Raw genomic sequence first — 72,089 nt, 5'->3', positions numbered from 1 at the left:
GATGACTGAGCGTTGGCATATTTCGAGTTGACCCAGCTGACACCAATTCATTTGCATATTGAATATGGGGTGCGTGCAGATGTGTTTATGTTTTTTAAACAATTTATCTGAATTTACAGCATATTTCTTAATTACTGATGATTTAGTTATATGCAATTCATTTCGAAAATACTACAAATATAAATTACCAGTTATTAGGACATTTCGCTACTTCGTATAAATAGTTAAACATGAATAAGGGAAACATTAACTGTGAACTAAAATAATTTCAATAAAGTACAAGTATACGAATTTTTTTCGATTAATTCAATTATGTAAGTCTACTTATTACCAATGCCCTTACATTGGAAATACAGACGTACCAGTATTGAAGTATTGTTGCTGTTCAACTGGTTGGAAGTTTTACCAAATGGTTCTAATGGCTCAGCTAGACCAGTTGAATTATAACTGGCCTGGATCAACTGGATCATTTAGCCCATTTCAATTTCCAGGGTTACCAGTTGGCATTAAAAATGGTTCATCAACTGGACCATTTGCAACTAGCTTTCTCTTCTGGGTTGTTTGCACCCCCCCCCCCCCCCCACCCAACCCCCTCTAATTCCAAACTGCTTCCGGCGCGCCTGGACGTAATTATGGAAGATCCAAGACACGATGTTCAGAAACGGGATGAGAACGTCATTATTTTGGTTCATTTATTGTGTAACATTTGCGTAATTATTGGGTTGAACGCGGGTTACAGTAACATACTTCCTCTTCGACGTAAATTTCACGTGAATGAAGAACATGATTCATCTCAAGTCAGCCTCGTAATATTCACGTGAATTTCACGCAGATATTTTGACTAAAACTATCATTAACGCTTCACGTATTTCTGTGACGCGATAATTTCGTGTATGAAGATGTAATTTCATAACCAAACAAACACGGGAGTATTAGGTTTACAAACCATGGTCTCCAAGGTAGGGATAATCACGTTATTATAATGGTGATATTGCAGTGACAATTGCGTGATATAGTGTACGTGTGTTTTAAGTTACCTAATGCAATACACGTATTAACACATTTACGTAAATGTACGGTGTTTGAAGAACGTAACTCTCCTCAAGTCGATACCTTGATATTGACGTGATTTTCACGTGATTTTGTTTATTGGGTTGTTATGACTCTACAGTATTAATGATGGTGATGATAATGATGATAATAATCATGATGACGTTATTGGTAACCTACATGTACTATTCCTAAATGAACAAGAACTGTTTTCAAAAGCTACTCATGTACATGTACGAGAGTGTGTATGTGTGTGTATGTATGCATGTGCGTAGGAAAACGCCAGCAACCGCGGACCACTCCATAGAAAACTACCTCAAACCGTGGACGTACCTGCAATGGGGGACCGTCCACGGTTGCGATACCGGTTCCGCCGTATCAAATTTACGACGTAGGGGGCGTTTGAATATTAGATGTCACAGCGTGTAGGCAACATCGACTGGATCAGTCCGATGTGTATCGCGAAATGTCACAGCGCCCCCTTTTGACTGCGCGGGAGAGGCGCTCGCTACCTGGATCATCCCATAGGAGGTACGTCCGCGGTTTGATGTAGTTTTCTATGGAGTGGTCCGCGGTTGCTGGTGATTACCTACGCACACACACACAAGTACTAAACTTGGTCAATGGTTGACGCCATTTCCCTGTGGTGTGTGCGTGTGTGTGAGAGAGAGAGAGAACGAGGGAGAGAGAGAGAGAGAATGGTGAGATAGAGTGAGAGATACGTTATTGTGAAATACAGAAGAGAGAGAGGGCGTGTTCGTGTGTGCGTGTATTTGTGTGCGTTTGTGCGTGCGTTTATGTGTGCGTGCATGTGAGTCTGAGTGTATGTGAGATAAAGCGAGAGAGAGTATGATAGTGAGGGAGACATGACATATTGACTTAGACATTACGTCGCAATGGTGCAAGGTCATAAATAAATAAACACAAAAACATCACAGGATTGTTTTTAAGTTGGTTTATTAGCGTTAGTTAGTTCATATCAACAGTCAAACCGAACGGAAGAAAAAAGGAAAATCACAGCATTCTCTGTTTAACCACTGTTGCACGACAAATGTGCTCCGGTGAAATTTCCCTGCAATCAATTTCCTACTCAAATTGAATTCATAACACAAATTATGGAAGACTGTACCCCAACTGTATCTTTATTGTTAACTCATTTAAGACAATGATGTCGGATCACCAATGCAATTTGACAATAAAGGCTGTTCTTGTTTGTTTGTTATACCTGACTACTAAGAGAGCATATGTATGCTTGTAATTAAGCACACAGGGGACCGATAGCTTTAAGTCATCTCCGAAAGCCCTGGTAATGGGGATTAGTGCCTATACCAAAGAGCACTAGCGCATCGACTTGGTTTCGAAACCGGGACTTCAGGTTACGAGACCGATGCTCACCGATACCACGGAGCCATTGCGCCTCTGTATTCTCATTGGCATAAGAAAATAATAATTCGATAAATAATGGAAGGGGAAAGGTATTTCCTTATCTAAAAATATGGAGCACATTGGCAGCAGCATCATGCAATAGATATAAATATGGTTTTCTAATATTCATAACGTTTCGTTCATAATATGTGTTGAATTAATTGGTGAAAGTTTCATTTGAGTTCTTCAATCTATATATATATATATATATATATATATATAATATCATTTATTATGCTTTCGTCTTGTACACGAGACACAGAACTATCTGTTTGAGCTTGATGGTTTTGCACAAGTTCACTTGACTCCATTAAGATGTGCTCGAGCATCATATGTTAATGTCAAAAGCTGCAGGCGTACGTGTAGGTCACTTCATTTCAATTATAACATATGAATAATCACAATGTAATATATCATAAAAAAGGGAAACAATCCTATTACATAAAACTCTCAAGTAATATTTCCACCGTCTATAGTTGGAATAATAATAACCAACGGAAATTCAATCTTCTACATGTAGATCTGTAACAATAGAAAGACGCGATGAAGTCATAGAGCGGTCCGAATAAACTGCTATAAATGCATCAAAAACACATTTGTGTGTATTTCGACAACCCTATCGTTTAATTTTGTTTACTACTTCTAAGGCTTATTATTCTTATATGTTAGTTTTATACTGTTTTTACATTTGCTAGTGAGCTTTGGTGATATTCCTTATTTTTATTTCCGTGTATTACATTTTCATTCTGTTCAGGACCAGGACGTTAAACAGATTTTGTATATACAATATATATCTGATTCTTGTAATCCTGATTAAATATATTTCAATTAAATTAATAAATAAACAAAAAATTCAAAATCTATTAGTTCTACATGGTATCTTCACCAATCTGCACCAGCATTATCATACGAAGCTCTAGGAAGTCTCTCCGGCGGAGCTAGGCGGAAGTCTCTGGGCGGAATCCGCTGGAGTCCGAGTTGGACAAGGGTCGTATTGCTGAGCTGAGCTTGAACGTGGAGCTGGGTTGTCCAGAACCGGAACTGCCCGCAGAGGGCGTCGTGAAAGATTTAGGTAAGCAGCATTTGAACTGGGAACGCCATATTCTGCGCACCTGAGGCTGTCTGATGCAATAGAGCATGAAGATGAAATACCCCTGCAGAGAGTTCAGTACGGTGAAGAGTCCTTGCACAACCGCACTGGCCGATTGTATGATGCTGAGATAACCAAGAGACCACGTGAGACCCATTAGAATCATGATGCAAACTGCGTTCTGGAAACGTCGAATCCGCTGGCGCTTATCTGCCGAGTCAAGGTGTCTTCCTTTCATAGTTTTGTTCAGTCGCATGATGACCCGAACAAAGATGACAAAGTTGAAGATCATGACGACACCAATAGGTATCAGGAGACCACCAACCAGAGGCCAGAAGGCAGGGAAGCAACTGTAACACAATATATAAATCAAATAAAACATCATCTTACTCGGGTTTCTGTTTTTGAATTTAGTTTATAACACGATCACCAAGACTTGAGATAAATGTGCATCTCCTTCTGGAATGTGTGAACATTACAATGATTAAATGATAATAATAATAACAATATTAACAACAATTTCAAGGATGATAATGTTACATTTAGTATAAAGCGTCTTTTTATTAGCCCATAAACGAGAAATGCTATTAATCAAAAAAAGAGAAAGAACATTATCATAGGAAGCTTATATTTAGGTTTTTAATTAGAAAGTGTTCCTTTCACCATTGAGTCCATTGCGCATGTCCATAATCAACATTAACATACATGAATATGTATAAGGTTCGTAAACAATCGCATATGAGATATATAGCATAATGCAGAAGTGATGTCAATTGCACTACCTTCGACGGCGGAGGAATAAAAAAAAAAACCTGATGTGTAAACAAATATATTCTGCATGATAAAACTTACAAATCCGTCTGTGCGTAATACTGTCTCGAAGCACCTGCAGTAATCCCGACTATTAACAAAGGGCAACCTACAAAAAGAACAAACAATTTGAATGTGTGAAAGTTCCTAATAGTCCTTTTCTTCCTCTCCCCATCTATTCCCTCTTCTTTCTTCTTTTCTATTTCTGTTTTTCGTTCTTTCTTTCTTTATTCTTTCCTTTCGTTCTCTTAGTCTTAGCAAGTGGCATACATATATTTATCATTTGCTCATCCATTCCGACTTTGCTATTGATATTTATTATATCTTATGTTTTTATTCTTGTAAATTTCATTGAATTAGCTTATAATGTGTAATAATAATTTGTTGCGATTATGCTACTTGATTGTATTTTATCTTCCTTAAGTGCATTGAGTTGAAATGAAATAAAATGGAACGAAATGAAATTAAATAAAATGAAATAAAATGAAATAAAATGAAATGAAATGAAATGAAAAGAAATGAAATGAAATGAAAAGAAATGAAATGAAATGAACTAAAATAAATTTTAAAAAATAAATTTAAAAAACGGGTTCAGGAATGTCTCTAGAACAGTTCTACTACATAAGTAAAAGGACTTCTTTGGAACTAAATCCCTTGGCAACAATCATGAAAGGTGTGAAATATAGTTTCCCCACATTAAGATTTAGAGGCTAGAAGTGGTGGTGGGTGGAAGTAATAGTACACTAACTCGCTTTATCGGCGCCCCAACGATCAGATACATCTTCGGAAAACCGAGTAAAGCCAAATACAGCGAATAACGCACGATGAATATTGTTATCTCTTTTTGTATTGCGTCGCAACTGCTGTTGATATATCCATTTAAGAAATATTGCTGTGGATACAATTATCCACGGAATGAGGGAATGAGGGAGGGAGAGGGGTAACCCATGCACCACCCCCTTCTAGTGACGCCCTTGTATTAATGCATGGAGCAGATGAAAGCTTACCCCAAGCGATCAACGAAGCTTTCTTCATAAACTGTGGCAAATAGGAATTGAGGACCAGTACGAAGAGACTATGCATGTTGAAGCCCTCTACGGCCATCCAGAAAATGGATGCCAGGGTGAAATAATGGAGGAATGCAGCCAGGATCGAGCAAGGGAGAGGGGTGAGCTCAGTCACATCTCGCTTAGTGTCCACTGATATCATCACTAAAAACACCACATAGAGTCCTAGTAAAGCACAGCAGAGGGATAGGAGGATCTGGTTGGGTTTCCGGTCTCGAAGCTTCCTGGGAGAGGAGAAAATGAGACCAGAAGAATGGTGTATATACTCTGCGAATACTGCATTATCATAATAAAATAACTAAACTCATGAACAAATTTACGATTTCCTTAAATCCTCTAAAATTACCTTTAATCGAACATGTGGAAGTCTCAAGCTAACTTGGGACTTATAGAATAACTATTTTTGTAGAAGAGAAGTTTTTAATTTCTCTCAGTTTAGATTTGGGGTGGGGTTCGGGCTTAGGTTAGGGGAATGACATTCTTTCTCATTACCTAACCGTTGACAGCCTTATTCCGAAACGGTTGGTGGTGATCAATAAGATCGTCTTCGTAATAACATTCAATTCAGTTATTATACGTAAATGTCTATAAATGCAACAAAGAAGAATGCTAATTTAAGCGGGTTCAAATTCTTCTCCATGTGTTGAACCAGAATGGTTTCTAATTATTTGTAATGACAATGTAACATAATAATGTGGCACTTGATAATGGTACTCACTTGTTTGTGCCATATGTCAAGATTGTCAGGACAAGACCCCATATTGATATCAGGCAACCAACATAGCTAATGATTTCAAGGATGAAATCTGCTTCAACTGATAATTTTTCTCCTCCATAGAAATCCTGTAACGGAAAGAAAAATGAAGGTTTGAAATGTTATCTATTCTAAAATCGTCCACTTTAATAAACAAAGGTTAGCCCTTATTTTTGTTATTTGAATGTCAAATCTCGCGTGTACCTTATAGGATTAATAACTATAATGATAATAAAATGATTGGGTCTCATTTACCCAAAATAGCCACAAAGAAACAATATTGCACGCTGATTCTCCATCGGTGAAGTTTCAGTTTAAGTTTTATTTTTCATTTCCAACAGAAAAGTAATTTTGACAAGAAATCAGATATACAATTCAACATTCAATAATATAAATTTTATATGGTTTACAGTTGTGAAATAGAAAGTATACATAAATATCTAGTATAATGTTTTTTTAAAGTTTTGTTTCAGATAAACCTGTGGAAGTGACGAAATATACAGAGGAAAAGCAATATGCTACCGCTATTAAACTAGATTAAAGAAAGAGAATCAAATACATGATTTTATTCCCTGGGAAAAGAAGCTCGTGTGTTTGATAATTATTATTATTGCCCCTGTGTTTCCAGCTATCCATTTAAAAATCCCTGGGTTGAGAAGGACAAATGTGAACATAACACTTTGCACAAAGATGGAGGCACATAAAAGGATCGAATCGTGACTATGACCTCTCGTATGTGAGTTAATAGTACAGAATCTGGCCATTTAATAGCTAATAATCTCAACCACCGTGATCTCCACCTACTTCCTGCAAGCCGAGGATGACGTGATCTCCGAACGTCAAAGCCCTTAGGCTGGGCGTCCCAGTTCATTGATAACGCCATATTCATTTTTTTTATTCGGAAAATAAAACCAAACAAAACCAAACAAAACCAAACCAAAAGAGATATTGAAGAAATAAACCCACTTTGTACACCTTTGATAAAGACACGAAACTTTGGGTCTAGACATTTTCATTTTCAAATGTAGTTGATAAACCGTTAGATACTAACAACTTAAAACCGTTCGTGCCCATTAAATCAAATGAGTTATACGATGGCCTTTTTAAAATCTTGGTTTTCATTATCCGTAAACACCCAACCTGTCTTTTTTGTTTCAGTTATTTTTTCCCATTCCAGTTTTTAAAAGTATGCAAATACAAATAATACATACCTTTTTAAGGTAAGCAAGTGACAAAGGGGGAAATAAGATAATAAACAAGAAGAATGAACAGGAAAAACAAAAGCAAACTTAAGTTGCTTTTCAGGGTTAATCCCCAAAATAATTATATCACATTGTAAACATAGTAAACCAAAATGGGGGGGGGGGCGGTCATTTTAACGACCATTGCTGAGCTACGATGAGAATTGCATATTTAACAATGAGTGTTTTTTTCAAACAAATTCGTTTGAAAGCTTTGGGGTGATACAAAGTCTTTAAAGTCATCTGTTAATCCATTACAGAGGATTTGGCCTATGTACCTCACACTTTGTTGGTCGTTGGGAAGTTTTAACGAATATAGAATATAGTTTATGAAAGCTTTTGGGGTTGTTTTATGGATGCAATCTTTTGATATACAGTCAAACTTGTCTATACCGACCACCCAATGGAAACACAAAAAGGAGCCTTTGTAGACAGGTGGTCTTTGTAGACAGGTTCCTTTAGTACATGATTCAATGATAAACCATTTTCAAGGGAAACAACAAATGTGGCCTCTGTAGACAGGTGGTCTTTGTAGACAAGTTGTCACTAAAGCAGGTTTGACTGTATATCAGTCACTATACTTTTTAGGCAAAGACACGTCAACATATTTTAACATAAAATCTCGACCGGCAGATTTAGCCTGCTCAATTCAGTAACAAGGTTGAGAATGAATCAGTGTACGTGAAGATATTTCAGACGAAGAGTTTAACACGTACCATGAGAATTCCGAAGTTAGTCAGATGATTACACTCGCATTCAATCATGTCACTACTCTCATTACTCGTCTTGACACATCCACGTTGAGACCAGGCATTTTCGTCAAAGTCCCAGGATACACACGAAGCATTGGTCCCATTCTGAAAAAAAAAGATAAAGTAGAAATTCTCGACAATGAAATACGATATAATTCATTGTTAGTGTAAATTGGTCTTGTTTTGTTGATGAATCTATGAAGTTCTCTGCTGCATTTACACCAACAAAAATATTCATCAGAGTCAAAAGTTTACATCATATTTAATAGATTTGTCTTACGTTTCCTCGCACCGCCACCCTCAATTCATTTCTGTCCATTTTTAGCATTTTCTTCATATCAATTCGTCTCATTTTACAAATACGCGAAGCGATTCTGTATTTCCTATAAGATCAATACATTAATTGTCCAATCTACTCACTGGATTCACAGGAGTAAACGATATCCTGACTGGTTCGCTCAAATCCTCCACCTTCTCGTTATTGATAGACGCAGATATGATCCTCGAATTCAAGGTTCGGTTGAATTCTTCCTCATCTTTGTTCAACTGTGCAATCCCCGTGTCCTGGAACAGAGATGGCACGCGATACGTCGTGATGACGAGACGCCCTCTGCGTCCAGAGAACTTGTCCGCTAAACCAGATGGGAGAAAGAGTGTAGCCTGTGCTTGGGTGGCTTCTGGCTCTTCCGTTCGGTCACCTCTTTCAACGTTGAAGCCTTGGTCAGAGATGCTCTCATCGTCATCAGTGACAGCCATGAAGACAGTATAACCCTGGCTTATATCATCCGGGCTCACATCAAGTACCTGAAACGGATAGACCAAATGAGGGAGTGTTTTTTTTAAAGATATTGTGCAATTGCGAACAATCCTCATTTTAGGTATGAATAGAAAATTATTGATAGCTGGTCACATAAAAATTCCCTGCAAGGAGAGCCCCAAATAGGCAAATAAAATTGGTTCGCTACTGCTCAGATGAAGTTATTTATCTCTAATCTATAGAAAATAAAAGAAATTATACGTTTTTAACATGTATAACATTCCAAATATGGAAGTATGAAAGTGAGTACTTATATTGGAGAAAAGTGATATTGCATAACAGAACAGCAACTAGATCTAGAAGCTAGCCTGACTCTACAAGAATCATTTCAAAATCAAAGAAGTTGTGTCGGCGAAATACTTCCAAGAACATCGTATATGGGAGCTAGGTGTATTCTTCAAATCGTGTAATTGGTAGTGAAAAGAATTAACGACATAATGACAAGCGAACATATTACGTATTCCTCCATGATCGTGCTCAATATGACACTTTACTACAGTTGCCATTGGTACTTCGGTCAAGGGGCAATTCCCATGTATGGTTTTCTGTGTGATGTTTAGTTTTGTTTATCAGGTACTGACAGCGATTTTAATCGAGGTTGATAATTTGATGAATTCGTTGAACATTGACAAAACTCCTATCAGACATGGCGTACAAGAAGGTTCGTTGAGTTGTTAACCCTTTTGTACTCGACCCAGGTGAAGAAAATGGATACCAGGTAAGAATTAATGCATTGAAATGCTAGAGCGCCATAACGACCGCCATGATAAAACCGGAGGAATAACTGTTGAACGCCAGGAGTGTAAAGTTTGACAGACATAAGCGCTATACAAGAACCCACTATTATTGTTATTATTACAAATACCTCATCGTTCAATCGCTAATATGAAATCCAACGTAGAATGTAAAATCTGATATGGAACGTTTTTCTGAACTTATATTGCATGTCTCTTCCTCTAAAATCAATTGAAAATACACAAACTGTCTTCCCTACCTCAGCGGCAACGTTGGCTTCTACGAACCGGCTACTGCCATTTGTGCCAACTTCTACGACAGCTAGCTGTGCTTCGAGAGCCAATAGAACACGGCTGGGCGAGCTATTCTCTTCCTCGGCCATACCAAGCTGTTCGTCAGGTAAGGCTGCGATGTTATCTACAATTTCTACAATAGATTCAGTCACCTATGGTTCCAGAAAATGAAATATCAGTTCATTAACACGCAACATTTGCAATAGTATCGTGACAGAAAAATGCTGAAGACCGTTCCCCATTCCCTAAGTGCTTGTAAATGACTTATGCAAGTTTAACCTTAACAACTCAAGATATTACTATAAATCTCGTGAACCGAGACTAACATTGTGGAAGGAAAATTTTAAAAATTTATAATAAATAGAAAAGGGTCCCATAAACTTATTTTTTTCTAGGCACTTTTAGATATGAAATACCGACTAGAGCAGTATAACCGTACTATAGTTCAAGAAAAGTTTATTCACTATTCAGTTAAGGGGCTCCTCACAGCATCCAGCTGTAGCAGCAGTTAAAAAATAAAATGATTATATAAATAAACCCAAACTACTAAAAAACGATACCCACCTGTGTTTCTGTAGAATTTATTCCAGTAATATCCTCTAGAAGTTTTGCAACTACATTGATACCCTCTAGGGTGATGTTCTGGCCCCTGCTTGTGACGTCTTCCAACTCTTCAGCGACTTGTGCTGCGTTATCTGAAGTGATTACTACCTGCGAAACCAAATGTAGGATTATATAAAACAGGATAAAATGTAAGCGAATGGCGAGTAAAGAAACGTTTACCCTAAGATGGTTGTACACTTGTACTTTATAGATATGAATGGAACTGCTTATTATACTCCCCTAAACAAAGGAAAAGGAAAAAAGAAAAAGATGAGAAAGGTGACATTGTCCATGTCATCGCCGCTGCACTGAGAGGTAACTTTAACATGTTCAAAGTGCTATTACATAGAGAGAGGGAGAGAGAGAGAGAGAGAAGGATAAAGCGACAGAGAAACAGAGTAAAATATAGAGAGTCATATAGAGAGATATACAGAGAGAGAAAAAGAACGAAAGACAGAGAGAGACAGACAATGAGAGAGAGAGAGAGACAGCGAGATACGGACACAGAAAGAGAGAGAGGGATGAAAAGATAGAGAGACAGAGAGACAGAGAGAGAGAGAGAGAGAGAGTGGGAGGGGAGAGAAAGCTAGCCAAATATGACTACTTTGAGAATAAAATGGGAATGATTTTTTAAACCATAGACCATGGGTTTTCCTCAAGAACTAAATTAAAAATTTTACACTCCAATTTCATTTCAAAATCATTTCTATTCCAATTCCTTTTCATTCCAATTCCATAACTATTTCAATTTCAGTTCAGACTGAATTGTAGAATTATTTAAGACGATTGACAACAAATATAGAATAGGTCTCAATGGCTTCGCCATGATATTGATTCCCCTCCAGATAATTTAGTTTGAATGCCAAAAACGTTGTTTCAAAATTATGATCCTTGAATTTAAGAATATACTGACGTTTTTCAGGATCACAAGAATCTCTTCAGCAGTCAAGTTCCTTCCGCAGTTCATCTCTGGTATTACCCAGTTACATGCACGGGTATAATCCCCTTCACATACACCTTCTACAGCCTGATTTCCTGTAAAACAAAAGTTTAATATTGATAAAGAAACGTTCCAGTAGTTCATAGAGGTGTCGTAGTCGTCGAGTGGTTTAAGCCCTTGACTGTAAATGCAAAGGTCGTGAGGTTCGACCCCCTACACTGTACTTATGTAATTTGGCAAGGCATTCATCTATATTTGCTACCCCATACCCAAGTGGAGAGAGAAACGGGGACTTGGTAGGATGAAGAAAGCCTTAGTGATAGAAATTGCTTATCCCCTCAAGGTGACCATTCCCACTCCCCAGGGAGTGGAAATGGTGCCATTCTTATGTGTGAATTAACTTAGTGACTGAGGTTATTACATTATTGAATAATTAAGTAAGCAATTAATTATATCATAGGAAGCTTCTAGGCCACTGATTGGTCAAAACTGCAGGCATGATATTCACTACTGACTACTCGGCAGTATAGCGCAAAATATTGACCGGTCATAGTTATTCTACTTGGGCATACTATGCCAGGTCAAAGGCTGCCGACCGATTTTGGACTCGCCGCCCAGTGACCGACTGATCTCCCAGCGGCCACCGGGCGGCCACCGGGCGGCGACTGCTCGACAGCCTTTGACCTAGCGGCTTCGATTTTTGGCCTAAATCGCTCGACGGTGAACACTCGATTAGGTCGGCGCCCGGGCGGCGATCGCCCGGTAACCGAGCGTAGTTTGGGGGCGAGTGAAAGTGAGCAGGCGCCGCCCGAAATTTAACTCCGCGCTAAAATTTCAGCAGCGACCGAGCGATGCCTTAAAAACAAGCGGTGCTTGGGCGACCGCCGCTCGGTGGCCGGGCGAAATTGGCTAAAAACTCGCCGCTCGGCCGCCGAGCAGGCAACTTTGGGGTAATGTGACCATAGCATTAGTCTTTAATTCCCCCAAAACAAGCATCCAGATCCAGATAAAGCTTTGGATTTGACTAACCTCTCTTTGTATAGTATGGACAGGTGGCGTTGGTTGAGTTAGCTCTACCGTTGATGTAGCCGCTCTCAAACATTGCTATCGATCCGTACGCTGTCACGACGGTTGCCGATGGACAGGTCACTGTCAAATAAAACATATGGACAAGGGTGAGTAATTCAAGAGGAGATTTTTAATTCAAATGTTTCATTTCCCCCTTTGAAGTATCGTACTCTGCTCATACTTTTGATTTGAATATTTTTGTTATCGTAATACAATAGTGGCACAATGTGCTGATCAAATGATAATGAATGACCACACTTCGGAAAACGTGGGTGTAATCTATGATGGATGGATGAAACCATCGCATACTTTGAACTTCTTTATTTCAGTAGGGATTTATGAATATTTTGAATGGTGCAAATTCCTGATAGTTCATTAGAGTCTTTCGTTGCTTTATTCAGGAAATACCATGTATATAAACACGATCGATCGCAAAACAAAATCAAGAAGTCAAACTGAGGCATTTAAAATTGTCCATCTTCCTATTTAAATATGTGAACATCAAAATAACGTATTACGTCTTCTGAATATGATTTTGATTGGATATACAACTGGGTATTGGAATCGGCAAAGGGTTGATTTCCTTGAAGTCTGTGCAATCGTATCAATACAAAAATTTAAAATAATCACTATTTCGCATATCTCTCTTTCTCTCTCTAAGTGCCATATCGTTTGACTTTGGCGATCATACTGTTCCACAACCCTCGGCTCCTAGCCTTCTGTATTAGTACCACTCCCAGTTCTTTCACTCCTCTCTCTTCCAACAATTTCTGCAGACTGTCCTTCCAAAGTATCCTGCTTCTTCCCCTACTCCTTCTTCCCATAATTTTCCCTGTCAAAGCAAGATTCTCTAGGCCTTCTTTACGTGTAATGTGACCCATGAACTTCAACTGCCTAATCAACATCTCACGTATCATTTTCCTTTGCACTCCAGCTCGTGTCAGAACTTCCTCATTACTAACTTTGGCAGTCCAGGGGATTTTCATCATTCTTCTTAAAAACCAAATTTCGCAACTTTCCAAAGCCTTTTAGTATCAGATGCTAAAGTCCATGTTTCACTACCATACATACGTTACATACAGTTCGTATTTACCTGTACTAAATGTTCGAATTGAGTCTGGGTCCATATATGTCGGGTCCGCCTCAGCAATATCTACCAAAGTAGCATGGATTATGGATAAGCGTTCCATATCTTGAAGGGTACTTCTGTTGACTACATCTATGACTACAGAGAACTCAGCAATGATGCTACCTGCAAAGAGGCGGTTGACTGTCACCGATACTGTCTCTGTAAAGCGATTCATCAGAGGCACTTGTATCTGAAAGCAACACAAAAAAGAACTCATAGGCTTTTTAACAAGAAGCGCCCCTCAGCAAATAGTACTATTGGAGTCAACGAGGCCCATAGTTTAACCGTACATCGAATAGAAGGCATGGTATATTTGTTTTATATCCTGCATCAAAAAATTATTTTTAAAAAAACAAAAAAACAAAAAAACATTTTTGGGAAAAAAAAATTCAGAACAAAAAAAATGTCAAATTTTATCTTAAAAGATTTAAAATATTTTGTTTTCATTAAATTAAAATTTGAAAAAAAAAATTGATTCAATTCCAAAAAAACTCCCAAATAGTAAACCAAAATAGTACTCTCATATAGTACTTTCTAAAAATAGGTCAAATATTTCTGGTCATGTGACGAGCCCTCAACCAATCAAAAGCCAACAAATTTTTGATGCAGGATATAATAAAAAATAATAATAATAGTAATTATGATGATGATGATGATGATAATAGTAACAATAATAAAAAAAATAACAACAATGATGATCTTTTTTTTTCTTCAGGGTAGCGCCGTCAGTTTCAATACTGTTCTCCCTAAGGGCCCTGCAATCATTTACATTTACCCCGGCTTTAGCCAATCTACCGTGATAAGGCACACGAGCATTCAAGAAATGTCTTTCTACCGGGTATCCAGTTACTACACCTGGGTGGAGAGTGACAAAGGTAGATATGTGTTGCCTATGGACATGAACCATGTGATTCACAGTCCAGCGACGTATCCACTAGAGCATGGCATTTAAAATGGAAAAATGTAGAAAGAGAGAGCAAGATAGAGATGGAAGGCAACACGAAAAGATGATACGGACCTCTTCGACATCTACCCTCTACTCGATGGTTCTTTTCTCTAGAATGTCAATAACTGTTCCATTGCCCCTGTCACTTTTGTTTGACCCCTCCCCCAAACCTCCCCAACCACCCTACACCCTCCTCCAGTGAAACTTATGTACCCACGATGATTGGACCTTACTACACTACCCATACAAATATCATACAGATATCAAAACACTGACAGCAACAATTAGACACTGTGCTGTGGAAAATGTATAGTTTAGATGAAGATGGTAAATATGATATATATATTTACCATCTTGGTAATGAGTATAAATGCATTGCCAAAGGACACGAGTGCATTGGCGAGACCACTGCTCTGCCACTGAGCCGTCGCACCTCCTCAAAATACTTATATGAACTATATATAACTATATATATATATATATATATATATATCGGAATAGTTTTAGAAAGAAATCTTTGACATGGGCATATTCCAAACGAAGAAATAAATGTGACTGTAATTGTGCTTGACAGAACGGTTTATTCTGAAGAGCAAGATATGAAGTAGATGAAATGGATTCAATCATGAACAAGAAAACATACTTACATAATTCACCAATTCTGCTACGATTTGAGTGAAATAGGGAGATGTTCTATCTGTCAGGCTACTGACGAAAGTCTTATTAAGAAATGTTGCGACTACAATGTACGTATCAACAGCTGAAAACAAAATAAGGAGAGAATGAGTTAATTAGTAACTAAATCTAGGCATACACCGTATTAACGTATAAGGTTGCCTTGGCAGGGGCGGCTCAAGGGTTTCGTAAAATGGGGGATTTAGTCCCTCTAAAAGTAATCTGACAAGAAAAAGAAAAAGGATTAAGATGAAAAAGCAACAACAAGTGTGTGTGTGTGTGTGTTTGGGTGGTAGATACACAGAATTTTCGACATGGAAAACAGAACGATTGGGGGTCCGGACTCCCCTGACTTCCCCTCCCCATGCTTTTTCAACCTTCTACTTTTTAAAATGTCAAGTTTTATTTTGAGACACGTAGTGTGCTTGGTCGTACCAATTTATTTTAGAAATTGACATTAAAATTTGACATTGAAATAAAATTCACATCATTTCCTTCTCATTGACGATTTGTGGGAAGCAGTTGTAGTTAGTTAATATAAGTAGAAGTGGGGAGGGGGAGTCCGCACACCCACCCCCCCCCCCCACTCCTCTTTTTTCTGGATGAAATGCATGCTGTTTTTAATAATACGGATCTATGCTCTGCACAATTATTTATCAAGATTGCCATATATTATATTTCCAGAACCCCGAGCTCCCATTACCTACGTTTTGTATATATTTCGATATCCAGATAGATCACTCGCGCCCTCTCAAAACAAAATCAAAACAAAGGCAAAGCTCAACAAATAACGTGAAACAAAAAGAAGAAAACGAAAGTCCTAACAAACACACAAGCAAATAAACAAAAAAAAACAAAGCTGTTTAATGATAGAAGGTACCCTTACCATCGCAATAAGGCAGAGGGTGTGATAGAGCTCCATTACTCTGGCACGTTATAGTCTGATTGCCAATCAACATATACCCCATCGAACATTCTAAGTTACAGGTGGTAGCATAGTCGATGGAACTCCCAGCAATACAGTCTGCGGACGAAGACGATAATAATGACGGGAAAGTCTCCGGGAGTGTGCACACGACATCTGAAGGAAAAGGTTTGAAATATACACATTAAAGGTTGGGTGAAATCCCAATATAAGTTGCTTCTTATTAATTTGCATGGCTGCATACAACTCATATTTTGTTATTCAAACATCTAAATATATTCATAGATTTTTATATATTTAAAAAAAAAAGTTTCTCAGACCTGCTAAGCTCCATCGTAACAAATGCTCCAGATATCATTCATCCTGTGACATCATCTTACAATCATTAGAGACAGTAGTATGTAGCTACATTAGAGCTGACCCCCTGTTTAAAATAGACCATACCTGCTGTAGCATCATCAGGAAATGATAGGTAACATGGAGGTATTGTATGAAAGAATGTAATTCCTTTGTGAGTATGTGCTGAGCTGGGGGAAGTTACATACAACTGTCTCTTGTTAGCTCACTAATGATTGATAGATGACAATAAATTGATAGCTATTAGAATATATAGATATTATATACATTAAACAAAAATATAAATAAATTGATTAATCGTTAATCTAAATTTAAAGAAAAAAAAGAAGCTTTCAAAATAGAAAAAGAATATGGACAAAGTCTGAACAAACTTTAGAGTTGGGCTTGAAAAATTATAATTAAATAAATTTAATAAAATTGGTAACAAATTATAATAATACCATGTTTAAAACAAAATTGAAAGGCCACCAAAATAAGGTCACATCTACCTTTCGTACTGGTAGAAGAAGTTGATATTGATGGTGACGTTGTAGTAGCCAGAGTTGTTGATGGATCCGTTGACGTTGTAGTAGCCAGAGTTGTTGATGGATCCGTTGACGTTGTAGTAGCCAGAGTTGCTGATGGATCCGTTGACGTTGTAGTAGCCAGAGTTGTTGATGGATCCGTTGACGTTGTAGTAGCCAGAGTTGTTGATGGATCCGTTGACGTTGTAGTAGCCAGAGTTGTTGATGGATCCGTTGACGTTGTAGTAGCCAGACTTGTTGATGGATCCGTTGAGGTTGTAGTAACCAGAGTTGTTGATGTTTCTGTTATAGTATATAGAATGGTCGATGGTTCCTCTGTAGTAGCTAGAGTTGTTGATGATGATTGAAAAACAGTACAAACTTCATAAGATATGATTAGCACCAAGAATTATAATAGTCACATAGGCCGATTGACTTTTTGTTTGATACACGTGTCATGAAACCCGAGGAAAACACGACCATCGTTTTGGAAAATTGTGACATTAAACCACTAGCAGTCAGTGGCGTATCAAGACATTTCGGTGCCTGGGGACAACTATGATATTACACACCTCCCCTATCAAACTTTAACGTAACTGTATACAGTCCAACGAACCGGGAGGAATAAGAATACAGTTCCATTGAAGTAAAGATATTATACTCCATTGTCATCATCGAACTATAAATTAGATGAATTCTTCTTGTGTAGGTACTCGTTATACCATATACATTACTAGAATATCTGATGAATTTTCAACACAATTATTGTAATCTGTTTTCGTTCTTCTTTGCTTGTATTTCATGTATCGTCCCTATTTTCACGAAGTGACGGTAGTGAGGAAAATCGTAACTCAAAGTGAATGCAATTTTTTTCACTACCGTCACTTCGTGAAAACAGCGACGGTATATTGATCTTAATCCAAAGAGCGTATCCTAAATATCGATGAATTCATTTGATTTGAATATTTACCTTGACACGAAGGGAGCTGAAGCACCGGCGGAATAGAGTCGATACATTCGACTGTATCATTACCAATCAATGTATACCCCTCATCACATACAAACATACAAATGGTGCCGATGCTCAAAGAACTCTGAGGCAAGCATTCCACTGAGGGCGTTAGCAAGTTGGCAGGAAAACTCGGCACTGTGCAATCTGTATCAGAATAAAGAAAAAAGAACATAAAATATGTATATACGATTTAATAAATTAATATTAATCGAATTCAGGCGTAGGTGCACATTGACTAGTTAAAAAAAGCAAACTATAAAAATACTTTAAAAAAACCTTTTTAAAGGCCAAGTAAAACTTATTCTTTAAAAGTTTCTCGTGTGCAATAAGAAGTTGAGGTTCAATTATTTGATATTTTCCATTTCTTCCTGCTTAAAGTATCTCAGAAACATTTGTGAAGGTTGATACAAAATCTGCTGGATTTTGTTTGAAATGTTACTTATTATATTCCTTTTACTGTAATAACCCTCTAACATCCTGAACAAATTCTCAAACGACAAAGATAATTATTATTTTCTTTGAACGCATCACTGTGCGACACCCTCTAACAGTAAATTCTCCAAACCATTTTAGAATTTTCCCAATCGTTTGTCCATGAAAATAAGACATATGACATGCTTTTAAAAATCTATCAACACTCAAATTTCTGGAATGGTATGGAAAGCCAATTCATTGCTTTGTGACGATTTACAGTCATCTAAAAGCAATTAAATTGTAATAAAATATCGATCAAATCATTTTTTCCCCATTTTTATCGATAATAATGGTCTGTCTTCTCTCGAACATTCAGATTATCTTTAATTGTACATCTAGCATTAAAGTCACTACCTTAGCACCATTTCCTCTATTAAAGATCTGAACAACGTTATCAAGTCCCTTCAACACAGGTCATTATGTGCCAGTCGTGGATTTTATCGAAGATGATGCCCAGTCAGTTTTTGTGCGCTTATGACACTGGTTCAAACAACCAATCTACTGCAGGATAAACAATCCGGAATCGATCATAGCAATTTTCTCTCTAAATACATTTCCTATACCAGAGTTCAAGATTGGCTTTTAATACTGACCTTGTCCGCTAACGCTGTACATTGTGGCAGCGACAAGAAATAATGTCGGAAGAAACATCTTCCCTCCACACAGTCCCGACATGATGTATGCAATTGTCAAAACTATAGAGTCAGATGACCGGCTTCGTTAGATCAACGGTGTGATATATCCTGCAAAAAGCCAAAAAGAAAATATACATGCTTTACAGAAAATATGTATAAAAATGCATACAGACATGTAAAATAAAATGATGTCTACTGTAGGTCCTAGCGTATATCATATATCACTGTTTTGTTGAAAGTGGGTTTTATACACCAAACGAATTTTTTTAGCCAAAATGTGTGTTCCGGAAATGCATGAAAACACTGGTGGGCCCCTAAAACATACGTTTTAGGCACTTTTCGGCACCGATTTTCAAAATTCAGTCCGTGGCTAAGTTTTAAATTTAAGTTTGACCTTGGAATCTACATTTCCTTTTTGGCCTGTGTACCTAACTATTTCTAAGCCGTTCAAACTGCAAACAGACAACATGACACCATTGTGAATCAAGAGCGGTTATGACAGTTCATTGAAAGAAAAACAGACAATTTGCAACTGGTACTTTATGACACGCAGTGGTGGTTTTTCCCTCGGTGCACAGTGCTTGGACACACAATAGGAGGAATATTATTGTATAAATATCAAACGGTTTCACATCCGTGTATTCACACGCCTTCCAAAGAGAGGACAAACCTATTTATATGATGCAAATATTAAATGTTGGGGCGTAGGTATTACACGGGAAAATTAATATTGACAGTGATTCATTATTTCATTTACCTATACCATATATATTGAGTGTTCATAGCTTGTGCATAATAGCATAGTAAGAAATGAACATAAATGAAAAGAGAGACATGATTTTGGTCTCGAATATGAAATTATGAGAAGTGTATCGCTCTTTTAATAGAGTACTATGAATTTCTAATATAGACCTGTATAACACTATTAATATGCCTGACAAAGAAAGCGGACAAAATATACAATTCCTCAGGTAGACAAAGGAACATCCCTTCACTGCTATTATGTAAAAATTTGTAGAACAGGTGTCACATGCATATTCACCTTTTTACATAATAGCAGTGAAGGGATGTTCCCTGGTCTACCTGAGGAACTGTATATTTTGTCCGCTTTCTTTGTCAGTCATGTTCATAGTGTAGACGACTCTCAAACGAAATCTAAATTTAACCGCAATATGCTTTCTTAAGAAGCTTATCTAAAAAAAAGTTACGCTCACAACTCAATCGGTTCTCATATTTTGCTGTGTCTGTTAATCGTATAGGTTTGCTGAGCCCGCTAGTCTTTGAAAAGAACGAGGAAAATTTAATTCCATATTTGCTTCTTATACAACTGGAGTTTGGGGAGAGATTCCGCGCTTCGGACTTTGTTATCATTGTTATGAAATGAAAGAAGCCTAATACCCAAGTCACAGTTATCGTTTATACATACAGAGTTGGCTCATGCAAGGGAAATAAAGTTTACACAATCATATATGTTAAATATAAGCTTGAGTTCTCGTAATGATAGCAAATAAAGTCTTGTTTGTTTTTCTTGTATTGGTTCAAACAATCAATCGTCTGCAAGATAAATAATTCAGGATGAATTATAGCCATGTTCTCTCAACATTCGATTCCCATACCAGAGCTCAAGATCAGCTTTAAAGGTCGACTGTATTTCTGAATTTTGAAACCATTAAAGTGATTGTTTTTGTTCGTTTGTTTGTATGTAGGTACAGTAGGTTTGTCTTTTTTGTTTCAGTTTGTTTGCTATAGGGTTGACAGGTGTGAATAATGATTATGTGGACCTCGAATATCTCAATACTGATGACATGAGGAAGTAGAGAAGAAAAGAAAAGATAGCAAAATGCAATTTAGCATTCCGTTTTCAGTTTTGAAAGTATTGTTTGAAAGCCGATTGTATATCATTCTTCTGCCGCCACAAAAAAAGCAATATACACTAACATGTTTGGAGCACACTTCCTTGTATGATTCTTTAAAGCCCATCTGTACTAGTTTGGCCAGGGGGATTAGACATCCATGCATGGCTACTGACAGGTGGTTATCTCATCAAATCAGCTCTCAATTAACATAAGAAAAAGGGGACAATGGGGGACCAATGGTCACCGATTAGGCATTGTTTTCTATATAGAGGGCGCAAGTATATAAGTAGAGTAGTGGGGCTTTAAGACTCAAATAGAAGTTGATGGCTTCGGATTTTTCTTGTGTTCCCCTGTTTACTGTAAACAATACGGTCCTTCATGACAGTCCTTCTTCCGCAAATAACTGTGTAATGTTTGATGAAATTTAGTATTTATTACAGTTTATCATTTCGTTTTTGAAAGTAACAGTTGTTATATATATTTACTTATTCATGATTCACTGTCAGGAAAATGCTTATTGTATTTTATATTACTATTGTTATCGAAAAACTGTGTATTTTTATGAATGCAGAAGAAAATTAATTCCCATCAAAAATCAAAAATCAAATCAAATACCAGTTTCATCTGTATTTCGCAATCAGTATCCTGTTTCATGAAATTTTTCATCAATTACAAGTTATAAGCTACTGTTATTGTTGCATTTGATTGGTTTATGGCTGTTGATATTGATGACACGTCTCATTAAACAGTGTCCGTGTTTGCTCACTGTGATAATAAAAGTAAAAATAGATACAAAATTATGTAGGCCGTCAAAAAGATTAACGTTAACGTTAACGTAAGCGGACACTTTTTTTTTTTGGGGGGGGGGGAGTCCAAAAAAAAACGCAACGACTCAGCCAGCCAAAAAGTAGCTCATTGGGGGGGGGGGGGGGGGGGGAAGCGGAAACTTTTTTTTTTTTTTTTTGGTCCCAAAAAAATAGGCAACGACTCAGCCAGCTCAAAAGTAGCTCAGTGGGGGGGGGGGGGGGGGGGGGGGGGGAAGCGGAAACTTTTTTTTTTTTTTTTTGGTCCCAAAAAAAATCGCAACGACTCAACCGACCGCTGAATAAGCGGGGGGGGGGGGGGGGTGGTAAGAGGACACTTTTTTTTTTTTGGTCTCGAAAATTTGAAAATTTGACATTTTGCTTCGTTGGGGGGGGGGGGGGTAAGGTCACCTTTCTTAGGTCAGCCATGGGGGTAATTTTTTTGTTGTTTTTTTGTTTAAATAATTAAAAAAAAAAAAAAAAATCAAAAGGGGGGGGGGGGGTTTTAGGTTCTTTTTAAGGGGGTTTACACACATAAAAATACCAAAGGAGGGGGTTTAATCCCCCAAACACCCCCTGCGTACGAGCCTGAGTGTACTGCATGGAATAATACAATCATTGGGCACACTTTATTCACGACGAAAAACATCCTAATATCCCGCAATTTTAGGAGCGGTTCTAAATATTTGTGTCCATTCAACCATGGACCTACTACCCTATCAAACATTTTGAATAGGTAGGTCCTATAAAACAGACGCCTTTGCTTAGTACTGTGACACTCGTAGCCGGATCAGTTCACATTTTGCGATTATTGTTTAAGTATTTTGTTCAACCACAAATATTAGATATGCTGATGACACTGTTTTATTTTCCGAATCAAAGAAAGATTTCCAGAGAATCCTGAATGTAGTTGTAAAAGAAAGTGAGAGAATGGGACTAGAGAACAACTATACCAAGCCAAAGTGCCTTTTGGTCTCCAAGAAGAGCAGTCCAAAATGTAACTTGAAACTGAAAGAACAGATTATTAAACAAGTCTCCTCATTCAACTACCTCGGCACCATGATCACCGAGGATGCCAAATGTGAGACAGAAATCAAGAGAAGGATAGCTCTCGCTAAATCTGCATTTTCAATGTTAGGCAAAATTCTGACAAATCGAACAATGAGTATGAGGACCAGAATAGGGGTATTGAGTTGTTACATCTACCCAGTACTTATGTATTGCAGTGAAACATGGACTTTAGCCTCTGATACTAAAAAGCGTTTGGAAAGTTGCGAAATGTGGTTTTTAACAAGAATGATGAAAATCCCCTGGACTGACAAAGTTAGTAATGAGGAAGTTCTAACACGAGCTGGAGTGCAAAGGAAAATGATACGTGAGATGTTGATTAGGCAGTTGAAGTTCATGGGTCACATTACACGTAAAGAAGGCCTAGAAAATCTTGCTTTGACAGGGAAAATTGTAGGAAGAAGGAGGATACTTGGATGGACAGTCTGCAGAAATTGTTGGAAGAGAGAGGAGTGAAAGAACTGGGAGTGGTACTAATACAGAAGGCTAGGAGCCGAGGATTGTGGAACAGCATGATCGCCAAAGTCAAACGATATGGCACTTAGAGAGAGAGAGATCTTGTTTTTCTTAGACGAGCTCAAAATGCCTTCATAAACCATTTAGAAAACTTCCAACAATCCCAGCTGCTGACTCATTCGTCTACTACTACCACTAGTGAAAATAATAATGATAATGATAATGATAAATATACACGTCACTAACATCATCATCATCATCATCATCATCATAATAATAATAATAATTACATTTATATGGCGCTTTATACAGGCGTTTATAAGCACGCAGGTGGTACGGCTAACTATATAATTATTCATCTTCATCATCATCATCATCATCATCATCATCAACAACAACAACACCATCATCATCATCAACACCATCATCATCATGAATTCAACTCTACTACAAAACAGTTCTGGTATGTTAGGGTATAAATGTCTTAAAGAGCCTTTTTTTTTAGCTTACCCTGTGTAGCCTCTAAAGATATTGAATCCTCTCCCGAAGCTTCGGGTCTGCTAAAGGCTTCAATTCGACGGATCGGAGAAATCAAATGACGATCACTTCACTCAAAGTCTAAAGACTGTTAGTACGGGACGCATGACCTTATAACAAGAAAATTCCATCACCTAGTTTTCTTGTCTTTTTTTCCAAATTAATAATAACGAAGTTTCTCGAAATCCTATACGCGCAAGTGGGCTATTTCATACTTCACGTGTGATGTATATCCTGAAAATTCTATTTCTGTTCGTACGCTCTGATGTCATATACATAAATATGACTACACCCTTTCGTGCAACGTGATCTATTCACCGTCCCACAATTCATCTCTACGCTCTAATGGTTTCAGGACTATACAGTGCGTCCCAGAAAAAACGAAACCGAGAAGTATCGATGTTTTATCATAACTTAATCACAACCATAATTAATGAATGATACATATTTGGATATTTGATAATATACCAGAACAATTTTGATGTAGAGGTTAGTTCATGATGAGTTGAGTTGAGTTGAGTTTATTGGTTTCACATCTCACCTGCAGATATAATACAGATAACAAAATATACATAAAAGATATATTGTTTCATAATTAAAAAAAAATGATTATAGTAATTGACAAGGTAATCAGACTACAAAGTTACATGTCATCACATTTGTTTGACAACTAATATCATTTAAAGGAAACCCAGACAAAAGTATGAACTGTGAAATGTGCAGGAACCTATAGAAAGCAGAGCTTGTAAAGAATAGGTTCCTGGGAGACTCGAAAAAATAACAGGGACAGAAAATGTTTACTGTAGAGAGAAGTACACAATTAAAATTAAGTCAGTAGTAATTTGACAAATAATTGTTTGCGAGTTCAATAAAATACAATACAGAAAAAAGGGGGAAAAGAAATACACTAAAACGAAGAGGAGTAACGAGCCAATAAATAGCAGAGTATGCACCTAATTCCACCAAATGTTTGCACCACCTGAACGTTTACAAAAACCGAACACTAGAAGTCATGAATTATTCATTCCTTTCATGCTAAAATGATGATGATGATATATGGTGGTCCTACACTCAAACCGGCAATCCTTGATCAGGTACACTAAGAATTTTTTTTCCCTTCTCTCTTCCATCCTTCCTTTAATTCTTTTTTCTTTACTTCTTTCTTTCCCGCTCTCTCTCACTCTATTAATGTCCCGTTCCCCTCTCTCTTTCTCTCTCTCTCTCTCTCTCTCTCTACCCCTCTCCTCTCCTCTCCTCTCTCCCTCCCCCTCTCTATCCCTCAGTTTCTCTGTCTCCTTTGTCATTCTTTTAAACTCACTGCATGAATTTTAGGTGAACACAAATATCACATATAAATTAAAATCCCACGCAAAAGTAACATTTCTTTACATAAGTTATTGTTTTGTTGTTAGTTTTACTGTCCTCGTTTCCACGGCGTTCACTCACAAAATGTGTTAGAAAAAAAACCTTTAGAATTCCTACTGATAACACGAAACCATGTCAGAAAGCAATCAATCATCTGTTTTCGAACCCCCCTTAACAATAGCCTGTCTTACATTTGTATCAACTGTATCCACGCTTGACAAAATAAAAACAACAAGAATATATGCTTCACATAAAAGCCAATCCATATTTTGCGTGTAACTTCAGATTTGACACATTGGGTTTCTCACAAAAACCCGATTAAAGTGGTCAATATTGTAAATAGATGTGCAATAAAATTGGTTAATTTCACGGATTTGCTACAAAGTAGGCGATCAAATGCTCACTTTATATTTTAAATTTTAAATTGATTTGTTAAAAGCTATACTCTATTCTTTCTCTGATTATTGCCAAAAAAAAAACACGGGACAAAATAACAAACTTTGTCCTTACTTCAAAGTTAGTGACGTTTCAAATACTATAAAGGCCTATTTCCCTTACGTTTTGTGAACAATAATATTGTATTTCAATGAAAAAAATGTTTTACTTTCGTTCATTTAATTAATTCTTGATATCAACTGTGTAAACATGTAGAAGATATGCGGATACTCACTATATTATTTGATTATGCCCCTTTGCAACGCAGCGCCCCCTTCCCGCCAGCGCTCTCTCTCTCTCTCTCTCTCTCTCTCCCTCTCTCCTTATTGAATACATCACTATCTCCCCATCCACATCCCCGTTCTCTTCCAATAATATTCCTTCCCCATTATTAGTATATATGCCTACCCTCCATCCAAATTCTGTTCTTTCCTCTTTATTTTCTGCTCCTAATATACCAACGTAATTTGTCGCCCGGGTGTAGGGAGTACACCCCGTCATGATAATAGACAATGACACACGCATGTCATTCTATTGATATTTTATAGTTATCTGTGTTAACCGGTTGACTATTGAATTGTCTTTTCCCCCATAGACGTAATATAATGAGTACCCGGTTAGAGTACACTGTAAAAAAGAATTTGTTCATTGGTAATTTTTACGTATTTTTTCCATGTAGAATTTACTTGAAAACATTAGTTTTGCCACTTACGCACTAAATTTAAGTCTTGCTAACTCAAACTTTCAATTTAGTAGAACATACGTGGAATATTTAAGTAAAATCAAATACATAAGAACTTTAAGTAATTTCAGCTTGTATTAATTTAGTAATTTTAACTCAAAATCAGAAATTATACGTATTACTCAAACAATTTATGTTGATTATTCTTATCTTTTTAAAGTAAGGACCGATGCAGTGCGTAATAGAAATATTTACATAATTTATGAATATTCATTAAGACTAAATTAAACTCTTTTTTAAATAAAACAATTTTTTTTGGTAGTTGAATGAAATTTAAGGACTTTAAAACATTTACTAATTCATTTAACATGGCTAAGTAAAGACAAGACAATTTTTAATTGTTACCCAGTTCAAAACAAATAAAAACTTGATATTTCAGGAAATTGTCAACCAATTTTCCTTTTAAGATGCTACGATCAAGTATATATAAAATTTGGAGCCTTTCAATATGTGTCGAATTGAAGCGTATGTAATAGTTTGTGATGGTGGTAGATATATATACGGTTAAATCTTAAATAGAAGTAGTGTTAGTGATTAGTGGATGTTACTTGTTAGATTAGATGGGTACCAAATCGTGCAATATGTAATCCTATCATAGCTTTTTTTTTAATTATCTAAAATGATTACAATACTTAAATTATTTACGTTAATGTAACTCGATTTAACTGAGTATAAATTTATTCAGCAAAATAAGTAAATTCTACTTAAGATGCCGTAGGTAATATTTACTTAATAAAAATAAGGCAATTCTTTTCCTCAATTTTATTGAGTTATTTCGACTATTATTTTTTTACAGTGTAGGCAATGGGTTAAAGCTCAATCACTACATAATTGGCGCTGGAAGGTTATGACATAAAATGATGTAACATACATGGATATTTTATAGATTTATGTCATGCGGTAATATAATAAGATAGGAATGATGCAAATGCGAGTTTTAGCTGGAAACTATTAAAATCAGGGGACTCGATGCTTCTTCAAGGCGTTGAGGGAGGGGCAAACGCAATAAGCAAGGTAAAGCTTATAAGAGGTTTTAAAAAAGTGCGTATTTTTTGGCGGAAGGCAACTGCCCCTTGAGCCCCCTCCATCGAATACTTTGGATAAAACATGATCCGATATAAATATTTATGTACTGTATGTTCTCAATCTGTTGAAGATGTTGATTTGTAGCTTTGAATGTGCATGGATTTCTTTCCTGCCGCCAAAAATCAACGCAAAAGGCCGATTACCTATTAAAACGAAATGAAGTGTTGAAAATCTAAATATGATACTTGTAATCGTTCTTTAGTTAAATAGTAAAAATGCTTCGTTTAATTCGTAAACAAATCTAAATGGGTTAATTCATGAGTATGCAAAATTCATGAATTGATTCACTTTCCACAAAAATAGAAGTACCCAAATGTACATATGAATAAAAGGTATACAGGTATAATTCACTTGTGACTATCTTGTTTCTCTTGGTGACTGTTTAATGTGTAAATACAAAATAACGGTCATACAAACTTTAAGCCTCAATATATAAATAATTAAACGGAGTGAGCTACACAAAAACTTCGGAGCATTTCTAGGCATGGCAGCTTCAGGATTTAGTTTTTTTTTCATAAGGGGGGAAATATCTCAAAACTGATTTCTCTCTGATTTGTTTTTCTTGCCGTAGAGATGACGAACCCTATGCCTGATATCAAAACATCCATGAATCCACATAATGTAGAAGACGAAGACTAGAAGGGCTTGTCACCCTGTTCCGTTCTTAATTACATGATAGCGATGCTATAATATTAACATTCTTAGGTATTTTAAAGCAGTTTAAAGAATTAATCGTGGCAGGTACTCATACTGCAATTAAATAATAAGAAAGGAAAAAAAACGAAAAATAAACAAGAAAACTACTACGTGTGATGACGCACTTAGGCAGCGACTTTAAACTCGATATTTTTTTTTCAGATTAAGTCAATGAATGTCTTTTTACAAACAATCTCTATTTTTGAGTAGAGGCGGGTCGGTGCTACACATACGACTGAGATGGCGGTCTTCACTCAGGTCCCAAAGGAACTATTTAGCTGACTGTTTTAATAACGTCAATCGTTTAGTTTTGGAATTCTTCGACATTAGATAGCTTGTTGTACAGATGGCACTGAAATAAAAAATATATATACTACTACTATTTGCAAAGCCATTCAGTTAAATCGTTTGTATTGATGTTATTGTCGGAATTTTGTGGTGGATATATTGTTATTTCAACTGTTCAATTGTTGTTGTGTGTCATTTGAGTCGTTATCGGGATGATGTCAATCAAATGGCGCATTCTGAAAGCATAACATAATTGTATTTATATTTGTTTTTAAACATTGACAAAACAATGCAGAAGGCATGAAACGACTTCCACCAAACTTAATCTCGCAGTGTTACGCCCTCTACAGTGTCATCAAAATGTACTTTTTTTGCATTTTCACATCCACCTACCCTTACGCACACACATCTATTAACACGACGAACACCCTATCCTGCCCACACACTCAATAAATGGAATGCTTAGTTTCACGAGTAACTCCCAATCACTCTTCTAAAATTGGACATTCGAACGTGAGGTAACTGTTTTTTAAACACTTTGACCATTCCATGACTGCTGTATATTGGATTATGACATTCACATTCATCACTCGATCAGGGGTAAACGAGAGAACAAAATTATCATCTTGTTAAATCCTAAAATTTACTGTATAAAAGTGATATTCTAATTGTAATAATATATATATATATATATATCTGTAAAGCGCTTTGAGAGTTTGGTCCTGAAAAGCGCTATATAAGAACTAGCTATTACTATTATAGTCCGGCAGCCAAATCCAGATTATTGGCCTAACCTTGTTTTAGGGTCTATAGTTTTTTTTTTCAATGGATTATGATTGCCTAAACCTTCTATTTGAAGAATCCGATTGCTGACACTCTGTCAGCCTTGAGCAATTTAAGATATGTGACGTTATACAAAATGGCCGCCAAAGTACATGATTTTTCTCTAAAAATGTATAATAAATATATATTAGGGCTTTTTCTACAATTTTGGGCAGCCAAATGTCTGTATCTCTCTAGGACCATCACTAAAAATTGTTTCGTGATGTTGCACGGCCATAGATGACAAGCTAATTTGCATATTTTGAAATAGCGATGTTGCACGGCCATAGATGACAAGCTAATTTGCATATTTTGAAATAGCGCCCTCTATAAATATATTAATTTTGCATAAAAATAGGTGTGCCAGCCAAATGCCAATTTCTTAGATCTACGTGACGTTAAACACATATTATATGCTTCGTATGCATGAAATAATTACGATTGTGCTGCATTTATCTTACATATTTTTTGGTCTAAATTAAGATACATGTAAAGAAACCAAGATCTACAAGAGAATCAGTGAGAAGTGATTTTACGGTACATTATTGTTCCATTCATAGGCTTTATTTAGACCAGCATTGATCCAGCGTCAGTGAATAATGATAAAGCATTTGGCATCGGTACCAGACAGATGCATGAGTTTAACAGAAGTTACCTGGTGGATTCTATGACACAATTTCCAAGAAAGTCTACAACGGGTACCTGACAGAAATTGTCAGCCCAGACACCAACTATAAACCAAAGTGTTTCTGGAGTTTCATAAACGGCAAGCGATGCGATGCTTCAGGGTTGGCTCCAGTGAAATAATCTAATGGAATGACTTACTCAGATAGCCTCTCAAAGGCGAACATTCTAAGTAATCAGTTTTCATCCATCTTCAACTGCAATGAAGATATGACTAGTCTGAGAGACAAAGGACGAAGCCCCTACCCAACCATGGATCACATTACTATCTCGCCACCAGGTGTTCTGAAGATCCTGTCTGAGCTTGATGTTCATAAAGCCACTGGTCCTGACCAAATCCCAGCCAGACTTCTGACCACCAAACTGACACCTGTGTTAACTCTATTCTTCCAAGCCTCCCTTAACCAGAGCGTGCATACCTGATAAATGGAAGATGGCTATATATATTGATCCCATCTTCAAGAAAGGTGACCGTAGCAAGCCAGAGAACTACAAAGCTGTCTCTCGGACGTCAGTAACCTGTGAAGTACTGGAGCACATCGTTCTTAGCAGCAACATGAACCACCTTGAAAGCCACAACATCTTGTCTGATGCACAGCATGGCTTTCGAAAGAAGCGATCCTGCGTCTCACAGCTTGTCCTTGCTGTCCTGGACCTTGCCAAAGGCATCAATGCTAGAGACCAATTGGACATGACACTCCTTGGTTTCTCCAAATCATCATTGACAAGGTTCCCCATTGAAGGCTAGCTGTTACACAAGCTCCAATTCTATGGAATCTGGGAGCCCACACATGCTTGGTTTTCTGGCTTCCTGAGTTACAGGACCCAGCAGGTGTTACTGGAAGGACCCATCTCCAACACCAGCCAAGTAACATCTGGCATCCCGCAAGGCAGCGTTATCGGCCAGATGCTGTTTCTCCTCTTCCTCAATGATCTGCCACCGTACCTCTCCCCAAACCCAACAGTCAGGCTCTTTGCTGACGATGGCATGCTATACAGCAACATCAAGACATAGGAAGACGCCTAACGTTTCCAAGAGGATCTTGACTCACTGCAACGCTGGGAGCGTGATTGGCTGATGGAATTCATCCCACATAAATGTCAGGTTCTACATGTCACCAATAAACGCAAATCCATTATCAAATTCACGGACAGACCCTAGATGACAAAAATATAGCAAAGTATCGAGGTGTTGAGTCACAGAAAAACCTCAGCTGGAACCCACATATCAACATTATCAGCAAATACTCCAACTCCACCCGTGCCTTTCTTCAAAGAAATATCCAACCATGTCCTAGAAAAGTTCAATAATTGTGCTACGATACTCGCCTTCAACCAATCATGGAGTATGCCATCATCATAATTATATGGGACCCTAACACTCAAACAATTAGCAATCATCAAGAAGCTTGAAATGGGTCAACGGCGCTATGTCCGCTTCTTTTGCAATGACTACTGCAGGACAAGCAAAGTAGTAGCCATCCTGAACCATCTCAAGTGGCCAACATTACAAGAACGCAGGGTACAGGCTCAGGTGGTGATGATCTTTCGCATCAACAACCCGCTGAAAGACTTTCCACATACTTTCCTCACTCCATCAACATCCCTGCACAGAGGGCATTCCAAGAAGATAATTGTTCATATTGCCTGAATGCTTGTCTAAAAGAGGAGCTTCTTCCCGGATACAATAAGACTCTGGAACTCCCTCCCTTTGAACACCGTCAATTGTACCTCTTTTTTAACTGCTTCAAGCAAGAGTTTCTTGCTGTGCAGCTCCTGCTATGACTAAACAGTCAAATCCTAGAGAGGCAGGTCCTGTTGCAGTTGCTGCAGACAAATTTCATGTGTGGCTGTGCTGTTGAAGCCGTGGCTAGCTGCCGTCTTTGTTGCCTTTTCTCCTCCCATTGTTCTACTCTCTTCTGATCACTCCTCTGTATACATGTCTTCACAGCGCATCTCCATTTGGGGCAGTCTGAAGCATAGGCTTCCCATTTTGTAGGGTTGATTTCACTGGCCTCCATATCCCTCTTGCACACATCCATGAAGCGAAGGCCAGGTCTTCTAACAGTCCTGGTTCTGGTCGCTAACTTTCCCTACAAGATGTCTTTTGAAATGCGGCCGTCTTCCATACGACTGACATGACCAAGCCATCTCAGCCGTCGTTGTGATAGAAGAGCGTAGATGGTCATCATCCCTCCTTTTTGAGGACATCCTTGTTTGGAATGTGGTCCTGCCATTTGATGCCTAGGATTCGCCTCAAGTAGCGGAAATGGAAAACATTCAAACGGCGCTCTTGACTTGCATACAGGGTTCACGACTCACTGCCATACAGGAGAGTGCTGAGCACATAGGCCTGGTAGATCTTCATTTTCGTGTTGGTGGTTTATAGTAAAGTGTTCTTCCAGGCCTGCTTTGAGTGTCTAGCAATCTTGGTTGCTGCCTTGCCAATGTGAACGTTGAGCTCGAGATCAAGGGAGAGGTTGCTTAATACATGGAGCCGAGGTAGGTGAAGTTTTCAACCACTTGGAGGGTGTAGTTTAATTAACATTGGAGGATTCAAAAGTCTATGACACCAAGTTGATCTACTCTTAGACTAGAGTAATAGGACTGCAGGCAAGTTGAAGATATGTCAATATCAAGAATATTTTGTCATGAAAGCTTTCACCAGGTCAAAGGCGAACTTGAAGAATTTGACAAAGGTTGACGTATCACTTAAACCTTGTACAGCCCGTTTGATGGTTGTGCTCTACTCTGGATTAAAATCTGATGATCTTTGGTTGGTGTGCCACCAGGGTTTCTAGAAGTCATGACGAATCGAGAGTCATCCAAAAGAGTCTTCCTTCCCACCTCACTGCTTCCCTCCCAGAAACTACTGACAACAAACTACAGTTGATCGACATCATAATACCGGTATGCGTGATTCTGCAGAATGATGAGGTGTTCAGAAATAAGCAAAAGCACAAGCTGGTCATTACCGGTCAAGATGAGGTATCTGTTGAAGTGATACCAGGCAGCGATGTCATGCCAAGGGAAGATCTTTCCATAACACATGAAGAAGCAGACAACATCATAGTACAGCAAGCGATTCAAATTGCTGCTAATGAGAAAAGGTATGTTAGGGTCCTGGCTGTTAGGGTTAGGGTCCATCATTATCTACATGAATAACTTAGAACGCCAATGATCATGGCGTCATCAAAGAGCGAACTGTTATTGACATTCCTGCCACTGTACACAAGTTAGAAGATATCATTCCATCGATGTTGGCAGGACATGCGTTGAGGGGATGCGACACTATTTGGGCATACTTTGGGATTGAAAAGGGTACATGCATTGCTGAAAGTGATGAAGCAGAAGATTTGACTCCTGTTGGCAAGAGAGCTCATCTGCAAACATGTGTGTGGAAGCACGCCTTGCAGTCACGACCCACATCATTGGATCCTACAAAGTATGGCTATGCAAAAGAAGAGGAAACCAAATCCCTGATCCCTGTCACAGTACTTACAAATGTACAACTCGCACCGGACAACATATTAAGGTTAATACGGTGCACTTGTGCGAGTGGAAGCCTATGTAAATCATCACGGTGCCAATGCAACAAAGCAAAACTAGCATGCACAATTTTCTGTGGTTTTCGCGCCTCTGTCGAGTGTTATAACGATCAAACTAAAGCAGCAAATGATAGCCATTGGAAGGTAACCATGTTTGGTCATTTTGGGTGGATATTTCGCTTTATTAAACTCCCTTATAAGAGAGGAACCTTTTCATGATAGGTTCATATAAAAGAATGTATTACCTCAAAATACAAATCAAATTTCTGAATGCTGTCACTGAAAACGGGCATTTATAACCATATGGTACCTCATATCTATGGGACAGAGAGCATGAAATTCTAGCTTGTTTTCTTCAAGTATTAAAGATAACGACCAGTTATGGTCATGCGATTGCATTGTGAAAGAAACGTTGTGGAATCAATCAGAAAAGGTTGATCATCTAGCTTATAAGTATTGGTGTGTACTGCAAGGTTCTGGAATCATCAAAAACGATTAGAAATTTGGCCCACTCTTGGTAAAGTTACAAGCACTGTACACAGAAGGATGTATATGGGACTACGCGACACGTGCGCGATATCTATCAGGTCTAAATAGATATAACAATTTACCAAATATATCAATTAGTAGGCGGTTTCTCGGCAAAATTTGTATCATCAAATTCTGGTATATTGGTATAATGTTCTTAGACTGTTGAATAATGTATATAGTCAGGTGGCGCCATCTTTGGAGGTACTTAACGATATAAGGGTGGGATCCCCCGGCAAAAATTCATGTAAGGGCGTGTGTGTGTGTTTGTTTGTACGTGTACGTTTGCGTGTGTGTGTGTGTGTGTGTGTGTGTGCGTGTGTGCGTGAGTGTGTGCGTGTGTGTAATTGTATATGAGATAAATAAAGAGAGTGTGAGAGCGAGGGGTTTTAACAACTTTGAAAGAGAGGGAGAGAGAGAGTGGGGAAGACAATGTTATGGTCGTAATGGTGCACGGTCACTCATTTTAGTAAACACAAAAACATCACAGAATTATTTTCATGTTGGTTTATTAGCTTCATAACAGTCAAGCCAAATGAAAGAAAGATGAAAATCATAGCATTCTCTGTTTAACCACTGTTGACAGTTGTGCGACAAATGTACTCCTAACCCTTCATTTAACCCTAACCATTTCCCTGCAATCAATTTCCTACCCAAATTCTTGTTTGTTTCTTTTACTTGACATGCTTGCAAGTAAGCACCCAGGGGACCGACAGTATTAAAATGACTCGGTAACATTGCCTCAGATTTTGAAACAAAATCATGGTTTTAGATCATGCTGCAATCATAATTATAAACCTTTAGTGGTGCGTTTATTGACCAGATTTTTGGCTAGAATCAGGTTTCGCAAACGTCTTTCAGGCAAATTTAGAAGGTGATAAACGCAAAGCCTTTTTTAAAGGTCTTTAGATATGGGCATATCTAAAGACGCAAAAAGGTGTGTTTTGAATGTGACATACAGCCAGCATCACGTTTCTGAGAGATGATAAACGCAAAGCTGTTTTGAACCCCACATACAAATCGGACCACCCAGGTTAATTTCCGGTTCGGAGGCTAGTGCGCGCCTTGTGTTGTGTACAAGCATGTGTGTGTAGTTGACCTCCGAGAAACTGTCGACTTCCCGGGTCAAACGGCGCAAAACAGCTGCGCAGACACAAGGCCTTAATTTTGAATCGTGAAGAAACGATGTATACATATCTAGTGGCAAGACCCAATAAACGCACCCATATGACAGTCAGGAATCCCATGACTTTTACAAGCCGATGGACTGTCTGATTATCAAAGGGCACTAGCGCATCGACTTGGTTTCGAACCCGGGACTTCTTGTTACGAGACCGATGCTCTACCACGGAGCCATCGCGCCTCTGTATTCTCATTGGCATAAGAAAATAATAATTCGATAAATAATGGAAGGGAAAAGGTATTTCCTTATCTAAAAATATGGAGCACATTGGCAGCAGCATCATGCAATGGATATAAATAGGGTTTTCTAATATTCATATCGTTTCGTTCATAATATGTGTTAAATTAATTGGTGAAAGTTTCATTTGAGTTCTTCAGTCTATATATATATATATATATATATATATATATATATATATATATATATATATAATATCATTTATTATGCTTTCGTCTTGCACACGAGACACAGAACTATCTGTTTGAGCTTGATGGTTTTGCACAAGTTCACTTGACTCCGTTAAGATGTGCTCGAGCATCATATGTTAATGATAAAAGCTGCAGCGTACGTGTAGGTCACTTCATTTCAATTATAACATATGAAGAATCACAATGTAATATATCATAAAAAGGGAAACAATCGTATTACATAAAACCTTCAAGTAATATGTCCACCGCCTACAGTTGGAATAATAATAACCAACGGAAATTCAATCTTCTACATGTAAATCTGTAACAATAGAAAGACGCGATGAAGTCATAGAGCGGTCCGAATAAACTGCTATAAATGCATCAAAAACACATTTGTGTGTATTTCGACAACCCTATCGTTTAATTTTGTTTACTACTTCTAATGCTTATTATTCTTATATGTTAGTTTTATACTGTTTTGACATTTGCTAGTGAGCTTTGGTGATATTCATTATTTTTATTTCCGTGTATTACATTTTCGTTCTGTTCAGGCCCAGGACGTTAAACAGATTTTGTATATACAATATATATCTGATTCTTGTAATCCTGATTAAATATATTTCAATAAAATTAATAAATAAACAAAAAATTCAAAATCTATCAGTTCTACATGGTATCTTCACCAATCTGCACCAGCATTATCATACAAAGCTCTAGGAAGTCTCTCCGGCGGAGCTAGCCGCACTGTCTCTGGGCGGAATCCGCTGGAGTCCGAGTTGGACAAGGGTCGTATTGCTGAGCTGAGCTTAAACGTGGAGCTGGGTTGTCCAGAACCGGAACTGCCCGCAGAGGGCGTCGTGAAAGATTTAGGTAAGCAGCATTTGAACTGGGAACGCCATATTCTGCGCACCTGAGGCTGTCTGACGCAATAGAGCATGAAGATGAAATACCCCTGCAGAGAGTTCAGTACGGTGAAGAGTCCTTGCACAACCGCACTGGCCGATTGTATGATGCTGAGATAACCAAGAGACCACGTGAGACCCATTAGAATCATGATGCAAACTGCGTTCTGGAAACGTCGAATCCGCTGGCGCTTATCTGCCGAGTCAAGGTGTCTTCCTTTCATAGTTTTGTTCAGTCGCATGATGACCCGAACAAAGATGACAAAGTTGAAGATCATGACGACACCAATAGGTATCAGGAGACCACCAACCAGAGGCCAGAAGGCAGGGAAGCAACTGTAACACAATATATAAATCAAAAATAAAACATCATCTTACTCGGGTTTCTGTTTTTGAATTAAGTTTATAACACGATCACCAAGACTTGAGATAAATGTGCATCTCCTTCTGGAATGTGTGAACTAATGATTAAATGATAATAATAATAATAACAATATTAACAACAAATGCAAGGATGATAATGTTACATTTAGTATAAAGCGTCTTTTTATTAGCCCATAAACGAGAAATGCTATTAATCAAAAAAAGAGAAAGAACATTATCATAGGAAGCTTATATTTAGGTTTTTAATTAGAAAGTGTTCCTTTCACCATTGAGTCCATTGCGCATGTCCATAATCAACATTAACATACATGAACATGTATAAGGTTCGTAAACAATCGCATATGAGATATATAGCATAATGCAAAAGTGATGTCAATTGCACTACCTTCGACGGCGGAGGAATAAAAAAAAACCTGATGTGTAAACAAATATATTCTGCATGATAAAACTTACAAATCCGTCTGTGCGTAATACTGTCTCGAAGCACCTGCAGTAATCCCGACTATTAACAAAGGGCAACCTACAAAAAGAACAAACAATATGATAGTGGTCAAGTTCATATTAGTCCTGTTCTTCCTCTCCCTGTCTATTCCCTCTTCTTTCTTATTTCTATATTTCGTTCCTTTTCTTCTCTCAGCAAGTGACATTTATATTATACATTTGCTTATCCATTTCGGCTTCGTTATTGATATTTATTATGTTTTTAATCTTGGATAATTTCAACGAATTATTTTATAATGTGTAATAATAATTTGATATGTTTATGCTACTTGATTGTCTGTTATCTTCCTTAAAAAGTGCATGTAGTTTTTATGGATTTTCAGGGCCTTATGAAAGAAAGACCAACTTTTGTTAAATGGGATATCCTGATGAAACATACATGAAGTAAAATAATTAAAAGGAAATGAAATAAAATGAAATAAAACAAAAATAGAATGAATTGAAAGGAAATAAAATGGGTTCAGTAATGTTTTCAGAACATTTTTACTACATATAAGAGGCTTAAAACAAGTCATAATACACTAACTTGCTTTATCGGCGTCCTAACGGTCAGACACACCTTCAGAAAACCCAGTAAAGCCCAATGCTCTGAAAACGGCAAATAACGCACATTGAATATTGTGCCCTCTTGTTTATTGCGTGGCAACTGCTGTTGATATGTCTATTTTATAAAATTCTGTAGATACATTTATTTCATATGATTGCCTAAGGAACGAAGGAGGGGCACAACACATGTCCCATCCCCCATTCTGTGACGCCCTAATATTAATGCATGGAGCAGATGAAAGCTTACCCCAAGCGATCAACGAAGCTTTCCTCATAAACTGTGGCAAATAGGTATTGAGAACCAGTATGAAGAGATTATACATGTTGAAGCCCTCAACGGCCATCCAAAAAATAGATGCCAGGGTGAAATATTGGAGAAATGCAGCCAGGATTGCGCAAGGGAGAGGGGAGACCTCAGTTACATCTCGTTTAGTGTTCACTGATATCATCACTAGAAAGACCACATAGAGTCCTAGTAAAGCACAGCAGAGGGATAGGAGAATCTGGTTGGGTTTACGGTCTCGAAGCTTCCTGAGAGACGAGAAAAGGGAACCAGAAGAAAGTTGTTTATACTCTGTGAATACTGCATTACCATAATAAAATAACTAAATTCATGAACAAATTTACGATTTCCTTAATTCCACTAAAATGACTTTTAAACGAACTTGTGGAAGTCTCAAGCTGACTTGAAATAACCTTTCGCAGGAGAGAATTTTTGTTTTATTTCTTTCAATTCGGGTTCGGGTTCGGAAAATCACATTCTTTTCTCAGTACCTAACCATTGACAGCCTTATTTAGAAGCGGTCTTCATTGGTGACGATCAATAATATCGTCTTCGTAGTAACATTTATTTATTTTATTACATGAAAATGTCTATGAATGAAACACAAAAGAATACGAATTTAAGCGGGTTTAAATTCTTCTCCATGTGCTGAACAAGAATGGTTTATTTTTATTTGTAATGACAATGTAACATAATAATTTGGCACTTAGTAATAGTACTCACTTGTTTGTGCCATATGTCAAGATTGTCAGGACAAGACCCCATATTGATATCAGGCAACCAACATAACTAATGATCTCAAGGATGAAATCTGCTTCAACTGATAATTTTTCTCCTCCATAGATATCCTGTAACGGAAAGAAAAATGAAGGTTTGAAATGTTATCAATTCTGAAATCGTCCACTTTAATAAACAAAGGTTAGCCCTTATTTTTGTTATTTGAATGTCAAATCTCGCGTGTACCTTATAGGATTAATAACTATAATGATAACAAAATGATTGGGTCTCATTTACCTAAAATAGCCACAAAGAAACAATATTGCACGCTGATTCTCCATCGGTGGAGGTTCGAAATATACAAAGGAAAAGCAAAATGCTACCAATATTGAACTCGATTAAAGAAAGAGAATCAAATACATTAAATTATTCTCTGGGAAAAGAATTTAGTTTTTTATTATTACAGGAAAGGATCGAATCGTGAATACGACCTCTCGTATGTGAGTCAATAGTACAGAATCTTGCCGATTTAATAGTTAATAATCTCAACCACCGTGATCTCCACCTACTTCCTGCAAGCCGAAGATGACGTGATCTCCGAACTTCAAAGCCCTTAGGCTGGGCGTCCGAGTTCGTTTATAACGCCATCTTCGTCTTGTTTTATTCGGAAAATATAAGTAAACCAAACCAAACCAACAAAATATTGAAGAAAATATACCCACTTAGGACACGAAACTTTGGGTTAAGACATTTTTATTTTAAAATGTAGTTGATAAACCGTAAGATAATAACAACTTAAGACTGTTGTAAAAGTCCGTGTCCACTAAATCAAATGAGTTATACATGGGAATTACTAAAATCTTGGTTAATAATTAATTTAACGTATACGGCCAACATGTTTTATTTTTCATTTCAGTTATTTTTCCACATTCCAGTTTTTAAAAAGGAATTAAAATACGAATAATATTTCCCTAATAAGAAGACAAGCAAGTGACAATGGGGAATATAAGATGATAAACCAGTATGTGGAGGAGGAAAAATAAAAGCAAACTTAAGTTGCTTTTCAGCATTAATCTCAATAATATCACATTGTAAACATTATAAAACATAATAGGGGCAGTCATTCAAATCCCCATTACTGACCTGCGAAGAGAATTACATATTTAACAATGAGTGTTTTTTTATAACAAATTCGTTTGAAAGCTTTGGAGTGATACAAAATCTTTAATGTCATCTGTTAATCCATTACAGAAGATTTGGCCTATGTACCTCACACTATGTTTGTCCTTAGGCAGTTTTACAGAATATAGAATCTAGTTTATGCAAGCTTTTGGGGTTGTGTTATGGATATAATCTTTTGATATACAGTCAAACCTGTCTACAGCGACCGCCACCGCCCAAAGGAAACATAAAAAGGAGCCTTTGTAGACAGGTGTTCTTTGTAGACAGGTTCCTTTAGTACATGATTCAATCAAAAATCATTTTCAAGGGAAACAACAAATGTGTCCTCGGTAGACAGGTGGTCTTTGTAGACAAGTGGTCACTCAAGCAGGTTTGACTGTATATCAGGCACTATACTTTCGAGGCAAAGACATGTCAACATATTTAAACACAAACTCTCGACTGGCAGATTTAGCCTGCTCAATTCAGTAAAAAGATTAAGAATGAATCAGTGTACGTGAAGATATTTCAGACGAAGAGTTAAACACGTACCATGAGAATTCCAAAGTTAGTCAGATGATTACACTCGCATTCAATCCTGTTACTACTCTCATTACTCGTCTTGAAGCATCCACGTTGAGACCAGGCATTTTCGTCAAAGTCCCAGGATACACACGAAGCATTGGTCCCATTCTGGAAATAAAGATAAAGTAGAAATTATCGACAATGAAATACGATATAATTCATTGTTAATGTAAATTGGTCTTGTTTTGTTGATGGATCTATGAAGTTCTTTGCTGCATTTACACCAAAAAAAATATTCAAATCATCCTATAAAATCAGAGTCAAAAGTTTACATCATACTCTCGAGATTTGTCTTACGTTTCCTCGCCCCGCTACCATCAATTCATTTATGTCTCATTTTACAAATACGCGAAGCGATTCTGTATTTCCTATAAGATCTATACATTATTGTCCAATCTTACTTACTGGATTCACAGGAGTAAACGATATCCTGACTGGTTCGCTCAAACCCTCCACCTTCTCGTTATTAAGAGACGCTGATATGATCCTCGAATTCAATGTTCGATTGAATTCCTCCTCATCTTTGTTGAGCTGTGCAATCCCCGTGTCCTGGAACAGAGATGGCACGCGATACGTCGTGATGACGAGACGCCCTCTGCGTCCAGAGAACGTGTCCGCTAAACCCGGTGGGAGGAAGAGTGCAGCCTGTGCTTGGGTGGCTTTTGGCTCTTCCGTTTGGTCACCTCTTTCAACGTTGAAGCCTTCGTCAGAGATGCTCTCAGCGTCATCGGTGACAGCCATAAAGACAGTATAACCCTGGCTTAAATCATCCAGGCTCACATCAAGTACCTGAAACGGAATGACCAAATGAGCGAATGTTTTTTTTAAAAGATATTGTGCAATTGCGAACAATAGCCATTTCAGGTATGAACAGAAAATTATTGACAGCTGGTCACATAAAAAGTCCCTGCAAGGTGAGCCCCAAATAGGCAAATCGAATTGGTTCGCTATTGCTTAGAAGAAAATAAAAGTAATTGTACGTTTTTAACATGTATAACATGAGAGCCATTTTAACACACCAAATATTGAAGTATGAAAATGAGCACTTATATCAGAGAAAAATGATATTGCATGACAAAAAAACAACTAGAACTAGAAGCTAGCCTGACTCTAAAAGAATTATTCTAAAAATCAAAGAAGTTATGTCATGGCAAACCACCCTCTAGGCCGACTACCCCCCGGGACAACTACCCCCGGACAACTATCCCCAGACAACTTCACCCTAGGACAACTACCCCCTAGAATAGTTGTGCGGGGGTAGTTGTCCTAGAGGATGGTTGTCGTAGGGGTAGTTGTCTTGGGGTAGTTTCCCGGGAGGACTTTTCCGGGGGTAGTTGTCCTAGGGGTAGTTGTCTGGGGGTAGTTGTCCGGGGGTATTTGTCCCGGGGGTAGTCGTCTGGGGTGGCTATCCGGGGGTGGATGTCCAGAGGGTAGGTGTTTAAAACAGTAAAATTTATTTTTGTTTGTCAGTTACTGACAGCAATTGTAATGGATAATTTGATAAATTCGTTGAAAATTCACAAAACTCCTACCAGACATGGCGTACACGTAGGTTCTTTAAACTGTTAACCCTTTTTTACTCGACCCAGTTGAGGAAAATGGATACCTGGTAAGAATTAATTCGATAAAATGCTAAAGCTCCATAACGGCAGCCATGCTAAAGCCGGGGTAATAACTGTTGAACGCCAGGAGTGTAAAGTTTGACATACTTAAGCGCTATACAAGAACCCACTATCATTATTATTAAAAATACCTAATCGCTCAGTCGCTAAGACAGCGAAAGTATAGATTGTAAAATCTTATATGGCACTTTTTTCTTAACTTCTATGGCATGTCTCTTCCTCTAAAACAATTGAGAACTTCAAACTGTCTTCCTTACCTCAGCGGCAACATTTGTTTCTACAAACCGGCTACTGCCATTTTCCACTTCTACGACAGCTAGCTGTGCTTCGAGAGCCAAGACTACACGGCTTGGCGAGCTATTCTCTTCCTCCGCCATACCAAGCTGTTCGTCAGATAAGGCTGCGATGTTATCTACAATTTCTACTATAGATTCAGTCACCTATGGTTCCAGAAAATGAAATATCAGTTGATTAACACGCAATATTTGTGATAGTATCGTGACAGAATAATTCTGAAGACCTTTCCCCTATTCCCTAAGTGTTTGTAAGTGACCCGTGTAAGTATCACCTTAACAACTCTCATTATTACTACACATCTCTTGAACCGAGACTGACATTGTGTGTAAAGTAAATCACAAATATTTATAATAAATAGAAAAGGGGACTGTAAACTCTCGGCACTTTTAGATATGAAATACCGGCTAAAGCAGTATAACCGTACTACAGTTCAAAAAAAGCTTAGTTACTATTCAGTTACTATTCAGCTGTAGCAGCGGTTCAACAAGAAAAATGATTATATAAATAAACCCAAACTACTTAAAAACGATACCCACCTTTGTCTCTGTAGAATTTATTCCAGTAATATCCTCAAGAAGTTTTGCAACTACATTGAGACCATCTAGGGAGATGTTCTGGCCCCTGCTTGTGACGTCTTCCAACTCTTCAGCGACTTCTGCTGCGTTATCTGAAGTGATTTCTACCTGCGAAATCTAATGCAGAATGTTATCAAACAGGGTAAAAATATAAGCGAATGGCAAGTAAAGAAACGTTCACCCTGAGATGGTTGTACTGTTTAGATATGAATGGAACTGATTATTATTCTCCCCAAAAAGAGGAAAATGGAAAAAATAAAGGAGAAGAAAAGTGACATTGTCCATGTCATCGCCGCTGCACTGTGAGGTAACACGTTCAAAGTGCTATTACATAGCGAGAGAGAGCGAGATATATATAAAGACAGAGAGAAAGAGAGACAGACAGACACATAAAGAGAGAGAGAGAGAGAGAGAGAGAAAGACAGAGAGAGAGAGAGAGAAAAAAAAGCGAGAAGGGAGGAGAGAGAAAGCTAGCCAAACATGACTACTTTGAGGATTTTGTTATTACCATAGAACATGGGTTTTCCTCAAGAACTAATTTTCAATTTTACATTTCAATTTTATTTCAGAATCTTTTCTATTTAAATTCCTTTCCATTCCAATTCCATACATATATATCAATTTAATTCCATTTCAAATTTCATGATAATTCGATTTCAATTTCAGTTCAGCCTGAATTGTAGTATTATTTAAGACGACTGACAAACAAAATAAAATTGGTCTCAATGCCTTCGCCGTGATATTGACTACCCTCCAAATAATTTAGTTTGGATGCCAAAAACGTTGTTTCAAAACTATGATCCTTGAATTCAAGAATATACTGACGTTTTTTAGGATCTCAAGAATCACTTCAACAGTCAAGTTCCTTCCGCAGTTCATCTCTGGTATTACCCAGTTACATGCACTGGTATAATCTCCTTCACATACACCTTCTACAGGCTGATCTCCTGTAAAACAAAAGTTCAATATTGATAAAGAAACTTTCCAGTAGTTCATAATAACAATAATAATAATATTCCGTGTTTATATAGCGCTCAATACATCAATCCAACGATGTGCCTAAGCGCTTTATAGATATATTATTACCCCGTTCATCGGAATCAGGCTTAACCGCACACAATGTATGCACATTTTCCACTCCCTGGGGAGCATTCCAGCCAGTCGTCATTTTACAAGCGCACACTTGCTCGTCCAACCACATGAACTTTCGAATCCTACCGGGTACCCATTTAAAGATGAAGTTGAGTTCTGGTCATGCGATTGCATTGTGAAAGAAACGGTGTGAAATCGACCAGAAAAGGTTGATCATTTAGCATATAAGAATTTGTGTGTATTGCAAGGTTCTGGAATCATCAAAATGATAAAAAATTTGGCCAAGTCTTGGTAAAGTTACAAACACTGTACACAGAAAGATGTACATGGGACTACAAGAACACGTGGCGTAAAAATCCTACCCCCCGAGTTTTACAATGAACATGACATATTTAGAATATGAAGGCATTTGAAGAGCCATGCTTTTCAAGGAACATGTCTTATCTGATGTTCTTCCACACTTGCATAATAAGAATGATAACGCTCACAAATTATTTTTCACTTCTTCCCAGAACTCAACCTTCTCTTTAACACCTGGGTGGAAGAGTAGCAAGTGCATGTAAATATCTTGCCAAAGGATATTAGTACCGTGTCGGGATTTGAACCCTCGACCTTCGCATCTCCAGTCAAGCGCCTTACACCACTCGACCACGACACTCATAGAGGTGTTGTAGCCGAGTGGTTGAAGCCCTTGACTGTAAATGCAAAGGTCATGGGGTTCGACCCCCTACACTGTACTTATGTAATTTGGCAAGGCATTCATCTATATTTGCTACCCCATACCCAAGTGGAGAGAGAAACGGGGACTTGGTAGGATGACCAAAGCCTTTGTGATAGAAATTGCTTATCCCCTCAAGGTGACTATTCCCACTCCCCAGGGAGTGGAAATGGTGCCATTCTTATGTGTGAATTAATTTAGTGACTGAGGTTATTACATTATTGAATAATTAAGTAAGTAATTAATTATATCATAGGAACATTCTAGGTCAATGATTGGTCACAACTGCAGGCATGACATTCACTACTGACTGCTCGGCAGTATAGCGCAAAAATATTGACCGGTCATAGTTTTTCTTCTTGGACGTACAATGCCAAGACGCAATACCCTTAGACGGGTAAATTTCCCTAGACTCTATAAATATATACATTTCTATTGAATGTTGTTTGAGAATTGATACAGGGGATGAGGTGTGTTAAAAGAAATATTGACTGCTTATTTTGGGGGGTACGGTTTAAACTAGCTCCTAGGTTATCTCGAGCCTGCACAATGACCCTCGACTTCGTCTCGGGTCACAATACAATTTCGAGATCACCTTGTCACATCATCATTAAAACAAATAATGCGGTTTTACTGCATCATAACGTGAACGAGGTTCAATCGCTCATGGTTTACGTGTTAAGCAAGGGGATAAAAGACATACTGTAATTCTTCTTACTTTGTTCACTTCCCAAACACAAGTATCCAGAGAAAGCTTTGGATTTGACTAACCTCTCTCTGTATAGTATGGACAGGTGGCGTTGGTTGAGTTAGCTCTACCGTTGATGGCGCCGCTCTCAAACATTGCTATCGATCCGTACGCTGTCACGACGGTTGCCGCTGGGCAGGTCACTGTCAAGTCAAACGAATGGACAAGGGTGAGTAATTCAAGAGGGGATTTCTTATTCAAATGTTTCATTTCCCCCTTTGAAGCATCATACTCTGCTCATACTTTTGATTTGATTATTTTTGTTATCGTAATACAATAATGATAATAAATGACCACACTTCGGAAAACGTTGGTGTAATCTATGATGGATGGATGAAACCATCGCATACTTTGAACTTCTTTATTTCAGTAGGGATTTATGAATGTTTTGAATGGTGCACTTTTCCGATAATTCATCAGAGTTTTTCGTAGCTTTATTCAGGAAATACCACGTATATAAATACGATCGCAAAACAAAAATCAGGAAGTCATTTAAAATTGTCCATCTTCCCATTTAAATATGTGAACATCAAAATAACGTATTACGTCTTCTGCATATGATTTTAATTGGATAAACAACTGGGTATTGGAATTGGCCAAGGGTTGATTTCCTTGAAGTCTGTGCGATCGTGTCAATAGAAATATTAAGTTTCTTTATTATATGAACATAATTTTTTTTTATGTAAAAAAAAAAAAAAAAAAAAAAAAAAAAAAAATGTACATGTACATGTACATATGTTAAAAAAAAAAAAAAATATATATATATATATATATAAATATTATTATTATATTATACCTTACGTTTATATGTTCTTTGATATTCTGTTATTATATTTGGAAAAATGCAGAAATCAAATCAAATCAAATACAAAAATGTAAAAATATGCACTTTTTCGCATTCACCTGTACTAAATGTTCCAATTGAGTCTGGGTTCATATATGTCGGGTCTGCCTCAGCAATATCAATCAATGTAGCATGGATTGTCGATAAGTGTTCCATATCTTGAAGTGTACTTCTGTCGACTACATCTATGACTACAGAGAACTCAGCAAGGATGCTCCCTGCAGTGAGTGTGTTGACTGTCACCGATACTGTCTCAGTAAAGCGATTACTCAAAGGCACTTGTATCTGAAAGCAACACAAAGAAGAACTCATAGGCTTTTTAACAAGAAGCCTAATTATAATAATGATGATGATGATGACTATTATGATAATACAAATAATAAAAAATAATAATAACAATGATAATTATGATGATAAAGATGATGATAAAAATAATAAAAAATTACAACAATGATGATCATGTTTTTTTCCCAGGGTAGCGTCGTCAGTATCAATACAGCCCTACTGTCCTACTTGTAGCTACTTGCTCCCTCTATATAGAAAACTTCCCCAATCGGTGCCTATTGGTCCCCCATGATCCTCTTTTTCTTATGTTAGTTGAGAGCTGAGTTGATGAGATAGCCACCTGTCAGTGACCTCGCTGTGTGGTCTAATCCCTTCTGGCCTAGTAGTTTTGACGGGGTTTTTTAAGCCAATCTACCGTGATAAGGCACACGAGCATTCAAGAAATGTCTTCCTAGAGGGTATCCAGTTACTACACCTGGGTGGAGAGTGTCAAAGGTAGATATGTGTTGGCTATGGACATGAACCATGTGATTCACAGTCCAGCGACGTATCCACTAGAGCATGGCATTTAAAATAGAAAAATATAGAAAGAGAGAGCAAGAAAGAGATGGAAGGCAACACGAAAAGATGATACGGACCTCTTCTACTCCTACCCTCTACTCGATGGTTCTTTTCTCTAGAATGTCAATAACTATTCCATTGCCCCCTGTCACTTTTGTTCGACCCTTCCCCAAACATCCCCAACCATCCTACACCCTCCTCCAGTGAAACTTATTTACCCACGATGATTGGACCTACTACACTACCCATACAAATATCATACAGATATCAAAACACTGACAGCAACAATTAGACACTGTGCTGTGGAAAATGTATAGTTTAGATGAAGATGGTAAATATTTATATGAACTATATATAACTATATATATATATATATATATATATATATATATATATATCGAAATAGTTTAAAAAAGAAATCTTTGACATGGGCATATTCCAAACGAAGAAACAAATGTGACTGTAATTGTGCTTGACAGAACGGTTTATTCTGAAGAGCAAGATATGAAGTAGATGAAATGGATTCAATCATGAACAAGAAAACATACTTACATAATTCACCAATTCTGCTACGATTTGAATGAAATAGGGAGATGTTCTATCTGTCAGGCTACTGACGAAAGTCTTATTAAGAAATGTTGCGACTACAATGTACGTATCAACAGCTGAAAACAAAATAAGGAGAGAATGAGTTAATTAGTAACTAAATCTAGGCATACACCGTATTAACGTACACGGTAAAAACGCTGTTTAAAAAAGTGATGTTCACTTACAGTTGTACACTATCTTAAACAACAGTTGAACAAATTGTAAACAACGTTGCTCGAAACGAAAGTAGTTTTGTTAAACATTCGCTGTTTAAAATTTAATGACTGCTATATTTACTATACGAGAGCTTTTAGACAGTGTTGTTTACATATGACGTCATGTGTCTCGTGCCAGTAAAGTGCCCGTTGGCTAAAAGCTTTATTTCACATTGTTATGTTTAGAAACAGGTTCCTTGAAACTAACATGCAATTGAAATTAACATGCCACTTAGAAATGTAGTGCAGCTGTTTAGGCACAGCTCATTGTTATTCATATTAGATGCATACACACAATGCAAGTGTATGCAAGGGTCTTCTGTTGACTACACAGATTGATACATATGTAAAAGCACATGGATATTGAGTCTGGATTAAACTACCAAAGCAACCACACGTGTTTCTGCAGGCTCCATTTTGTTTGTCTCTAAACTTACATTTATTTAGCTTAATAGTTATTACTTTCCAGCCCACAACACAACACACATCATGGCCGACCAAGCTACCGACGCGCTTCTAAGTGACTGCAGGGATTCAGTGGCTTAATTGAAATCACTTTTCTATTAACCAATTTGAAGTTTTTAACTTATAGCGTAAGTTCACAGTTAAAATTTTCAGTATCTGTACGCAAATGTCAGAATATAGGTAGACTTAAAATCGTCGCGTCATGCAGTGCGGCACTGATCGCGCACTCGGTTATAGATCGTGTGCTAAATTCCTTGCCATAGAGATTGCATGCATCCCTATATATGCAGTTTATACGTGCGTGCATGCGCGCTCATGCAAAATGGGCACTGTTTTGGCGCTAATTCATGAATTGCAGAATTACCCTAGTCTTCATATACCTATATAGAGACCAAGAAGTAGTGGTGCACTTATTCAGAGTATCAAACCCAAATTATACCCCATTATACAACCCTTTTGTTGTAAACAACCCCCACTGAACAACAGCTCCTTTTTAAACAACTTTCTTTAAACAACCCAGTTGGTTTAAACAACCCCCACTGAACAACAGCTCCATTTTAAACAACTTTCTTTAAGCAACCCAGTTGGTGTAAACAACCCCCACTGAACAACAGCTCCTTTTTAAACAACTTTCTTTAAACAACCCAGTTGGTGTAAACAACCCCCACTGAACAACAGCTCCGTTTTAAACAACTTTCTTTAAACAACCCAGTTGGTGTAAACAACCCCCACTGAACAACAGCTCCTTTTTAAACAACTTTCTTTAAACAACCCAGTTGGTGTAAACAACCTCCACTGAACAACAGCTCCGTTTTAAACAACCGTCTTTAAACAACACCGGTTGTTTAAATTGTGATTTTAAACAAGTTGTTCAAAATGTTGATCAACTAAGTGTTTAAACTTTAAACAACTCGAGTTGCTTAACATTTTAAACAACTCTTAGATCAGGTCACCCGTTAATCAAGAGTTGTTTAAACTTTTAAACAACTTGTTCACAAAAATTTTAACTGTGTATAAGGTTGCCTTGGCAGGGGCGGCTCAAGGGTTTCGTAAAATGGGGGATTTAGTCCCTCTAAAAGTAATCTGACAAGAAAAAGAAAAAGGATTAAGATGAAAAAGCAACAACAAGTGTGTGTGTGTGTGGGTGGTAGATACACAGAATTTTCGACATGGAAAACAGAACGATTAGGGGTCCGGACTCCCCTGACATCCCTTCCCCATGCTTTTTCAACCTTCTACTTTTTAAAATGTCAAGTTTTATTTTGAGACACGTAGTGTGTATTTTAGAAATTGACATTGAAATTTGACATTGAAATAAAATTCACATCATTTCCAGGCGCGGATCCAGGATTTTCCAATAGGGGGGGGGGGCCGGAAATTTGAAAATTGCGCAGACTGTTTTTTCAAGGTCACATTAGAAGCACCATACCGGTACAATTTTTGACATTTTCATTGGGGATGGGGGGGGGGTGCTACAGCCTCTTGCCCGAAAAAGTAATTTTTTGGTTTCACAATTCGGCTAGTGAGCGAAGCGAGCGAGCAACAATTTGAGCATAATATTTTTTTGTGAGAGTGTTATTTATCACCAAAATAAACGAGAAAAGATATCAAAAACTCATATTCGGGTATCTCGCTCCCCCCCCCCCCCCCATTACGCGCAAAGTGCGGAAGCTTTGACCTTTCATTAATTATTAGAGAAAGAAGACGATTTGTTGTACCATTCTCGACTCGTATTCCTTCTCTGAATTCAGTTTTCCCCCTCCCGCGCAAAGCGTGGAAGCTTTGACCTTTTATAGTTTAATGAAATTATTAGAGAAAGAATATGATTCGTTGTTCCATTCTCGACTCTTAATCCTTCTCTGAATTCAGTTTTTCCCCTCCCGAGCAAAGCGCAGAAGCTTAACATTTCATTAAATTATTAGAGAAAGAAGACTATTCGTTGTACCGTTCTCGACTCTTAATCCTTGTCTGAATTCAGTTTTCCCCCTCCCGCGCGAAGCGCGGAAGCTCTGACGTTGCATTAAATTATTAGAGAAAGAAGACGATTCGTTGTACCGTTCTCGACTCTTAATCCTTGTCTGAATTCAGTTTTCCCCCTCCCGCGCGAAGCGCGGAAGCTCTGACTTTGCATTAAATTATTAGAGAAAGAAGACGATTCGTTGTAACATTCTCGACTCTTAATCCTTGTTTGAATGCAGTTTCCCCCCCCCTCTCGCGCGAAGCGTGGAAGCTTTGCCCTTTCATTAATTATTAGAGAAAGAAGATTTGTTGTACCATTCTCGACTCTTATTACTTGACTGAATTCTGAATTCAGCCACCTCCCGCCCCCCCCCCCTCCCGCGCGAAGCACGGAAGCTTTGGCCTTTCATAGTTTATTGAAATTATTAGAGAAAGAAGATGATTCGTTGTTCCATTCTCGACTCTTAATCCTTCTCTGAATTCAGTTTTCCCCCTCCCGCGCGAAGCGCGGAAACGTTGATGTTTCATTAAATTATTAGATAAAGAAGATGATTCGTTTTACCATTCTCGACTCCCAATCCTTGTCAGAATTCAGTTGCCCCCTCCCCCTCCCGAGCGATGCGCGGAAGCTTTGACATTTCATTGAATTATTAGAGAAAGAAGACGATTCGTTGTACCGTTCTCGACTTGTCAGAATTTTCAAAAATGTCCTCTTACTGCCCCTACCGCCACTGGCTACGCGCCTGCTTTAAAGGGAAAATGAAACAATCATGATTGTGATAGCACACAATTAGGTTAGTAGAAATGAAAGGGAAAAAAAGATCTATTACACCAACCATGGATAAATCACGGCCGGGAGTGTCGAGCGAGGGCCGGGGCGTAGCGACTAAGCGAGATTTTGCAATGTTGAATGCTGAAATTATGCATTCTAGAAAATCCTTAAGCCCAATATGTACGTTCTTTCCGCTATATTTCTTTCTAGCTATATTTCTAAACTCCTTGGGGACGTGTCCCCCTATCGGGCCCAGGATTGCCGCCCCTGTCCATGATTACTACCAACATGAGTTCAAATACAAGCACAAGCGAGTTGGTATGAGCTGAATCCAAATGAAGGGCAAAAAAAGAGTTGTGAAGCGGCCCTACCGTTAATTTAAAATTTGACTGTTGAGTATATAGCTTCTATTTAAAAGACATCCAAAATATTATGCCCTTTTCAAATTTCTCAATAAAGAGTGATAACCGCAGGGGCTGTTCTTAACGTTTAACTTTGAATCCGCGGCTCGAGATTTTATGCGGCCGGCCCGGCCCCCCTCTATTCAATAACGTTTGCCAAGCCTTCTGGAATGACCCCCAAATCTCCTGATTACAGTTTTTCCTTATTCATCGTTACTGTCGCATAGCGCCATTTCCTTGTCTTTCCCCCTTTCTCACCCGACTTTTCTTTTCCCCACCCCCCCCCCCCCTCCACCCACTCAGTGTTATCTAGGGTACGCACATGTATGTTCCCTCTCTTTGAAAGCACCCCTCTATCTCCGGTGTACGGGCCGGATTTGTGTGTATTACAGGCCGGAATTGCGTGAAAAGTAATTATTTATCGGAAATTTTGGGAACACAGATTCGGTCCCTCCGACCCCGGAGTGGGGGGGGGGGGGGAGGGGGGGGGGGGGGGCTTTCTTCTTTATTTTTTCTCTTCTTTTTTCTTTTCTCTTCTTTTTTCCTTTCTCTTCTCCTTTCTTTTCTCTTCTCCTTTTTTTTCTCCTCTTCTCCTTTCTTTTCTTCCTCTTTTTTTTCTTTTCCTGCCGTTTCGGCCCCCCCCCTGGATCCGCCACTGATTTCCTTCTCATTGACGATTTGTGGGAATCAGTTGTAGTTAGTTAATATAAGTAGAGGTGGGGAGGGGGAGTCCGCACACCCCCCCCCCCCCCCCCCCACTCCTCTTTTTTCTGGATGAAATTCATGCTGTTTAATACGGATCTATGCTCTGCACAATTATTTATCAAGATTGCCCTATATTGTATTTCCAGAACCCCGAGCTCCCATTACCTACGTTTTGTATATATTTCGATATCCAGATAGATCACTGGCGCCCTCTCAAAACAAAATCAAAACAAAGGCAAAGCTCAACAAATAACGTGAAACAAAATGAAGAAAACGAAAGTCCTAACAAACACACAAGCAAATAAACACACACAAAAAAAGCTGTTTAATGATAGAAGGTACCCTTACCATCGCAATAAGGCAGAGGGTGTGATAGAGCTCCTTTACTCTGACACGTTATAGTATGATTGCCAATCAACATATACCCCATCGAACATTCTAAGTAACAGGTGGTAGCATAGTCGATGGAACTCCCAGCAATACAGTCTGCGGACGAAGACGATAATAATGACGGGAAAGTCTCCGGGAGTGTGCACACGACATCTGAAGGAAAAGGTTTGAAATATCCACATTAAAGGTGGGGCAAAATCCCAATATAAGTTGATTCTTATTAATTGGCATGGCTGCATACAACTCATATTTTATTATTCAAACTTTTAAATATATTTCATAGATTTTTTACTTAAAATAATTTTCTCAGACCTGCTAAGCTCCATCGTAAAAAAATGCTCCAGATCTCATTCATCTTATGACATCATCTTACAAGCATTGGTGAGCTAAACAGAGACAGTAGTATGTAGCTACATTAGAGCTGACCCCCTGTTTAAAGTAGACCATACGTGCTGTAGCATCACCGGGAAAAGAAAGGTAACGTGGAGGTATTGTATGAAAGAATGCAATTCTTTTGTGAGTATGTGCTGATCTGGGAGAAGTTACATACAACTGTCGCTTGTTAGCTCACTAATGATTGACAGATGACAAGAAATTGATAGCTATTAGAATATATAGATATTATATACATTAAACACAAATATAAATAAATTGATTAATTGTTGATCTAACTTTAAAGAAAGAAAGAAAGAATTTTTCAAAGTAGAAAAAGTATATGGACAAAGTTTGAACAAACTTTAGAGTTGGGCTTGAACAATTATGATTAAATAAATTAAATGAAATCGGTAACGAATTCTAATAATATCATGTTAAAGTAAAAATTAAAAGGCCACCAAAATAAGGTCACATCTACCTTTCGTACTGGTAGAAGAAGTTGATGTTGATGGTGACGTTGAAGAAGCCTGAGTTGTTGTTACTTCCGTTGTAGTAGCCTGAGTTGTTGATGGATCCGTTGACGCTGTAGTAGCCTGAGTTGTTGATGTTTCTGTTATAGTATCTAGAATGGTCGATGGTTCCTCTGCAGTAGAAGGAGTTATTGATAATGATGCTGTAGTAACTAGACTGGTCGATGGTTCCAGTGTAGTAGAAGGAGTTGTTGATGTTTCTGTTATAGTAACTAGACTGGTCGATGGTTCCGCTGTAGTAGAAGGAGTTATTGATGTGTCTGTTATAATAACTAGACTGGTCGATGGTTCCGCTGTAGTAGAAGGAGTTGTTGATGTTTCTGTTATAATAACTAGACTGGTCGATGGTTCCAATGTAGTAGAAGGAGTTGTTGATGTGTCTGTTATAATAACTAGACTGGTCGATGGTTCCAATGTAGTAGAAGGAGTTGTAAATGTGTCTGTTATAATAACTAGACTGGTCGATGGTTCCGCTGTAGTAGAAGGAGTTATTGATGATGATGCTGTAGTAACTAGACTGGTCGATGGTTCCAGTGTAGTAGAAGGAGTTGTTGATGTGTCTGTTATAATAACTAGACTGGTCGATGGTTCCAATGTAGTAGAAGGAGTTGTAAATGTGTCTGTTATAATAACTAGACTGGTCGATGGTTCCAGTGTAGTAGAAGGAGTTATTGATGATGACGCTGTAGTAACTAGACTGGTCGATGGTTCCAGTGTAGTAGAAGGAGTTATTGATGATGACGCTGTAGTAACTAGACTGGTCGATGGTTCCGCTGTAGTAGAAGGAGTTGTAAATGTGTCTGTTATAATAACTAGACTGGTCGATGGTTCCAGTGTAGTAGAAGGAGTTATTGATGATGACGCTGTAGTAACTAGACTGGTCGATGGTTCCGCTGTAGTAGAAGGAGTTGTTGATGTTTCTGTTATAATAACTAGACTGGTCGATGGTTCCAATGTAGTAGAAGGAGTTGTTGATGTGTCTGTTATAATAACTAGACTGGTCGATGGTTCCAATGTAGTAGAAGGAGTTGTAAATGTGTCTGTTATAATAACTAGACTGGTCGATGGTTCCAGTGTAGTAGAAGGAGTTATTGATGATGACGCTGTAGTAACTAGACTGGTCGATGGTTCCGCTGTAGTAGAAGGAGTTGTTGATGTTTCTGTTATAATAACTAGACTGGTCGATGGTTCCAATGTAGTAGAAGGAGTTGTTGATGTGTCTGTTATAATAACTAGACTGGTCGATGGTTCCAATGTAGTAGAAGGAGTTGTAAATGTGTCTGTTATAATAACTAGACTGGTCGATGGTTCCAGTGTAGTAGAAGGAGTTATTGATGATGACGCTGTAGTAACTAGACTGGTCGATGGTTCCGCTGTAGTAGAAGGAGTTGTTGATGTTTCTGTTATAATAACTAGACTGGTCGATGGTTCCAATGTAGTAGAAGGAGTTGTTGATGTGTCTGTTATAATAACTAGACTGGTCGATGGTTCCAATGTAGTAGAAGGAGTTGTAAATGTGTCTGTTATAATAACTAGACTGATCGATGGTTCCAGTGTAGTAGAAGGAGTTATTGATGATGACGCTGTAGTAACTAGACTGGTCGATGGTTCCGCTGTAGTAGAAGGAGTTGTTGATGTTTCTGTTATAATAACTAGACTGGTCGATGGTTCCAATGTAGTAGAAGGAGTTGTTGATGTGTCTGTTATAATAACTAGACTGGTCGATGGTTCCAATGTAGTAGAAGGAGTTGTAAATGTGTCTGTTATAATAACTAGACTGGTCGATGGTTCCGCTGTAGTAGAAGGAGTTATTGATGATGATGCTGTAGTAACTAGACTGGTCGATGGTTCCAGTGTAGTAGAAGGAGTTGTTGATGTGTCTGTTATAATAACTAGACTGGTCGATGGTTCCAATGTAGTAGAAGGAGTTGTAAATGTGTCTGTTATAATAACTAGACTGGTCGATGGTTCCAGTGTAGTAGAAGGAGTTATTGATGATGACGCTGTAGTAACTAGACTGGTCGATGGTTCCGCTGTAGTAGAAGGAGTTGTTGATGTTTCTGTTATAATAACTAGACTGGTCGATGGTTCCAATGTAGTAGAAGGAGTTGTTGATGTGTCTGTTATAATAACTAGACTGGTCGATGGTTCCAATGTAGTAGAAGGAGTTGTAAATGTGTCTGTTATAATAACTAGACTGGTCGATGGTTCCAGTGTAGTAGAAGGAGTTGTTGATGTTTCTGTTATAGTAACTAGACTGGTCGATGGTTCCAGTGTAGTAGAAGGAGTTATTGATGATGACGCTGTAGTAACTAGACTGGTCGATGGTTCCGCTGTAGTAGAAGGAGTTATTGATGGTGACGCTGTAGTAACTAGACTGGTCGATGGTTCCAGTGTAGTAGAAGGAGTTGTTGATGTTTCTGTTATAGTAACTAGACTGGTCGATGGTTCCGCTGTAGTAGGATTTATTGATGGTGACACTGTAGTAACTAGACTGGTCGATGGTTCCAGTGTAGTAGTAGAAGTTGTTGATGTGTCTGTTATAGTAACCAGACTGGTCGATGGTTCCAGTGTAGTAGAAGGAGTTATTGATGATGATGCTGTAGTATCTAGACCGGTCAATGGTTCCATTGTAGTAGAAGAAGTTGTTGATGTGTCTGTTATAGTAACTAGACTGGTCGATGGTTCTGCTGTAGTAGAAGGAGTTATTGATGATGATGCTGTAGTAACTAGACCGGTCGATGGTTCCAGTGTAGTAGAAGGAGTTGTTGATGTTTCTGTTATAGTAACTAGACTGGTCGATGGTTCCAGTGTAGTAGATGGAGTTACTGATGATGACGCTGTAGTATCTAGAATGGTCGATGGTTCCAGTGTGGTAGATGGAGTTACTGATGATGACGCTGTGGTAACTAGACTGGTCGATGGTTCCATTGTGGTAGATGGAGTTACTGATGATGATGCTGTAGTAACTAGACTGGTCGATGGTTCCGCTGTAGTTGCTAGAGTTGTTGATGGTTCCAGTGTGGTAGATTGAGTTGGCGATTGTTCTGTTATAGTAAGTAAAATGGTCGATGGTTCAGCTGTAGTAGCTTGATTTGTTGATGGTTCCTCTATAGTCGGTAGAGCTGTTGATGCAGATGGAAAAACAATACGAACTTCATGAGATATGATTAGCACCAAGAAATGTATTAAGTCACATAGGCCGAATCGCTTTTTGTTTGTTTCACGTGTCATGAACCCCGAGGCAAAAACGACTATTGTTTTGGAAATCGGGTACAATAAAAGTTGTGACACCACTAGCAGACAGTGACGTATCTAGACATTTCGGTGCCTCGGGACAACTATGATATTACATACCTCCCCTATCAAACTTTAAGTAAATGTACAGTCGAACGAACCGGGAGGAATAAGAATACAGTTTCATTGAAGTAAAGATACGTTATTATCATCATCGAACTATAAATTAGATGAATTTTTCTTTTGTAGTTACTCGTTCATATACATCACTTGAATATCTGATCAATTTTTAACACAATTATTGTATTCTGTTTTCGTTCTTCTATGCTTTTATTTCATGTCTATTGATCTTAATCCAAAGAGCGTATCCTAAATGTCGATGAATTCATTTGATTTGATTATTTACCTTGACACGAAGGGAGCTCCAGCACCGGCGGATCAGATAGGATACATTCGACCGTATCATTACCGATCAATGTATATCCCTCATCACATACAAACATACAAATGGTGCCATTGCTCAAAGAACTCTGAGGCAAGCATTCCTGTGAGGGCATAAGCAAGTTGGCAGGAAAACTCGGCACTATGCAATCTGCATCAGAATAAAGAAAAAAGAACATAAAATATGTACATACGGTTTAATGACTTATTAGAAATCGTATTTAGGCGAAGGTGCACAGTGACTAGTTAAACAAGCAAACTATAACAAAATATATAAAAACCTTTGAAGGCCGAGTAAAACTTATTCTTTAAAAGTTTCTCGTGTGGAATAAGAATTAGAGGTTCAATTATTTGATATTTTCCATTTCTTCCTGCTTAAAGTATCTCGGTAACATTGTTGAAGGTTGATGAAAAATATGCGTAATTTTTGTATGAAATGTTACTTATTATATTCCTTTTACTGTACTAACTCTCTTACATCCTGAACAAATTCTCAAACGACAAAGATAATCATGATTTTTTTCTCTTGAACGCGTCACTGTGCGACACCCTCTAACAGTCAATTCTTCAAACCATTTTTGAATTTTCCCAACCGTTTTTCCATGAAAATAAGACATATGACAGGCTTTTAAAAATCAATCAACACTCAAAATATCTGGAATGGTATGGAAAGCCAATTCATTGCTTTGTGACGATTTACAGTCACCTAAAATGCAATTAAATTGTAATAAAATGTAGTTGGGAGAATTAAGGAATCGATCAAATCATTTTTCCCCATTTTTATCGATAATAATGGTCTGTCTTCTCTCAAACATTCAGATTATCTTTAATTGTACATCTAGCATTAAAGTCACTACCTTAGCACCATTTCCTCTCTTAAAGATCTGAACAACGTTATCAAGTCCCTTTAACACATGTCATTATGTGCCAGTTGTGCTTTTTACCGATTTAAGATGTTGCCCAGTAAGTTTGTGTGCGTTTGTTTTTATGCCACTGGTTCAAACAACCGGGAATCTTTTGTAGGATAAACAATCCAGAATAAATCATAGCAATTTTCTCTCTAAATTCAATTCCTATACCAGAGTTCAAGTTTGGCTTTTACTGACCTTGTCCGCTAACGCTGTACATTGTGGCAGCGACAAGAAATAATGTCGAGATAAACATCTTCCCTCCACACAGTCCCGACATGATGTATACAATTGTCAAAACTGTAGAGTCAGATGGCCGGCTTCGTTAGATCAACGGTGTGCTATATCCTGCAAAAAGTCAAAGGAAAGTTAACACGCTTTACAGAATATAATTACATACAGACAGACATATAAAATAAAATGATGTCTACTGTAGGTCCTACCGTATATCATATATCACTGTTTTGTTCAAAGTGGGTTGTATACACAAAACGAATATTTTCAGCCAAAATGTTTGTTCTGAGATGCATTAAAAAAAGACTGGTGGGTCCCTAAAACATAATTTTGGGGCACTTTAGGCACCGATTTTCCAAATTCAGTCCGTGGCTAAGTTTTAAGCTTAAATTTGACCCTGGAATCTACATAACAAAATAGATGAACACAATTTCCTTTTATGGCCTGTGTACCTAACTGTTGTTAAGCCGTTCAAATTCAAACAGGCCACATGACATCATTGTGAATAGCGGTTATGACAGTTCATTGAAAGAAAAACAGACAATTTGCAACTGGTACTTTATTGCACGCAGTGGTGGTTTTTTCCCTTGCTTCGTAGACATTCACCCCTCGGTGCACAGTGCCTTCCAAAGAGAGGACAAACCTATTTACATGATGCAAATAGTAAATGTTGGGGCGTAGGTACTACACGGGAAAATTAATATTGACAGTGATTTATTATTTCATTTACCTATACCATGTATATTGAGTGTGCATCGCTTGTGCATAATAGCATAGCAAGAAATGAACATAAATGAAAAGAGAGACAAGATTTTGGTCTCGAAAATGAAATTATTAGAAGTGTATCGCTCTTTTAATAGAGTTATGGGTGTAAGTCGGTTTACTATAAATTTCTAATATAGACCTGTATTAAAAAAAAAGCCAGATCAATACACAACTCGCCCATCGCCCTGTAACAACCTGGCTAGTCATGCCAGAAGCGTTGATAAAGGGGTTGGGGAGGGGATGTAAACAAAAAATATTTTTAAAAACTCACTAGCCCCTCCACCCCTAAAAAAAGCTTCCCCCCAAAAAAGGAACAACTCGCACAACTGAATGAAAATAACAATTATTATTTTACTTGCAGTCAGTTATTTACTGCTAGTGCGATCAATCTACCAGTTCGCGTAGCTACATGTATGGTAGGCACATGGTGAACGTATAGAAAAGGGGAAAACAAGAAAAAGGACGAAAGGGGCGAAAAATGAAGACGATAGGTCTCTTTGATACCTCCCCGTTATTCGTAGACTTAATAATTCGTATTATATTTGCCAAGATATACCGATGTCCCCCCCCCCCCTTCCCTCATATAGCCAGTGCCCCTTAATCAGAGTCATGGCATGGATTAAGGAAAATCGTCTTGTTCTTAACACTGAAAAAACTTGTGTCATGTTAATAGGCTCTCCTGCTAATCTCAAGAAAATTGAATCTTTCACCATTTCATTAAACGGCAATTTGATCAAAAGAGTTCAATTCACCAAATGCCTAGGACTTTTGATAGATGAAGAATTGAAATGGTCTAAACAAATCGAAAACGTAAGTAAACTTACCCAGAAAAACATTAGCATGATAAAGAGAGCAAAGAGTTTTTTGCCTCAAAAATCCTTAAAGTTACTTTATAACAGTCTAGTGTTGCCACGGTTAGATTACTGCTCTGTTGTATGGTCGAACCGATTTCATTCTCATACAACTAAGCTGCAAAAAATTCAAAAGAGGGCCGCAAGAATAATATTGAACAAGACATATGACACACCGTCGGCTGATTTGTTCACAAGTCTTAAATGGATGACACTAGACAAGCGGTTTGAGTTAAGTCGCGTTATGATGATATATAAATGCGTTCATAACTTAGCACCCTCTTACCTTCAGGTAGGCTTAATCAATCCTAATGATGTACATGAGCATCATACAAGGCAAATAGACAGTGGTTTACGTGTGCCTAGATTTCACACTGATTGTTATAAGTGTAGCCCAATTGTTTCTTCCATATTTGAATGGAATAAGCTAGATAATTCGTTGAGAACGGCTTCCTCTGTCAATTCATTTAAGAGATTGTTTAAACAAAGTTGTAATTTGTGAATGGCTCAGCCGTACATACACTACGTGCATGTTCTGTAATATTTACATGTCTTATTCACATAATTGCGACTTAATTAATATTTTCCTATTGACATTACTGCTTACTAGGTTAATGATATATGTTAATTTTGCAAACGAGTATTATTTTTGTAACTGTTCTGTATAAATGTTATAAACGATGTAAATATGTTCATTCAGGGCCCCATGGAAGACCACTACTTGCTGGTGAATGGGCTACCCTGTCAAAAGATCAGAAATAAAATAAATCACCGACCCCAAGCTATGCCCCCGTAATCTATGATATGTCGACGAGTCTCAAGCGAAATCTAAATTAAACCGCAATATGCCTTTTAAGAAGCTTCTCTCGAAGAATATCTATAAAAAGAAGTCATGCTCACAACTTCACCTATTCTCATAATTTGCTTGGTCTGTTCATCGTATAGGTTTGCAAAGCCCATAAGTCTTTGAAAAAATCAGGGAAATTTAATTCCATTTTTGTTTCTAATACAACTGGATTTTGTAAGAGATTCCGCGCTTCGGACTTAATTCATTGGAATAAATACCCAAGTCACAGTTATCGTTTATTCATACAGAGTTGGCTCATGCAAGGGGAATAAAGTTTACATATGTTAAAGGCCGTCTGTACTAGTTTGGCTAGGAGGGATTAGACCACCCAGTGTCACTAACAGGTAGCTATCTCATCAACTCAGCTCTCAATTAACATGGGGGACCAATGGTCACCGATTAGGCATTGTTTTCTATAAAGAGGGAGCCAGTAGCTACAAGTAGTACAGTGGGGCTTTAAACATTAGCTTGAGTTCTGGTAATGATAGCAAATAAAGTCTTGTTTGTTTTTCTTTCACTGGTTCAGACAATCAATCTACTGCAGGATAAAATAATTCAGGATGAATTATAGTCATGTTCTCTCAACATATCGTTTATACATACAGAGTTGGCTCATGCAAGGGAAATAAAGTTTACACAATCATATATGTTAAATATAAGCTTGAGTTCTGGTAATGATAGCAAATAAAGTCTTGTTTGTTTTTCTTTTACTGGTTCAAACAATCAATCTACTGCATGATAAATAATTCAGGATGAATTATAGCCCTGTTTTCTCAACATTCGATTCCCATACCAGAGCTCAAGATTAGCTTTAAAGGTCGACTGTATTTCTGAATTTGAAACCATTAAAGTGATCCGGTAACTTTGTCTTATAGATCCTCTAGAAATAATCCTTGATTTAGCTCATGCTGCAATGATAATTATAAACCTTTAGGTCAGTCAGGAACTCCATGACTTTTACAAGCTGATCGCCTGTCTGATTATCAAGATATTAATGATTGGAATTACAAATTTTGAAAACAGTTCGTCGGACGGTTTTCATAACACTACAGTCTATTGGGGAAAACGAGTATGGTAAAACTGGTCACTCAAAGATTTTTACTTTTTTGAGGCACTTCTTGATCATTTTGAAACGCGATATTTTTTTAGGGCTTCAATATTACACCATATCACAGACACTGGTAACATGTAGGACCGTGTATCTCAGATTTAACATTGTTAAACGATCCCTTTAAAGTGATTGTTTTTGTTCGTTTGTTTGTATGTAGGTACAGTAGGTTTGTCTTTTCTCTTTCAGTTTATTTACTATAGGGTTGACAGGTGTGAATAATGATCATGTAAACCTCGAATATCTCAATACTGATGACATGAGGAAGTAGAGAAGAAAAATAATATTACAAAATTCGGTTTTCAGTATTGTTTGAAATCCTATTGTATTTTTTCCTGCCGCCACCAGAAGGCACTATACATTAAAATGTTTGGAGCACACTTCCTTGTATGATTCTTTAGGACTCAAATAGAAGTTGATGACTTGGGATTTTACTTGTGCTCCCCTGTTTACTGTATACAATACGGTCCTTCATGACAGTCCTTCTTCCGCAAATAACTGTGTAATGTTTGATGATATTTAGTATTTATGACAGTTTATCATTTCGTTTTTAAAAATAACAATTGTTATATATATTTACTTATTTATGATTCACTGTCAGAAAAATGCTTATTGTATTTCATATTATATTGTTATCGAAAAGATGTATATTTATATGAATGCAGAAGAAAATCAAATCAAATCAAAAATCAAAAACCAAAAACCAAATGAAATACCAGTTTCATATGTATTTCGCAATCAGTATCCTGTTTCATGACATTTTTGATTAATTACAAGTTACAAGCTCCTGTTATTGTTGCGTTTGATCGGTTTATGGCTGTTGATATTAATGACACGTCTCATTAAACAGTGTCCGTGTTTGCTCACTGTGATAATAAAAATAGATACAGAATTATGTAGGCCATCAAAAAGATTAACGTTATATATATATATAAAATATAACATTTGTACATACTTTTTCCTTTCAAACGATGGAATTTCACTTTTAATGACGTAACACAATTCAGAGAATATCTTAAATCAAATTCTCGTTAAAAAAAAAAGATGCAGTATGGCTGGAAATGGGCTAGGCGTAAACATTATACACACTTATGCACAAATATTTATATATGAAGTTCGTAGCTCATTGTTAATTCGTAAGGATAATTTTCCTATAGTGTAAGTGTACTGCATGGAATAATAAAATCATTGGGCACACTTTATTCACGACGAAAAAAAATCCTAATATCCCGCAATTTTAGGAGCGGTTCTAAATATCTGTGTCCATTCAACCATGGACCTACTACCCTATCAAACATTTTGAATGGGTAGGTCCAATAAAACAGTTGCCTTTGCTTAGTACTGTGACACTCGCAGCCGGATCAGTTCACATTTTGCGATTATTGTTTAAGTATTTTGTTCAATCACAAATATTAGATATGCTGATGACACTGTTTTATTTTCCGAATCAAAGAAAGATTTCCAGAGACTCCTGAATGTAGTTGTAAAAGAAAGTGAGAGAATGGGACTAGAGATCAACTATACCAAGACAAAGTGCCTGGTGGTATCCAAGAAGAGCAGTCCAAAATGTAACTTGAAACTGAAAGAACAGATTATTAAAGTCTCCTCATTTAACTACCTCGGCAGCATGATCACCGAGGATGCCAGATGTGAGACAGAGATCAAGAGAAGGATAGCTCTCGCTAAATCTGCATTTTCAATGTTAGGCAAAATTCTAAAAAATCGAACAATGAGTATGAGGACCAGAATAGGGGTATTGAATTGTTACATCTACACAGTACTTATGTATGTCAGTGAAACATGGACTTTAGCCTCTGATACTAAAAAGCGTTTGGAAAGTTGCGAAATGTGGTTTTTAAGAAGAATAACGAAAATCCCCTGGACAGACAAAGTTAGTAATGAGGAAGTTCTTACACGAGCTGGAGTGCAAAGGAAAATGAAACGTGAGATGTTGATTACGCAGTTGAAGTTCATGGGTCACATTACACGTAAAGAAGGCCTAGAGAATCTTGCTTTGACAGGGAAAATTGTTGGGAAGAAGGAGTAGGGGAAGAAGGAGGATACTTTGGATGGACAGTCTGTAGAAATTGTTGGAAGAGAGAGGAGTGAAAGAGCTGGAAGTGGTACTAATACCGAAGGCTAGGAGCCGAGGATTGTGGAACAGCATGATCGCCAAAGTCAAACGATATGGCACTTAGAGAGAGAGAGATTTTGTTTTTCTCAGACGAGCTCAAAATGCCTTCATAAACCATTTAGAAAACTTCCAACAATCCCAGCTGCTGATTCATTCGTCTACTACTACTACTACTAGTGAAAATAATAATGATAATGATAATGATATATATACACGTCACCAACATCATCATCATCATCATCATAATAATAATAATAATTACATTTATATGGCGCTTTATACAGGCGTTTATAAGCACGCATGTGGTACGGCTAACTATATAATTATTCATCTTCATCATCATCATCATCATCAACAACAACAACACCATCATCATCATCAACAAGACCATCATCATCATGAATTCAACTCTACTACAAAACAGTTCTGGTATGTTAGGGTATAAATGTCTTAAAGAGCCTTTTTACCTTACCCTGTGTAGTCTCTGAGATATTGAATCCTCTCCCGAAGCTTCGGGTCTGCTCAAGGCTTCAATTCGACGGTTTCGAGAAATCAAATGACGATCACTTCACTTAAAGTCCATAGACTATTAGTACGGGACGCATGACCTTATAACAAGAAAATACCATCACCTAGTTTTCTTGTCTTTGTTTTCCAAATTAATAATAACGAAGTTTCTCGAAATCCTATACGCCCAAGTGGGCTATTTCATACTTCACGTGTGATGTATATCCTGAAAAATTCTATTTCTGTTCGTTCGCTCTGATGCCTATATATATAAATATGACTACACCCATTCGTGCAACGTGATCTATTCACCGTCCCACAATTCATCTCTACGCTCTAATGGTTTCAGGACTATATATCTCGCTTTTTCCCAAATTATGGAATGCCCCATTATAGTTGAACCAGGACATTACGCAGCAGACAAGATATTATTGTTTGGAATATGTTTTTTGTGAAATTCTCAAAGTCATGATTCACAAGGGATATGTCGACATGTGCCAAGGGGGGAGGGGGGCTAAGTGGGTATACTTCGTGGTTCGTGCCCCAACACCTAAACCGGCAGTCCTTGATCAGGTACACTAATAATGATTCTTTCTTTTTTTGTTTTCCTTTTCTCTTCCATCCTTCCTTCAGTTCATTTTTCTTTACTTTTTTCTTACCTTCCTTGTGCATTTGTTTATTTTCTTTCTGTATCTATTTTTTTATTTCTATCATTCTTTTTTGTTTTTTGTTCATTATTATTGTGCTGTTTTGCTTGCTTGACTGTCAGACATTTTCAGAATTTCTCCTCGTCTGGTTGGAGCCAGACTTAACTTTTACATTTTAACATTACTGCCCTCTTTCACGCTCCTGATTGTATATGTATATATTTCTCTTTCGTTCTTCACCCATCCTCTCTCTCTCTCTCTCTCTCTCTTCCTCTCTTCCTATTCGCGCGCTCTCTCTCTCTACCGCTCTCTCTCTCTATTTCTCTCTTTTTCCCTGTCTCTCTCTCTCTCTCTCTCTATCTCCCCTCTGTCTCTCTCTCTCTCTGTCTCCCTCTCTATTCCCCCCTCTCTCACACTCTCTTTCTGCCCGTTCCTCTCTATCTCTCTATCTCTCTCTCTCTCTACCCCTCTCCTCTCCTCCTCTCCCTCCCCCTCTCTCTATCCCTCAGTCTCTCTATCTCCTATGTCATTCGTTTAAACTCACTGCATGACTTTTAGGTGATCTCTTTAGCAATTTATGAAATTAAATCACACCCAAAAGTAATATTTCTTTACATATGTTACTGTTTTCTTGTTAGTTTTACTGTCCTCGTTTCCACGGCGTTCACTTACAAAATGTGTTAGAAAAAAAACCCTTTAGAATTCGTACTGATAACACGAATTAATGGCTTTCGATCGATAATCTGGGTTTGAAACCATGTCAGAAAGCAATCAATCATCTGTTTTCGAAACCCCCTTAACAATAGCCTGTATTATTACTTTACATTTTCATCAACTGTATCCACGCTTGACAAAATCAAAATAACAAGAATACATTTTTCACATAAAAGCCAATCAATATTTTGCGTGTATAACTTCAGATTTGACACCTTGGGTTTCTCACAAAAGCCCGATTAAAGTGGTCAATATTGTTAATAGATGTACAATAAAATCTGTTAACTTCACTGATCTGCTACAAAGTAGGCGATCAAATGCTCACTTTGTTTTTTTAATTTTAAACTGATTTGTTATAAGTTATACTTTATACTTTTTCTGATCATCGCAAAAACAACCACAGGACAAAATAGTAAACCTTGTCCTTATTTCAAAGTGAAGTTTCAAATAATATTATAAGTACATGGCCTATTATTCTTATGTTTGGTGAGAAAATAATATTGTACTTTGATGAAAAATATGTTGTATTTTCGTTCATTTAACTAAATTCTTTAAATTGACTGTGCAAACATTTAAAAGATATGCGGATACTCACTATATTATTTGATTATGCCCCTTTGCAACGCAGCGCCCCCTCCCCGCCAGCGCTCTCTCTCTCTCTCTCTCTCTCCCTCTCTCCTTATTGAATACATCACTATCTCCCCCATCCGCATCCCCGTTCTCTTCCAATAATATATTTCCCTTCCTTCCCCATTATTAGTATATATGCCTACCCTCCATCCAAATTCTGTTCTTTCCTCTTTATTTTCTGCTCCTAATATACCAACGAAATTTGTCGCCCGGGGGCAGGGAGCACACCCCGTCATGATAATAGACAAGGACTCACGCATGTCATTCTATTGATATTTTATAGTTATCTGTGTTAACCGGTTGACTACTGAATTGTCTTTTTCCTAAAGGCTTAATATAATGATTACCCGGTTAGAGTAGGCAATGGGTTATAACTCACTACATAATTGGCGCTGGAAGGTTATGACATAAAATGATGTAACATACATGTACATGTACATTTCATAGATTTATGTCATGCGGTAATATAATAAGATAGGAATGATGCAAATGCGAGTTTTAGCTGGAAACTATTAAAATCAGGGGACTCGATGCTTCTTCAAGGTGTTGAGGGAGGGGCAAACGCAATAAGCAAGGTAAAGCTTATAATAGGTTTAGATAAGTGCGTAATTGTTGGCTGAGGGTAACTGCCCCTTGAGCCCCCTCCATCGAATACTTTGGATAAAACATGATCCGATATAAATTTTTATGTACTGTATGTTCGCAATCTGTTGAAGATGTTGATTTGTAGCTTTGAATGTGCATGGATTTCTTTCCTGCCGCCAAAAATCAACGCAAAATGCCGATTACCTATTAAAACGAAATCAAGTGTTGAAAAGCTAAATATGATACTTGTAGTCGTCCTTTAGCTAAATAGTAAAAATGCTTCGTTTAATTCGTAAAAAAATCTAAATGGGTTAATTCATGAGTATGCAAAATTCATGAATTGATTCACTTTCCACAAAAATAGTAGTACCCAAATGTACATATGAATAAAAGGTATACAGGTATAATTCACTTGTGACTATCTTGTTTCTCTTGATGACTGTTTAATGTGTAAATAAAAAATAACGGTCATACAAACTTTAAGCCTCAATATATAAATAATTAAACGGAGTGAGCTACACAAAAACTTCGGAGCATTTCTAGGCATGGCAGCTTCAGGATTTAGTTTTTTTTCATAAGGGGGGAAATATCTCAAAACTGATTTCTCTCTGATTTGTTTTTCTTGCCGTAGAGATGACGAACCCTATGCCTGATATCAAAACATCCATGAATCCACACAATGTAGAAGACGAAGACTAGAAGGGCTTGTCACCATGTTCCGTTCTTAATTACATGATAGCGATGCTATAATAGTTATATTCTTACATACAAAATTCTCCATGGCCAAGCCCCTAATATCTTTCAGATTTGATTTCCTTACGTTCTTCTAGTTCTTTAAGACCTCTTCGATCATCATCAACCTTGCAGTTAACCCTCGTTACAAAATATGGCGATCGAGCTTTCTCAGTAAATGCCCCTATCCTTTGTAACAAATTACCAGCGCACTTTCATAATATTCATTCTCTCGACCAATTCAAGTCCTTGCTGAAAACGCACCTTTTTAATTCATAAATAATATTCTGCAGTTGTGAGTCGGTCAAAGGAGGTGCACACCGTCTTATTTTTTGTTTGTTCGATCCTATGTTTGATCCTATGTTTGACCTCTTGTATGTATTTTTGATCTCACTCTTATCTTATTTTGTTATTATTATATATGCATGATTTATTGAATAAAGAACAGATGTATAAGTTGTGTGTTTATTATAAGTTTTGGTAAATAATTGTTAAGTCAGAATATGGTGCGCTTAGAGACACCAGTATTAAGCGCCTTATAAATATTGTTTATTATTATTATTATTATTATTATATATTCTTAGGTTTATCGAAGCAGGTTAATGAATTAATCTTGGCAGGTCCTCATACTGAACTTCGTGTGACGCACTTAGGTAGCGATTCTAACACTCGATATTTGTTTTCAGATTAAGTCAATGAATTTCTTTTTACAGACAATCTCTCTTTTTGAGTAGAGGCGTGTCGGCGCTACACATACGACTGAGATGGCGGTCTTCACTCAGGTCCCCAAAGAACTATTTAGCTGACTGTTTTAATAACGTCAATCGTTTAGTTTTGAAATTCTTCGACATTAGATAGCTTGATGTACAGATGGCACAGAAGTAAAATAATCATACATCTACTAATTGCAAAGCCATTTACTTAAATTGTTTGTTGTTGCTGTGTTTGTTTGTGTCGGAATTTTATTATCGATATAGTGTTATTTCGACTGGTCGATTATTATTGTTTGTCACACAAATTATTTGAGACGTGATCGGGATGGTGGTAAATGAAATGACAGATATTACGATCCAATAAAAAATACTATGGTGCATTCTGAAAGCATAACATAATTGTATTATATATTTTTTTAAAGATTGACGAGGCAATGCAGAAGGCATGAACTGACCTCCAACAAACTTAATCTCGCAGTGTTACGCCCTCTACAGAGTCATCAAAATATACGTTTTTGCATTTTCACATCCACCTACCCTTACGCACACACATCTGTTAACACGACGCACACCCTATCCTGCCCACACACTCAATAAATGGAATGCTTAGTTTTACGAATAACTCCCAATCACTCTTCTAAAATTGGACACTCGAACATGAGGTAACTGTTTTTTAAACACTTTGACCATTCCATGACTGCTGTATATTGGATTATGACATTCACATTCATCACTCGATCAGGGGTAAACGAGAGAACAAAATTATCATCTTGTTAAATCCTAAATTTTACTGTATGAAAGTGATATTCTAATTGTAATAATATATATATATATATATATATATATATATCTGTAAAACGCTTTGAGAGTTCGGTCCTGAAAAGCGCTATATAAGAACTAGCTATTATCATCATTATTATTGTTCTGTTGGTTGCGAAAATTGTGTTGCATGACCGATAGATAGGGAATTTGACAAGGCCTTCATATTTCAGCAAAGTTTAGAAAGGTCCTGTATTTTCAGGGAGGCGACGACGGTAGATTGTTTTTGTAACATAATCATAAATTTGAGTGATATCTAGAGTGTCTACATTGTGGCTACTTTCAACGTACCAACCGGCTTTGCAACGTTAATAACTCGTTATTTAAAATGTGCTTTGATATCCTTTAACACCAAACAAGAAGTGCAGTACTAAATATTGCACTTTACAAATTTGAATGGAATTGATCACCAGCGATTTAATAATAAATGACAACGGTTAATTTCTGTTATTCATTTCTCTTTTCTCATTCAGAACACTTATAGGGAACACAACTTGAACAGAGGGAATTATAATATCATTAAGAGGAGATTCAGACCCCCTTTTATTAAATTATTTCTCCATACTTTATTTCTGTATTTCTTTATTAGGTTTAATTATTTATTTATTCAGTTAGTTCACGGTTATTTTTTCATTTATCTATCATTCTATACATTATATATTTACGCATCCATTTATTTATTTATTCATTTATTCATTTTTTTTTATTACTTATTTATTTATTTGTTAATCCATCTATTGTAATGTGAAGCCTTACTTTTCATGCTGACAACCGGTATCAAGTTTTTATTGGGTGTAAAGTTGTAGAATGTACAGCATATTATTACTTCCTGCTGGGTAGAGCCAGGTCAGGTAAACTCAAATGATTTGGTGAAATTGAACCTGTTTACATGGTTTACGAATGACGTTGGTAACTCATTTATTCAAACCCTGTCCATTTCTACATCCGACGAAACTTCCCAAAACCGAGGATTGGCTTTTATGATGGCATTTGAACTATACCTGACACAATTGAAACGTAATTAAACAGTTCATACTCTGCAGCTTTCAAATGGGACCGTTATGGAAGCTTGCTTACCGCATTTAAGGCTTGGATATGATTTTAATTGCGGTACATCTTTGAGTGATTAATTTTCAATCAATCGCTCGCTGGATCGTGATTTAAATAATCCGTTTAGACCCTACTTGATTAGCTTTTCACCATCAGATGTTCATTATCTATAATAATAATAATAATACATATGATTTATAAGGCGCCAAATCCACTTGACAGTCAAATGCTCAAGGCGCAGCTTGTGCAAAAGATGAAATACATACATGATACATTTATACAAAGTGCGATAGGAAAGGTACAGACATGAAAGGTAATGGTCATCAATTATAAGCTAAATTAAACAGATATGTCTTAAGAAATGGCTTGTGTGACCAACATGAGCAGTGACGTAGAGTAATGCTTGGATGGTGAATGTGAAGATTTGTATAATATACAACTCGTGGAATCTATGAGGTACCGAAATAATCTACAGAGGTTGAATCAATACTTCAGCAACTTTGCCAAAGCGACTCCAAAAGTGATTTTGAACGAACGATGCTAGGCCATTATGGGTAATTCCATTTCATGTTTGATCTGTTGTCATCCTGGCGTCGGTCTCCGTTTTGTGACGGGGTATCAGAGCTCGTGCAACGTTGGTTTCCAAAAGATAGATTTTTTTTCATTGAGGATTACAAGCATTCCCCGTATTTTTGTTCTTTGTGCATGCTCGATTTGTAAACTACAAAATAACATAAATTAAGCGTAGATAGGATGTGATCTTATGCAGTAATTAAGGTATATTGTATAACTATAAAGTAATACAATTGCTCTCGACACTCTGGACGGGGTGTCGAGCCATAATTCTGTATATTCTCTCCAACGTATTTTACAAAGCATTACTCCAAGTCTCGAACCGTAATCATTCAGATTCAGATTCAGACAATTAACATTTGTCCTTCGTCATGAATCTTTCTCTGGCAAATAACGGAATATATCAGTAAGAGGTATGTTGGCATTCTGCTTTAAAGGAACTATGTTCCATTTGCAGGCCAAAAAAATGAAAAGGTTAAATTCCAACGGCATTTGAAAGACAATACTAATTTAGAACTTCCCTACCTAAAAGAGGGTTTAAAAATGTCTTTAAGTGGGAAAATAA

The 72,089-nt window shown here is 37.5% G+C and overlaps 2 protein-coding genes across 3 annotated transcripts; both read right to left on the bottom strand.

Annotated features, from left to right (window-relative positions):
* Nucleotides 1-1,990: 1,990 nt before the first annotated feature.
* Nucleotides 1,991-24,084, bottom strand: LOC100888043 (adhesion G-protein coupled receptor G4). 2 transcript variants are annotated; one of them, XM_030987086.1, is made up of 17 exons: nt 23,995-24,084; nt 19,260-19,409; nt 18,151-18,336; nt 17,166-17,525; nt 16,282-16,476; nt 15,368-15,480; nt 13,739-13,964; nt 12,607-12,726; nt 11,551-11,672; nt 10,599-10,745; nt 10,001-10,186; nt 8,610-8,993; nt 8,154-8,294; nt 6,161-6,285; nt 5,383-5,666; nt 4,418-4,484; nt 1,991-3,915 (listed from the first exon to the last, which is right to left on the bottom strand). In XM_030987086.1, exons 2-17 carry the CDS (start codon nt 19,339-19,341, stop codon nt 3,414-3,416), a joined length of 3,240 nt encoding a protein of 1,079 aa, XP_030842946.1. In that variant the 5' UTR covers nt 19,342-19,409; nt 23,995-24,084; the 3' UTR covers nt 1,991-3,413. The 2 variants fall into 2 exon arrangements, with proteins under 2 accessions (XP_030842946.1, XP_030842947.1); XM_030987087.1 differs by lacking the exon at nt 23,995-24,084 and adding an exon at nt 19,730-19,814.
* Nucleotides 24,085-36,289: 12,205 nt separating this feature from the next.
* Nucleotides 36,290-58,895, bottom strand: LOC115924717 (adhesion G-protein coupled receptor G4-like). The gene is made up of 17 exons (XM_030987485.1): nt 58,834-58,895; nt 57,772-57,858; nt 55,628-57,076; nt 53,978-55,566; nt 53,083-53,277; nt 48,182-48,294; nt 46,843-47,068; nt 45,963-46,082; nt 44,207-44,328; nt 43,343-43,489; nt 42,767-42,949; nt 41,293-41,676; nt 40,855-40,995; nt 39,148-39,272; nt 38,389-38,672; nt 37,548-37,614; nt 36,290-37,046 (listed from the first exon to the last, which is right to left on the bottom strand). The coding sequence occupies exons 1-17, from the start codon at nt 58,893-58,895 to the stop codon at nt 36,488-36,490; spliced, it is 5,853 nt and encodes a 1,950-aa protein (XP_030843345.1). The 3' UTR covers nt 36,290-36,487.
* Nucleotides 58,896-72,089: the final 13,194 nt, after the last annotated feature.

This window comes from Strongylocentrotus purpuratus, unplaced genomic scaffold, assembly GCF_000002235.5.
Source record: "Strongylocentrotus purpuratus isolate Spur 01 unplaced genomic scaffold, Spur_5.0 spur5_scaffold_16, whole genome shotgun sequence".
NCBI lineage: Eukaryota > Metazoa > Echinodermata > Echinoidea > Camarodonta > Strongylocentrotidae > Strongylocentrotus > Strongylocentrotus purpuratus.
Note: the sequence above shows the minus strand (reverse complement) of the source record. Positions and strands in the feature narration are given on the sequence as shown.

Bases quoted from the DNA above. Each gene is read 5' to 3' on its own strand.
- LOC100888043 (XM_030987086.1), bottom strand. From the start codon at position 19,341: ATGTCGGGACTGTGTGGAGGGAAGATGTTTCTTCCGACATTATTTCTT. The intron at 13,965-15,367 runs GTAAGTATGTTT...TGTTGCTTTCAG, and splicing joins TAGCAGAATTGGTGAATTAT to ATACAAGTGCCTCTGATGAA. The intron at 12,727-13,738 runs GTAAATACGAAC...TTTATTTGACAG, and splicing joins AATTCGAACATTTAGTACAG to TGACCTGTCCATCGGCAACC.
- LOC115924717 (XM_030987485.1), bottom strand. From the start codon at position 58,895: ATGTCGGGACTGTGTGGAGGGAAGATGTTTATCTCGACATTATTTCTT. The intron at 53,278-53,977 runs GTAGATGTGACC...CTTTTCCTTCAG, and splicing joins TTCTTCTACCAGTACGAAAG to ATGTCGTGTGCACACTCCCG. The intron at 43,490-44,206 runs GTCAGTATATTC...TAGATTTCGCAG, and splicing joins TTCTTGAGATCCTAAAAAAC to GTAGAAATCACTTCAGATAA.